Source organism: Adiantum capillus-veneris, chromosome 30 (assembly GCF_014529385.1).
Source record: "Adiantum capillus-veneris isolate H3 chromosome 30, ASM1452938v2, whole genome shotgun sequence".
Taxonomy (NCBI): Eukaryota; Viridiplantae; Streptophyta; class Polypodiopsida; order Polypodiales; family Pteridaceae; genus Adiantum; species Adiantum capillus-veneris.
The window spans coordinates 77,709,644-77,781,732 of record NC_140960.1 but is presented as its reverse complement, the minus strand read 5'-3'; the positions used below and the strand labels follow the sequence as shown (position 1 = coordinate 77,781,732).

Below are 72,089 nucleotides of genomic sequence, written 5' to 3'. Positions count from 1 at the left end.
AAGCTATTGACAACAGTTGAGGACCGGATTTGCATGGAGCCGGTCCCCCCTCCAAAAGGCTTTGTATTATGGTTTCTCCCATCAAGAGAGACATTGTACAATACAATTCTTTGTGTTCCTTCAAGACTAGCTAGTGCAATGAAGATGGAAGCTTCATACACCAAGCAAAACACTTAATCAAACACAACTTGAATTATCCCCGTTCTCAGACCCAATACCTCACACACCTTCGAAGATGGTGAGAGCTAGCAGGGTATGAGAGTAGATTGAGAGGAAAAAGAAGTATCTTACGAGAAAGAAGTACATCTCCTCACATAATCACTCATATTAGCATAGCTTAGCTTAGTAATTAGCTTGGTAGAGAAGATGAGCATGCATTGAAGCTTGGCTCTTGGTTGGATTTGCATCCACATGCCAAGAGAGTGTTGATGTAGGCTTCTATCTCACAAGCTTGGAGTAGGTGATGAGCTCTCCATTAAAGCTTGGGAGGAGATAGAGTATTTTCCCTTCACACATGGTCAAGTGTGAGAGTGTGAGTGTCAAAATGCCAAGCAAAAATCAGCCCCCTCTCTCTCTTGGGCGAGCCCTAGCTGCTAAGTTAGTCTGGCTTTTGCCTCATTGGACCTCCCCAGGTCAAGCCAATAGGGATTAAGCAGCATAAGTGATAGCCTTCTGACATGTGTCCCCCTTTCCCCTTTTGTGAGAGCTTTAGATAATTAAATAATTAAACTAAACTCTCATTGGACCCCTTTGCCTCCTGGCCAATAGGAATCAGGCAAGCCATGGGGCTCCTGAATGCTCATTGGACCCCTTGGGAGACTGCCCAATAGTCTTCTAGGACACTTAATTCTTATTGGTTTCTTTTATTAAATGTTTTTAAATTAATTAAACTAGATTTACTCTAGCCTAATTCTCATTGGTCCACTTCAAGGGTCTTCCAATAGGAATTGGGCACACCTTGTGGGCATCTGGCCTAGGGAGCTGACATGTGTCCCTCATTCCCTTTGTGTAAAGGGAGCCTGTGTGTGTGTGTGTGGCTTTCTCTCTCATCCCCTAGCTTTGGGGCTCGCCCCCTCCCATGTAGGGATGTAGAAAGACTTTTTGGGCACACACTAAGCATCCAATTTTCCCTAAGGTTGACCTTTGGACACAACCTTTGAATTTTGGAACCTTAGCATTTTGGAAGTCTTAATGGGCTGAACCTTAGGGTCTTTTTAGCCCGTTGTTTCACATGGCTCTTTTGCAGATGGCCCCCCCTTTGGATCCCTATTTTCCCTCCTTTGGATCCCTACTGTGGCCGGTCTGCTAACTTAACCAATATTCTAGCTTTTTCTCCCTTGGCACTTCCCCACATTAAATGATCAGTTTAATATGAGAAAATCATTTAGGAGAATTAGATATTGATTATTATGACAGCCACTCTCCTATTTTACCTTTGCAACCTTAGCCAAAGCTTTAATAATAGGAGGATACCCACGCTCTGATTTACCATTTCCCTCAGGATTATATGTAGTAGTGAGAGCAAGTTTAATGCCCAACCTAGAAAAAAACTCCCTGGCTTTGTCAGCATCCAACTCACCCCTGTCTGTTATTTTCCCAACACAGCTAACGGCTAATTACATCATGCAAGAGGAACTTACATATCCCTTCTGTACTTTTTGCTCTTAGAGCACGACCTTCAACTTGGTTGGTTAAATATTCTTGTGCAAGCACTATGTATCTCATTTGCCATAAGATCTACTACCCACTTATAATGCATGGCCAATGGGTAAGTAGGGTGAAACCCATCATGATGATGTACATTTGAATACATTTGACAGGTTTCACAGGACTCCACAAAGTGAGATACATCTTTCTTCATACCTTTCCACCAATACCTCTCTTTCATTTTAGTAAAGGTGGCCTATACACCTCTATGTCCAGCATAAAGTCTCTCATGAAACTTTTTCATAAGTTCATTTTGAGCGTCCTTATCATTCATGACTCTCATTGGCATTCCATTTCTTTGTTTTGGACGCTTCCATAAGTACCCATCTTTCAGTAACTATCCATAGGCATTTCTCCGTATTCTTTTAAAATCTTGGTCAGTCCACCCTTCTTGCCTTGTCAAAGTGCTCAGATAGCGTCCAGTGAGCAACCAATCACCTTGATATAGGTCCCCTGTAAATGATTCAAGTGCATTTGACAGACAAAAATGATAGCCCTCGGCATGATATATATTATAGAACTGTGTGCCTGCATCACCCTCGACAACCATGTCTTCTTCATTTTCATACCTTGCTCTTGAAAGCATACCCGCAATTGGATTATCTTTCCCTGCAATATTCTTAAATTTTGGATTCAAGGACTTTATGTAGGCAATCCATCTCAACATAGCAATGTCAGGAGTTGAGCAACTTGTGATCATTCCAATAAGGGGTAGACAATCAGTATCCACTATTACATTTGCTCCTATCAAATACTCTTTGTCACATTAAGACATATTTAGGAAATTTGGGAATTATTCAAGTCCCATTCTTTAATAATGCTACTAAAAAATTCTCATTTTTGTGTAGTTTCATCTATCATCTATATGTAGACACACTCAATTCAATTCCTCTTTTTTATTAGATAGCACCTTCATTTTGACGCATTTTAGCTATTTGAAGGAGCCCATTGTTTAATAATATTCTCTAGATAATGTGATCATAGACTTTTCTCTAGTCATAACATAATAAGGACTTTATATTAGGGTGCTTTGAGGTCAATTATAGAAGGAGTTTGATGCTTGTTAATGAGTTCAATTTAGGGCACTTGGATGTCTTTTGGAAGGAGTTTGATGCTTGTTACCTATAAAAAACACTCCTCTTTAAACAAGTTTTCTAGATACAAAGTTGAGCATTTGTTAAAACACGTGACCTTTTTTAAGAAAAAAAAGATATATTTGGTTCTAGTTAGACGAGAGAAAGTAAATTTATAAAGGAAACCAAGCTATCTATAGCATAGAGATTTTAGATATAACAAGCACTTTCTAAAGTATTGACCCTCTTTCATGGCATGTATAAAAAGTTGTGCAGGCTTGAACTTAAGTTCAAGCCTCCACACTTGGCTTGAACTTAAGTCCGAGCCTCTCTCCTTGCTAGGTACAAAACTGGTAGAGGCTGAACCCATACTAGGTAGAAGGTGTGGAGGCTTGAACCTAAGTTCGGGCCTCTACCCTTGCTAGAGATACAAAATTGGTAGAGGCTGAACCCATACTAGGCAGAAGAAGTGTGGAGGCTCGATCTTAAGTTCGAGCCTCTACCCTTGCTAGATACAAAGAGGGAAATATGAATGAGAGAGAGAGAGAGAGAGAGAGAGAGAGAGAGAGAGAGAGAGAGAGAGAGTGCTACAGGTCCAATACCAATGATGATTGTCCAAGTTTCCTCTATTGGAAATATCTTGTTAGCATTGTGCCTTCCAAGTGCTTTGACCCTCTACATTGTTTGCTCGCAGAAGCTTGGATTAGATGGGATAATTTTATCATGTCACCGTGAAAAATAGCAAAGCCTTGGTGTGATTTGTTCATAAATAGGCGTTAAAAAAGTGCCCTCAAGCTACAGGTTTTCCTTGTATGAGCACTTTCAATTAGAGCTCCGGTATGCTATTAGTGACGAGCAAGAAAAAAAACCTATAATACACAAGATTTCACCTTTGTGAACGCTTAGCATGACATGCTTTTATGTCATGCACCTTTGTGAACGCTTAGCATGGCATGCAAGCAACACACTGCACAAATGCGAAGAGAAAACGACACCTTAGAGTAATCTACACAAATTGGAAGGGCAACTGGCATCACACATAAACTACGGGAAGATCTTGTATGCAATCCACACAAACTACAAAAAGATCTCGTAAAGAGTGATTAAAGACACTCGTAGATAGAAAAGTGTTTAAATACTCTCGTAGGAAGAGCTAGTAAGAAATAAGAAAAGTGTGTAAATTCACAGATAGAAAAGCGTGTAAATACATTCGCAGATAGAAAAGCGTTTATATACATTCACAATCGCTACAAGCGTGATAGAGGAGTGCTTAGACATGGCAGGGGTGGAAGAGCAGGCATCACCCACCACCCTTTAAAGTCAAAGAGGCCTAAGATTCATGATTCTGCAGATGACTACAGAATCATGATTCTGCAAATGACTGCAGATGACTGTGAGTGCCATGGACACGCACAACAAGGACGACCCAAATCCAATTAGTGTGGCCACCAACTAGACAAACTGGAAGGGCAATGGACATCGCACTGCACAAACTTCAAAAAGAGCTTGTATCCATTTCGATCAAGCTTGTATGAACAGGAGCAGTGCCTTCCCTACAAGCAAAATATTTTACTTGAGATGATGAAGGTAAGGCACCTCGCATGGTAAGGAATAGCAGTGCGGCATTGAGGACTATAGAAAGGGCTTGTATGCAGTCCGAGACCATATGAATAGGAAGAGCGCATGGCCTGGAAGCGAAACCTTGGACCTAAGATGATGAAGCATTTGTTTTCTGCCTGACATGATGAAGCTAAGGCGCCTCGCATGGTAAGCAGGAGCACTAACAGCATGTCCCGATCACATTCGTCATATTTGATGTCCGCTAAGTTCAAAATTCAAATTAAAGTAATAAGTGTGTGCATTTTAAAGATAAGCCACGTGCAAGAGGGATTGAGCTGAAGTTTGTATGAGAGGGATCGGACTCAAGTTCGTATGAGCAAGACTTTGAAGCACGCTGCAGTGGAAAGCAAGCCTTTGAAGCATGTTGAAAGGGATTGTCCTCAAATTTAAGTGAACTTGCAATCAGCACGTGAGAGGGATTGGGCTCAAGTTAGTGAGAGCAAGCCTTCAAAGCATGCTAAAAGGGAGAGCAATCCTTTCAAGCATGTTGAAAGTGATCGGCCTCAAACTAAAGTGAACTTGCAATCAACACGTGAGAGGGATCGGACTCAAGTTCGTATGAGCAAGCCTTCGAAGCATGTTGGAAGGGAGAGCAATCCTTTGAAGCATGTTGAAAGGGATCAACATCAAGTTTGAATGATATGGATTGGGTTTAGAGTGTGGTCTACTTCAAGTTTGAAGAGCAATTCTTGGACGCATGCTTTGGCATTTGGACTCCGAGATGAGCAATCCATTGAATCATGGTGAAAGGAATCAGCCTCAAGTTAGAATTAAAGGGGGAAACTTCTTTGAAAGGGATCAACCTCAAGTTTGAATGAGCAAGCCTTGGAAGCATGCGTTGGCATTTGGACTCCGGGAGTATCCTATGGCCTAAAATCTGGGAGCGTGCTCCGGTCTTTAGGCTCTCCAATCTAGAGTGCTTGTACAATGGCCCTTAATATCAAGTTTGAGCCTTCTTGTCACAAACGTGGGGTTCTAGACAACAGGAGGATTGTCATCGATGACCATGTCTACAGTGTATAGAAGTTAATCCCTAAGAATGTGTATTGTAACACTAACCTATAGTTTGGGCCTAATATTGTGTTTTGATGCAATGCCTACTCCTAGAGAACTGCCCGTCTGATGAAGGTTGAACAATAGTCATTTCTGGAAATTTTTGTAGTTCTAAGACTCAAAAGCATAGCATCATGTGCGATTTCACTAGTCCATGCAAACCATTGAAGACTACATACAAAGACAATGTGCAACTTAGAACATTGTGCACCTCTTCTCAAGAAAAAGAGAACAAGAAGAATTGTCCCGTTTTTGTGCATTTTTTCCAAAATTCCTAAATCTCTCTTCATTTCAAAGCTGTGACTACTCCCCATAACTCTCTTTTTACCTCTGCATAGTTGTGTTGATGAGCACTTAGGAATTTTGCTCCAAATCTCACTACAAATCGCTTGCCATCATCATTATCTTGCCCAATCACCCATCCAATTCCTGTGGGGCTAGCATCCACTGTCACAATTACATATCTTCCACATTCATAGTTTGCTTTCCTCAAAGTTGGAGACATAAGCAACAACTTCTTTAATTTCATCATGGCATGTGTATGCATTTCTTCCCATTGAAACTTTTCGTTCTTTCTCAAAAGTTGATACAAAGGTTCTGCCACATGCGCAATATAATGTGGAATCCAGATAACATAGAACACACATGCACCCAAGAACCTTCAAACCTCAGTTACATTAATACATGTCTCTTTCATTCTTTGAATTACATCAATATTTGCAGCAAGGCCTTCTACCATATGGCCCGCACATATGTCCCACAATAAGAACTTTGCTCACACCAAACGCTGATTTTTGCCCATACAAGGTAAGGTTCACTTCTTCCAATCTTAACAAGATCTCATCACAATCATTGATATGGTTTGCCACATACTTGCGGCACCCCCTCGAGTCCAGAGCCACATCTATATCGCTTACATCACATCCTTTGATTGGCACATCATCAATGAAAGGCATTGTAGTTTGTGGTATGAAGTCACGTAGGACTTTGTTCATACCATTCATCATATGTGCAGGTGAATAAGTTTCCCCCTGAGGTAAGGTGCACATCCTTACTAAACCCAAGGGTGTCCTCATGATAGTTAGGTCCTACTTAAATATATTTCCCTTCCTGCAAACTCATCGACAACTGGCCCAATACCCACATTTCTGATTGTCACCTTGTTTACAGGTTGCATATCCTGAACAAAGCGTAAAGAACCATTTTTCTTTGGAACTGTGAACCACCTGTTTGATATGGAGCACAATAAGGCTCCAAAATACCCATCTTGATCTTTTCATTAAGCAACTCAATGAGTTTTGAAAAATGAGCCTTTGGAACTGGAATATGCCTCAAGTTCCAAGGTACATGAGGGATAGTGAAGATCACCATAGGAGCAACAATGGATGGATCAACACACCCTATCTCATAATGCTGAAATGCAAAAGTTTTTCCATGTTTGGCAAGCATGTCTTCAAAGCATATCTTTTCAGCTTTTGTCAAACTGTCCTCGCAACCAACCTTTAACTCCTTCAAAGAATCCTGTGTGAACTTGTGTCCAATCTTGCTTGGGTCACGAAAGCTAGGTTGCAAAGCAGCTTGTTCCATCTTATTTGTGCAATCTTTTGGTAGAGGTAATGCCACTGCTTTCACTGTCTTTTCCACGGACTTATACTTAGTCTCCACTCGTACATCAACACCTTGAGCATTTTTGAAATCCTCAATGACCTTGTGCATTTCTATTGAGCATACTTTCACGGCCTCACTTCCCCATTCATCATCTTCTAGTAAACCATTCATCTTCAAACCTCTTTGTATACTATTTACATGTTGTCATTCACCCCGCTTTAAGTCCTCACACTCTGTAAAAGCAATAGATCCATAGTCTGATAATCCTACAAAACCTGTAGAAAATGTTTCCTTTGCATATACATCATGCGAGAACTTTTCTCTTCTTGTACCACCACAATCCCGCTCTACAATGGTACATGGCCAAAACCCCTCATATCCCTGTAGTCCTTGAATTCTTTGTTTGTATTTGGAAAGGGTTGCTCTCTAACACTTTCACAATTCCTTTCATGGTCCACAAAAACAATAAGGAATTGTACTCCCGCCTCCCATCCCTGCTCCTTATTCTTGCATAAACTGACACATCATCCATCACCTTGGTTTCCATGAGAGTAGCAGTGATGTATGGCTGCCCAAGGATAAGAGGGTATGTAGAAATCTCCTGTACAAAGAAATTTTGGTCATCTTTCACATCCCCTATAGTCACCTTTACATTTGGACAAGCTCCGTGCAGCTCCCCGGATGAGTTGTTCGCTACAAAAATCATCCATCAATGATTTATATCGATTGGCCAATTTTCTTTTTGATAAAGACTCTTTGACATGAGGTTAAATTTTGACCCATGATCTATCAACACAATGTATGGCAGGGTCTCAATAGTTGCTCTTGCCCAGTGACTCTTCAAGTAGTAGCTCTTGTGAGTGGTCTCCACTTCATCTTTATCATCCAAGAAGCGAACGTGTTTTACTCCTCCCCTAGACTTGTAGCATCCAACAACAGTTTATTTACCTTGCTCACCATAGACCTGTACACCCAATGCATTTAAATTCTCTTCTTCACCTTGTACATGGATAGATTCAGTAAGAGACTGCCACTTCCTCTTTATGATATCAATTATTTCTTCATGGAATTCCCACTTTGCTATACCAAGGACCTCACCCAAGGTAAATTCCACTTTATTGTTTAGAATCCTCTCTTACAAAAACCTTTTTGAGATCCGTTGCTGCCTTTATATCGGATTGGAGTTTGTAGGCCGGACCCTTTGCTTTGGATTTTGTTGCATCCTTCTTCTTTTCTTTAGAGGAGTCTTGCATAGGCACTTCGGGGACAGGTATTTGTTGCGAGGAAGGTGATCTAGGAGGCACTGTGTCATTTCTACCTCCACTCCTCGTGGCCCGCTTTGAAGGCCCTTCATCGCCATTCTCGTGCCTAAGTTTCTCAACAATGGCCTCATTTTCTTAACATTTGGCAATGTATGCATGCACTGGCAAAGAGTCCACAGGGTCGTTCCAACCTGTTTCTAGCCAAATGCAATCTCCAGCTTCATGTAAAACCTAGGTAGTCATTTTACCTGTCATAGCATATTCTATAGTGCATGGCCATAGCTCTATAATATCATTAGATTCCTCTTCTCCAACCTTGACTGATCCCTTTTTCTTAATAGGATCCACCTTCAACCCATAGGAGACTGCCTCAACCATTGAGATGGCATGGCTAGTAGCCATGTCCTCAACTAGTTTCTTCATCCCGCCTTTGCCAAAGTTTGTCCCCAAGAGCTTACATGTTTCACGTAACGGGATTTTGCCATCTTTAAAGAAAACAAGATCCTTTGTCAAAGCGTCTTTAAAACTTTCACAATCCCTCCTTCCATGGTCAGTACGTCGCACCATATGCATCTATTTACAAATCCTTCTCTGTTTTGAAGTCTTTGCCCTGTAGATTGTCCTGATGGTTGCCCCTTTTCTTCTAGCCTTGTAAGTTTTAACTTGAGATCTTGCATTCCCTTGACAATATCATCTAGAATGGTCTTGTCACTCTTTGGAACCACAATAACAGGCTTTATAGGACTCTCGAGAACACTTGGGACTTGAGTGGGGTTGACAATCATCTTGTCTCTTTGTCGTTGTCGCTTAGTTAGCCGCAAAATGGCATCATCTTCAACTTCATTCCAATTAGTCTTTAAGCCTTGTTCTGCATCCTTATCCTCAAGTAGTAGCTCTAACTTCTCTTGAATCTATTTACTTGTGGCCTGCAAAAAGAGCTCTGTCTTCTCCGAGTTTAGTGTAGCCTTTTCAGTCCTTGACAATTGATCATATCGGCATTCAAATTCCCTTAGCATTTCCCTAGGAAAAAGACCCTCTTTTGGCCTAACTACCCACTCTAAAAAAGTTCTCTTTGTCACCCTTTCGAAGTCTTCCATGAAATATTGTTCTTTTAAGGCTAATTTGAATCCTTCCCAAGTTGCCCCATGCTCATTTCTAATTCCCCTTACATGCTCTCTGATCTCGGGAACCACAGCAAGTTCAAAACTTTGCACCATCTCTGCTTCGGGCACTCGATGAAGCTCAATATCCTTTACATATCCACAAAGATACTTTGTTACATATTTACCTTTAAATTGGTCCATTTTCTTCACCACATATTGAAGCACTTTGGTTGAAGAAAGCTCCCTCCTTTTTGTAGATTGTTGCTACTGCATAAACACTGCAAAATCTTGAAACATTTGCATTGTGACTGGATCAAACCGAGCCCCCTGTTGCTCTTGTTGCTCCATAGATTTAAATATCTGATTTGAGACTCTCAATGAAGCTTTTGAACCCTCACCCTAGCTTACTTTGCGTCCGGTTCACCAAAACTGTGTCAAGAACTGCGCAGTGCGACTAGGAAAGCGCTAGGCCTCTGACTGTGAGGATTCATAGAAAATTCAAGCAAGGCGTAGATGATTTGAAGCCAAAAACACACTAAAAAATAACAAAACTCCAGCCATGAAAGCTCCACTTTGAAAATGAACCAAAATCAACTCAAAACTCTTGTGTGTGTGAAGATGAGGTGTAGCCTCGCTCCCAATTGCACAGATGCAGTGCTCATTCGACCTGTTAAAAACCCTAAGTTTACACTTTGATTCTTCATCGTGACCATTTAATGGAAGCTTCAATACTTCATTGGAGAATTACAAGTAGTTATTTGAGGAGGGGAAACCCTAATTGGAGGCCTCACAGCCTCAACCATGTAGTGTAAGCAGCACGAGACTGCACTACCACCCTGTAAAAAGGAATGGTTGTATCTCCTTGCTCATATGCCCAAATGATCTTATTATTGGATCTAAAATTTTCCACAAAAATTGATCAATGGTGGAACTATGGCATTTCGAGCTATTTTGAGCTACTTCTAGGCTATTTTTTATCATTTTAAGGCCATTTTTAGCCCAAAAATGCCCATTTTTGTCCGTAAAAAGCCCAAACGAGCTAGAAAAAATCCCTAAATTTGTGGAAGAACACCATAGGGCTCAAATTTCATGTTGAAACTCAATTTTCCACTTGGTAAGCACTTTGGACATGTCTTTTTGGCCCGCGCGTACGAAACCTGCTATTTTTGACCGAGATTGCCCGCATTGAACTTTCTAGGCAAAGTGACCGTGCCTCTTTGATAAACTTGACGTTTGTACATTCTGAAAGCAAATAAGACATGCTTTAATGTGTTAAAACATTCAACAGTTCCACGTCCCTGGCCTTGCCTGCCTGGAAAGGTATGTGCACGCCTACAACCATGGCATCCGTTTTCGCATATATCACACTATGTACGTCATAGCATTTGGTCCCACATAAAAAAATCATTGAGAGTGAGATAGATATTGTAGTTTCATATTATGTACATACCACGGCAAGACAATGTGTGGAAGTTTGGATGGAGAAGGGCGGAGCTAAGCAAGAAGAGCAACCGAGGAGCAAGCGATTGTGGGCAAGGGCTCTTGTGTTGGGGAGGGGTCAAAAGTCGACCACGACAAAATAAAAACCATGAGGAGATTGTTTGGGTCTCAGGCCAAACCAATGACTTCTCGTCACTTCATCACATGCTCACAAACCCCCAAATGCCCTCTCTCGTTGTCTGTCTCTGTGCGCAGGCTGCGATCGTCATTATTGGATTTTTTAACGCCTTCTCACCTTAAGGGAATGCCCTAAGCTGGGCACCATACCCCATAGGGGTTGTACCCATGGCCAAAGATTATCAGTGTTTTTTTGACAAAATGGTGCCCACATCCAGTAAAGTGATAGGCTTGACGTACAAGATCGACAGGACACAAGTTGCAGGAAAGTGCAGAATTTAAGGGACATAGCTCATAGTTTTGGTAAGGAATAACAGGATCATTAAAGCTTCAAAGCTTCAACATGCACAAACTTTCAAGGAACAGCTACTTCGGCATGTATTCAAGCATGCAATTGCCAAGGATCTAAGGAAGGCAACATGCAACTTATTTCTCTACATTTCAAGCACGTATTGGGCATTTTGACGTCAATCATCGAGCCGCTCAAGCATGTTTGTTATGGATGTCAATTTTCCCCTTTTGGTTTGGAACTTCTGCTAGAGCATCGCTCCTAGGCAATGTTGGCTCCTTAGGTTCAGGCAAGGCCTATTGCATACCGGTACAGGCAAGGCCTGCCACATGTAAGGTAAATTTTTTTTGGCATGACGGACTCGTTGTTCTTTGTTTATGAAACTGTGACAAGAAAAGGACTTTCAATATAACCATGCAATGCGTGCTCAAATTAAACCAAGCTAGTACGGAAAGGCAAGTCAATGTGAGTACTTTAGAAGGTATGCTGCCATGAAATTTTCTTTTCCATGCTTGTCCAACTTCAACACTCAAGGCACAAGCAAGGCTTGTGAGCATTACCAAAAGCATGATATTTTTGTTTTTTGAACTACACGGTGCGCAACAACCATTCATAGTCAAGCAAGGCTTGAGTAAGAAATATTTTTGTTTAAAATCAATGTTTCTTCCCATGCCTGGCAAAGGTCAAGTCATGGTTGTGAGTGAGAATATCATTGAGATCGGAACGGCCTATTGCTAGCCTTGATGAAGGAGGCATAGGTACCTCGGCAAGGCTGACCATTACCTACAATTAGACAAGGTCGATTATCTGAATGCGCGACAAGGTTGACTTTCTTTTTCTATAACATTGTGAGTTGACAAGAGTATCGATTAGCTATGAGCACGAGAACTCCATGAGTACTTATGTGAAGCAAGGCTTCCCTTTCTGAATTTGGCATAGTGGTTTCCAGAGTTTGGAATATGCTATTAGCATACGATCTTGGGAGAACTTGCCAAGATGCCTGCATGATTTTACGACATAAGAGGGTGTATATGATACACTCGACCAGTCCTAATACTAATACCTATGGCTATGAGCCAAATTCAAACGATTTTTTTACTTAGGTATTACCCAAACCTGGCCACAAGTGGGAGACAAGGTTAGTAAATTTCAAGCTATGTTTGTTTTGTCTAATTTTTACTTTACACTTTGCTAGAGATCTCTCTGCTCTGCAAAGCAAAGTGCTTGGACAGAGTCCATAATACAAAGCTGCTCTACAATGAAAAGTGCTTTGACAGATTTCATGCAAAGCAAGGCTTGTCTTATATGCAAAGATATTATTAATTGACTTCATATCCACAATAATGCACACATTTTTGGCACCACGTGGATATAAGCTCACAGTTTACGTAACGATACAATGTGGTGTATCCATGCTAGTGTAATCATGCAAGGCACATTATCGGAATGTGTGCGGTCTAGCTGGGAAGGTGCGAAACCTCTGGCTGTGAGTCACAAACACTTTGTGAAAAGCCTTTGTGGAGAATCACCAACCCACTTTCTAAGGGGTGACTGAAAATCTAAGAGCGTTAGTGACAGCAAAGTCACAAACCCTCTTTCCTATCGTGATTGGAAATTGCATGTTTTCGTAGTTGAGATTATGATGAGAGGATCACCGAATCACATTCAATTTCACTTAGAAGACCATTTAAAAAACACTAAAGTTTCAGCCATGAAACCTTAATGCTCATACAAGCACAAATCTCAATCGAAACCCAAACCTCTTTCATGGTATCATGTAGCCTCACCCCCAATTACATAGTCTTAACATCAAACAGTTGAAAGGAATGCTCGAGCTTAACCTCTTTCATGGTATCATGTAGCCTCGCCCCCAATTACATAGTCGTAACATCAAACAGTTGAAAGGAATGCTCCAGCTTCCACCTTCACGACGATAATTTTTTGATTTTTCAAAGATTTACGAGCTTCTAAAGTGAAGCCCACACACCATTTTGATAAGGGGAAACCCTAATTCACTCCCTCACAAGCCCAGATACAAGATTGCGAAGAGGCGGGACTGCAACACACATAGATAGGGCAACCATGGAAGCTATTGCACAGTAGAGAAAAATTGCTGGTCTTTTCTGTAAAAATTAGCCCTATCTCTCTTGCCCACAGAAGTATCAGCCGATGTGTCAAATTTTGGGCCATTTTGCCACTTTGGACCAAAATTAGATCATTTCCAGCTCATTTTGGACCAAAAAAATGCCCATTTTTTATGCAAAAAATCCCAATTGGAGTCAAAAAATCCCTAAATTTATGGGATCACTTGCATAAGCATAAAAATCACAGATAAGAACCATTTGTCATCAATATACCATATTGGGTCACTTTCCATGCAATTCTGCAACGGCGTCTGTTAGCTGCTTGTTTTGGCAGTTTTTACTCGCATCACTCTTTATAGGCAAGATGAGTGTGCCGCCATGAAACACTTAACCTATGGACATTCTCAAACCAAATTAAGCATCTTATCAAGTGGAAAAGCACGCAAATGTGCCACATCCAGGGCCATGACTCCCGGGATAGGTATGTACATGATAGCGACCGCAGTAGCCGCTTTAGCATATATCACGGTATGTTCATTATTGCTTTTCTTTCCATGCATCGAGAAGTGTCAAATGTGATGTGAATGTTTTTATTTCACACTATGTACGTGCCACGACACGACATCCACCCCCTCTAAAGTTGCACATCCTCTGGCATGTGGCAACATTTTCCCTATGTAGGTTTAATCTTCATTAAGATCCACAAATATTTGGATGTCATTTTCATCTTCTGCAAAGTTTGGAAGATCATCCTCTACTTCTTCATCCTCATCTAAATCAATGTCATTAGGTTCTTCATCATCATCTTGTTGTGAATAAAAACGATCATTATCATGTCTCCTTTTGAACATCTTGATTCTTTTACCTGCTATGGGAATTTTAAGCTTTGTTCCATCAAGCTCCCTCAAAGTATATGTAGCATTTCCATGCACATGTTTGACAACATAGGGACCAAACCACCTTTTTGCAAGTTTTCTTTGTGTGGTATGTTGGTTGTCAAGGCTATTGTCCTACATGAGGACCCAATCACCCTCTTCAATAGGCTTTGGTCGAAGCCTATGTCTTTTTATCAAACCTATCTTTACTATTTAGTCTTGCATCCTTCAATCAAGCTTTTGCAATGTCTATGTCTTCCTGTCTTCTTTCCAATTGCTTTATGCACAAAGCAAGTAGATTTTTCCCTACTTACACCATCTTCCCAAGGTAACATGTTCCAAGTAGGAACTACATCCTCAATTGGCATGACTGGCTTCTGACCATACATCAATTCAGTAAGCATGTAACCAGTCACTAAGCTATGAGTTGTATGATCAGACCATAAAGCATATGGTAGCAACCTTGGCCATTCATGCATTCTACCTTTGCGTTCCTTATCCAAATCTTTGACAATAGGAGGATGTCCCCTTTCACTTTTCCCATTTCCCTCTGGATTATAAGCACAAGTCAGGGCTAGCTTGATACCAATTCTTGTAAAGAAATCCCTTGCTTCATCTGCATCTAGCTCACCTCTATCAGCAACTATCTTTCCCACACAGCCATAGCGGCAAATTACATCTTCAAGCAAAAATTTACAAACAGCTTCTGTAGTTTTTTCCCTCAATGCACGCCCTTCCACTTGGTTTGTCAAGTCTTCTCGTGCTAGTACCAAGTATCTCATCTGCCAAAGTCCTAAAGGCATTGTGACTAGATCAGCCACCCATTTATAGTGCATGGCTAATGGGTATGTAGTATGCAATCCATCATGATGGTGTACATTGGAATACATTTGGCATGGGACACAATACTCCACAAAATCCGCTACATCCTTATACATGCCTCTCCATGAATATCTCTCTTTCACTTTGAAAAAAGTAGCCCATACACCTCGATATCCAGCATATAGGATTTCATGAAGCTCTTTGATAACTTTGAGTTGAGTAGGCTTATCACATACTACTCGTTATGGAGTCCCATCTCTGCGTTTAGGATGTTTCCATAAGTAGCCATCCCTCAAGAAGAATCCATATGCTTTCTTTTTTATCCTTTTGAATTTTGATTCAGTCCAGTCATCTTGCTTTTGTAAAGTACTCAGTTAACGACCTATAAGCAACCATTCATCCTCATAGAACTCCTCTGAGAAGGACTCAAGTGAAGATACAATGCATATATCATCATACTTTGCATGAGAAATTGTGTAGAATTTTGTGCTCACATATTCTTTCTCATCAATCATATCATCCTCATCTTCATAACTTGCCCATGAAAGCATATCTGCCATTGCATTATCTTTTCCTTCAATATGATTCAATTCTGGATTCAAGGACTTTATATAAGAAATCCACCTAAGCATAGCAATATCAGGAGTAGAGCAGCTTGCAATCATCCCTAGAAGTGGTAAACAATCAGTCTCCACAACTACAGATTCTTCAATGAAGTACTCTTTGTCACACTTTAATGTTGTAACCACCCCTCATAACTCCCTTTTTACCTGTGGATATGCTCTTTGGCGAGAGCTTAGAACCTTGGTCCCAAACCTCACCACATACCTGTGTTTCTCTTCATCGTCTTGTCCTACTACCCATCCAATTCATGTTGGACTAGTGTCCACTATCACAATCACCGGTCTTCCACACTCATAGTCAATCTTCCTCAAAGTTGGTGAAGACAGCAACAATCGTTTCAACTTTCTCATAGCTTTTACATGGACATCAATCCATTGAAACCTTTGGTTCTTCCTCAGCAATTGATAAAGAGGATCTATGACATGTGCATAATGTGGAATCCATATGAGATAGAAGACATGTGCACCTAGAAACCTTCTCACCTCTGTGATATTTATGTTGGGGTATAAAGCCCAATGTGGTCGCCCAGGTAAGTGGGCGGGCCGCCAGGTATGTACACATATTCTTTTGTAAAAACCTAATAAGAACTCACTATGCTCTACACATTACAGTAGCGCGAGTTCACCATATCGTCGTGCTCTTTTTCTCGCACTCTCTCTCGCGTCGCACTTCCGCTCGTACTCCTTCAACTGGTATCAGAGCTCGGATCGAGGCTCGGGGCAGCACTGCAGGAGGCTAGAGTCACCAGCTCAGATTGGAGTGAAATTCGACAGGCGAAGACACGGCCCCAAATCCTGTGGGAGACCCCGTAGGGATTGGTGTTCTCAGAATTTCATTATGAGGTCATCTCGGCCACCGTTCGGCTTCGACAAAGGTCTGCGCAGGCCATTTTCGACTACGTGGTCTCAGCGGGTGCAGATCCGACTCTGCAAATTTGGGGTTTTCAGCCTACAACTGCAGGTGCTGAGGATATCGACACTCCCAGAGTGTTGATTTGTGGCTGTCTACACATCGAAGGACGGCTCACAGTTCGTGGAGGCATGTCACATACGACACAAGCGCATCTACACACAGACTGTAGGCGGCATCCACTAGTTCATCAGGTAGCTTGTGTTTGCTGCTTGATATTCCAGATTTCATCCTGACATTGCAGGTACTTCCACATGGGATGTATTGTCAGAGATGATGTATGTTTGTTGAGGGTTTTCTGGCTGTGAGTCACGCAGCAAACAACCGCCGCAGCGGTTACAGCATATAGTGGGAAATTTTTGGATGTATGACTTTGTGGGAAGTCTATGTACTGTCAAATTTACTACAGCCTTTGTTGAGGGTCGAGTGAGGTTTTATTGAGCTGGGGGATTCTCGAATTTTGAGATCCTTTCGGTGATACAGGTCTTGGAGCGATCCCTCGAGCACCCTTAGATAGGCAGCTAGGATGTATTGACTGTGAAGATTGCATCTTTGCTTTACTGCCATTGAGGCATTGTCACAGTCTATGCTTACAAGACAGTGACAGGACAGTGAGAGACAGTACAGGTGCAGGACAGGTTTACCCACACCTTACAGTGTCAGAGAGACAGTGTTTTTTGAGCTGTTTTTTGGTCTGTTTTTTGAGTACACCAGAGCCATTTTACAAAGGAGACTCTGCCAAAATTTATGCAGAATCTGAAGCTTTCTTGGTTCATTTGACAGGTTGATATTGGTTCAGAGGTCAGTTTACAGGGGAAACTCTGCCAAGTTTTTCCCAGGAAAGTAAACCACTGTGAAGCGTAGCTATGGCTGGATCACAGGACACTGCTCTTTACAATATCAAGAAGCTCGATGGAACCAATTTCCCATTGTGGAAGAAGTAGATTTGGCACGTGTTGGTACAAAAGAAGCAGATAAAACCTATAAAGCTCACGGGGATAAAACCAGAAGATATGGACGAAGATGAATGGAGCGAAATGGATGAATTGGCACTTTGTACCATTATGCTGACTTTGGCAGAAAGCGTTTACTTCAATGTAGCAGACGAGATGTCGGCTTATCAAGCATGGTTAAAGCTAAGTGATCTTTATGAGAAGCAGAGTGCAGCTTCACAGGTATACTGGCTTAAGAAGCTTGTTGACTTGAAGATGAAACAAGGGACACCTATGTCCAATCATCTGACTGAATTCAACACAATCTACAGTCAGTTGTCAGCTCAAGGTGTAAAGTTTGATGAACCTGTTAGAGCTATGTTCCTGTTGATCACATTGCCGGAAAGTTGGGACACTTTTCGCACAGCTTTCAGTAATTCTGCACCTCCAGATGGTTTGAACATAGCAGGTGTAGAAGGAAGTCTGCTTACTAAAGAAACCAATAGAAAGACAATGGACAAAGGCAAAGGAACAGCCTTAGTTGTCAGGGGAAGGACCAAAGAAAAGTACAAAGGTGGAAAGAGGAATCAGTCTCGTAGGAAGTCCCGCAGTGCTAAAGGCAAGAGTGACATAGAATGCTACCATTGTGGCAAGAAGGGTCACATGAAAAGAGACTGCAGAGAATGGAAAGCAGAAAAAGGCAAAGAGAAAGCTGAAGACCATGGTGAGAAGAACAAGTCCTCAGTGAAGATTCAAGAAATAAATGTGACAAACACTGTTGCAGAGGATGACAGTCTAGTGTCAGGAGACATCTACTTCTTGAAGAATACAATGGACTCAGCTCTTCTTACAGCATCTGATGGAAATGCACTGAGTGATTGGATTATAGACTTAGGGGCATCACTTCATGTGTCTCCAAACAAGGAGTGGTTTACTTCTTATGTGACCACTAAAGATCATGTTCGGCTAGGCAATGGGCAGACATGTGAGATCTTAGGTGTTGGAGATGTTCAATTGAAGTTTCAAAATGGCTCTTCTTTCACGCTGAAGAATGTGAGACATGTTCCCGCAATTACAAAGAGCTTGATCAGCACAGGTTTACTTGATGATGCTGGCTACGTCACCACTTTTGGATAGAACATGTGGAAGATATCCAAGGGTTCTATGACAGTAGCACATGGAGTAAAGTCTGGAGGACTTTACATGATTTATGTATCAAATGTCTCTAAAAATGTAATCAATGTAACCGAGCAGCCGAACGTTTCTTTGTGGCATAGCCGGTTAGGACATATGTCCAAGAAGGGAATGGAAATCTTGTCTCGTTCTGGTTATTTGCCTGGCTTTTCATTTAATGATTTTGAATTCTGTGAACATTGTCTCTATGGTAAGCAAACACAGCAGCCACATAAGCATAGAAGCAGTAGAAGAGATACACACTTGGCACTTGTTCATAGTGATTTGTGTGGACCTGTGCCTAACCTATCTCTAGGGGGAGCTTCTTACTTTATGAAATTTATAGATGATTACTCGAGGAAAGTATGGGTTTAATTTCTCAAGCACAAGGATGAAGCGTTTAGTGTTTTCAAAACGTTTGTGACACTTGTGGAGAATCAGAGTGGCAAGAAGCTTAAATGCTTACGCACTGACAATGGTGGAGAGTATGTTTCAAAGGCCTTTCAGGACTTTTGTGAGTCAAAAGGTATAAAACGTGAACTTACTGCTCCTTACAATCCTCCTCAAAATGGTGTTGCTGAGAGGATGAATAGGACCATACAAGAGAAGGTCAGAAGTATGTTGTCTAATGCACAGCTGCCAAATGGGTTTTGGGCTGAAGCTGTATCAACAGCTGTTCATCTTGTAAATAGATCTCCTAGCAAGGTTTTGCAGAAGGATTCAGTGCCAGAGATGGTATGGTCAGGCAAAATGCCCTCATACAAGCATCTCAGAGTCTTTGGCTGTGAGGCATATACTCACGTTCCAAAAGAATTTAGGAACAAACTTGAGCCAAAGAGTAGAAAGTGCATCTTTCTAGGCTATGGTAATTCTGGTGAGATGGGGTACAGACTTTGGGATCCCGAATCCAGAAAGGTTATCCGCAGCAATGATGTTCACTTTAATGAAGCCAAATATCATTCTAAACCAGAGAAAGTTGAGGAGATTAGAAGAGTTGTCTTCCAAGAAGATGGACCTGCACGTGCAAGAAAAAATGTCAGGGCTCAAGAGGAGCAAGGACAGGATAGAGTGGAGCCACAGGTTGTGGCTGAGCCTGAGCCACCTATTGTGCATAGATCTAGACATGTCACGCGACCTCCTGATAGGTTTGTTCCATCTATGAACTATGTCATGTTGACTGATTGCAGTGAGACTTCATGTTACAAGGAAGCAGTGCAAATGAAGGACTCTGGGAATTGGCAATTGGCCATGCAGTCAGAGATGACATCTCTGCATAAAAACAAGACATTGAAGCTAGTTAAATTACCACAGGGCAAAAAGGCTCTACCTTGTAAATGGGTTTACAGGTATAAGATCACCGCTCATGATAGTCAGCCAAAGTACAAAGCAAGGCTTGTTACCAAGGGCTTTAAGCAAGAACAAGGCATTGACTTTGATGAATTCTTCTCTCCGGTGGTCAAGATGACTACATTGAGATTCTTTCTTGCATTGGTTGCCATATTAGATTTGGTGTTGCACCAAATGGATGTCAAGACAACGTTCTTGCATGGTGATTTAGATGTGGAAATTTACATGCAGCAGCCAGAAGGGTTTGTTGAGAAAGGCAAGAAAGATTGGGTATGCCAGTTGTTAAAGAGTCTTTATGGCTTAAAACAATCACCGAGGGCATGGTACCATAAATTCCACAAGTTTATGCTTTCTCAAGGCTACAAACGTAGTGAGTTCGATCACTGTCTATATACAAAGAAGGCTAAGGATGGTAGTTGGCTGATCCTTATTTTGTATGTGGATGACATGTTGATTGCTGGCAAGCACTTGGAAGAAATTTCAGCTTTGAAGTCAAAGATGGCAAAATCGTTTGACATGAAAGACATGGGTGAGGCAAGTCATATACTTGGTATGCGCATTGAGAGAGACACATCAAAGAAGTTGATTTGGTTATCTCAAACAGAGTATATTGACAAGGTTTTGCAACGTTTCAATATGGAGAAGGGAAAGGCATTGAGTGTTCCATTGCCACCATATGTGAAACTTAGCAAACAAGATTGTCCTGTGTCTGAGGAAGAACGGGCTGAAATGGATAAGATTCCATATGCGTCTGCAGTGGGTAGTTTGATGTATGCAATGATTGCTACTCGCTCAGACATTGCATTTGCAGTGGGAGTAGTAAGTCGATACATGTCAAACCCAGGCAAGAAACATTGGGAGGCAGTGAAAGGAATATTGAGATACCTGAAAGCTACAAAGAGTATGTGTATATGCTATGGGAGTCAGGAGCTAAGTGTAAAGGTTTTACAGACTCAGATTATGCAGGTGACTTAGACAACCGAAAGTCTACGTCAGGGTATGTCTTTACATTGGCTGGTGGAGCAGTATCATGGTGTTCTAGATTACAAGATTGTGTTACTCAGTCTACTACAGAGGCTGAATATGTTGCAGCATCAGAGGCATGCAAAGAATCAATTTGGCTTAATCGACTAGTAATAGATTTGGGAATCAAAGAAGAGATGCCTGTGTTATATTGTGATAGTCAAAGTGCTATACAATTGGCTCGCAATCCAGTTTATCACTCAGAGACAAAGCATGTGGATGTGAAGTATCATTTCATCAGGGAAATGCTCGAGGATAAGCAACTTCAGCTTGTCAAAGTTCACACCACAGAAAATCCTGTTGATCTACTTACAAAAGGACTTCCCTCAGAGAGCTTTGCGCATTTTCGCAAGCAGTTAGGTGTAGGGTAGTACATCACTTCTCTACATCTCTTGTATATTAGCTTGTATAGTAGCTTCTCTCACACTTAAAGTACCACATTGGACTTTAAGTGGGAGGTTTTTGGGGTATAAAGCCCAATGTGGTCGCCCAGGTAAGTGGGCGGGCCGCCAGGTATGTACACATATTCTTTTGTAAAAACCTAATAAGAACTCACTATGCTCTACACATTACAATAGAGCGAGTTCACCATATCGTCGTGCTCTTCTTCTCGCACTCTCTCTCGCGTCGCACTTCCGCTCGTACTCCTTCAATTTAAGCATAATTCTTTCATCCTCTATATTGCATCCACTTTAGTTGGACAAGGTTCGCGGCCATGAGGATTACAAAAATGTCCCACTATCAATATTTCTTCAACCCCAAACATTGACTTTTACCCAGATAATGTAAGGTTCACTTCTTCCAGCCTTGTTAAAATTCTCTGTCAAGGATAAAATGCCTCCAACTTTTAACATCTTCAATGACTCTTGCGTAAACTTGTGTCCAATTCTTTTTGGATCTCGGAGGCTAGGTTGCAAAGAAGCCTGATCCATCGTTTCCTTGCAATCTGTAGGAGAAGGCAATGCCACTAGTTTCACCTTCTTTGCTATAGTTTTTTACTTTGTCTCCACTCGCAGTTCTAGATCTTTTTGCACTTTGAAGAACTCCTCATCTTTGAAAGACTCAATGATTCTATACATATCCATAGAAGCTACTTTTACAAGGTTATTTCCTTGTTGAAAAATAGAACTTGTTATAGCATTGAGATCACCCATAGTATCTACAAAAGAAACCTCCTCAAAAACACCTGAAATGTACTCATCTTCATCTAGCAAATTATGGTTTTTGTATTTTCTTTGTACACTATTTACATATTGTTTTTGTCCTTTATTTAATCTCCAAGCATTGTGAAAGATACTGATCCATTCTTTGCTACTAGGGCACTTGTAGAGAAAGCTTCATCTCCCTTCGGATCAAGCCAGAACCTTTTTCTTTCTGTACCACTGTACTCCCTCTTTACAATGGTACTTGGCCAAAACCCCTCATCTCCCTTTGATGTGGTTGGTTTTGGTAGAGAATGGTCCCTTAAGCTGTCGTGATTTTGCTCATGGTCAACGCAAACTGTCAAGAATTGAACATCTCGTTCTACATCTTTTCTTTTGACCCTAGCATAGGCAGATCCATCATCCAATACTTTTGTCTCCATTTGTATTGCGGTGATGTATGGTTGTCCAAGGATTAGAGGATAGCTTGACATCTCTTGAACAAAGAAATTTTGCTCACCTTTCACATCCCCTATGGTTACATTAACATTTGGACAAGCACCATATAGATCCCCATATGAGTTGTTTGCATCCCTAATCATCCACCCATGGGCAGTATCAATTGGCCACTTTCCCTTCATATAGAGACTCTTGTTCATGAGGTTAATCTCCGAACCATGGTCTATCAAGGCCACATAAGGCTCCTCAATATCTCCCACCTTAACCAAGGTTTCTGCTGTAGCCCTTGCACAATGGTTTCTAGAATAGTGGCTCTTATGAGTGGATTTGTCTTCATCTTCAAATTTAACATGCCTATTTTTGTCGCCCGAAGACTGGTAGCAGCTTACAAAATTCTCATCTTCATCTATTTGTTGTACTTGTATCACATGTGTCTTTGAAGCACTCTCTTCAGCCTCTGATTGGATAGACTCCGTTAAAGCTTGTTGCTTCCTTCTTATGATATCAATGATTTCCTCGTGGAACTCTCTTTTTGCAATGCCAAGGAATTCTCCCAATGTAAACTCCACCTTGCTATTTAAGATCCTTTCCTCTAAAACTTTCTTTAAATCTGTGGGAGCTTAAATATCTGATTGTAGCTTGTATGATGGGATTTTTCACTTGCTCTTTTCTTTATCTTACTTCTCCTTTGGTGCAGCATCTCCCATTGGTACTTCTTGTGATGGAGGCTCCCTTGCCATGGGCTCTTGAGAGGAACTTGGATCCTTTCTCCCTTTACCTCTAGTAGCCCTCTTTGAGGGGCCTTCATCCCCATTTTCACTCCTGCGTTTTTCTTCGACACTTTGCAATGTAGGCATGCACTGACAAGGCATCTACAGGTTCTTTCCACCCAGTCTCAAGAAGGATACAATCTCCTGCTTCATGTAAGACTTCTTTAGTCAACTTTTCCTTCATAGCTAACTCCATCGCAGATGGCCATACATCTTCACCATCCTCACTCACGTCTTCAATAGATTTTGACCCTTTGAGCATGACTTGACCAGCCTTTAAGCCAAATGTTGTTGCTTTAACCATTGAGATAGCATGACTGGTTTCCATGTCCTCAACTAGCTTTTTCATCCCTCCTTTCCCAAAGTTGGTCGCCAAGGGCTTCCCCGTTTCACTAAGATGTATTTTTCCTTCTTTGAAGAAGACAAGATCTTTACCCAAGGCATCTTTGAAGCTTTCACAGTCCCTTCTTGAATGGTCTGGACAGTCACACCAGATGCACCTATTTTACAAATCCCTCTCTGTTCTGAGGTCTTTGACTTGATGGTTGTCCAGATGTTTGCCCCTTTTCTTCAAGCCTTGCTAGATTTAATTTCAGCTCGCGTATGCCTTTCACAAGTTCTTCAAGCATAGACCCATCATCCTTAGAAGCTACAATAGCAGGTTTTGGCTGCTTCTCAGTAATAGTAAGAACTAGAGCACCATTGTTCACCACCATCTTGTCTCTTTTGCATTGTCTTTTTGCCAATAGGGAGACTGCATCTTGTACATCATTCCACTTTGTCTTCAAACCTTGCTCTGTATCTTTGTCTTCCAAGAGAAGCTCTAAATTTTCTTCAATTTCTTTGCCCGCTGCTTGTAGGAAAAGTTCTACCTTCTCCCTATCCAAGGAAGCTTGTTCAGTTTGTGATAGTTGAGCATAGTGTCACTCAAACTCTCTGAGAAGCTCTATAGCAGAAATCCCTTCTTTAGGCTTTGCAACCCAATCTAAGAAATTTCTTTTGGTCACCCTCTCAGAGTCCTCCATAAAGTAGTCTTGTTTTAAACCAAGCTTGAATTCCTCCCAATTTCTTCCATGAGAATTTTGAATTTCCCTCTGATTTGTGGGACACAAACTAGCTCAAAACTTCGAACCATGTCTTCCTCACACACTCGTTTCAACTCAATTTCCTTCATATAGTCTTGTAGATACTTTGTGGTTTCCTTGCCATCAAACTGGTCAATTCTCTTTACAATCGATTGTAGTGCTTTTGTGGTTGAAATCTAGCTTCTTTCCGCTGCTTGTTGTTGCTGCATGTACATGGCAAATGCTTGAAACATCTGCATGACTGCAGGATCAAAGTGCATCCCATGTGTCTCTTGATTTTCATCCATGGATAACAAAGTGTCTAGATCAATTCACAAACTCCCACCCCAACAACTTTGCGTCGGGTTCACCAAAAATATCGAAATGTGTGCGGTCTAGCTGGGAAGGTGTAAAACCTCTGGCTGTGAGAGTTCGTGAATTGATGAGAGTCACAAACACTTTGTGAAAAGTGTTTGTGGAGAATCACCAACCCTCTTTCTAAGGGGTGACTAAAAAACTAAGAGCGTCCGTGACAGCAAAGTCACAAACCCTCTTTCCTATCGTGCTTGGAAATTGCTTGTTAGGGCAGTTAGCCCAAAGACTATTTTTTGAAAGCTCAAAGGAGAGCTATGCCACGTTAGAGGATTACCGAATCACATTCAATTTCACTTAAAAGACCATTTCAAAAACACTAAAGTTTCATCCATCAAACCTTAATACTCATACAAGCACAAATCTCAATCGAAACCCAAATCTCTTTCATGGTATCATGTAGCCTCGGCCCCAATTCCATAGTCGTAGCATCAAACAGTTGAAATAAATGCTTGAGCTTCCACCTTCACATCGACGAGCTTCTAAAGTGAAGCCCACACACCATTTTGATAAGGGGAAACCCTAATTCACTCCCTCACAAGCTCAGATATAAGATTGCGAAGAGGCGGTACTGCAACACACATAGATTGGGCAACCATGGAAGCTATTGCACAGTAGAGAAAAATTTCTGCAGTAGCCGCTTTAGCATATATCACGGTATGTACATTATTGCTTTTCTTTCCATGCATCAGGAAGTGTCAAAAGTGAGGTGAATGTTTTTATTTCACACTATGTACGTACCACGACACGACAACGTATACCAAGGGCTCACATCGTTGAGATTTTCATTGAAGCCAAGGGCCTATTACTCTATTTTTTGACTAGCTGAGGGCGTCCCTCGCCATCCGATCAAACCTTGCTATGTAAAGGAATAGGATTTTGGTAATAGTACGTTAATGATGTACGTAGTCACCTGTCTTAAAGCTCCGTATGAGCTTGAGGCTGATTTGTATTTTTCTTGGTGGCAGTCTAATACAATCACTCACACTTGTGAGTTTTGCCACACAAAAAAAGGCTTGTTGATAAGTACCACATGGAAACAAATTTATTTTTTAAAACTATTCTTTGCACAAGGGCCTTGTGAGAGGGTGTTGATATTTGTGTACCTATTTCTTTAAAGATAAATTGAGCATTGGGTTCCACAAAACCTTTCTCACTCTCTTTTATCTTCTTTTTTTTTTCAATTTTTTACAATGCTTCCAAGTGTTTTTCACTCCTTATGTTTTATGCTTTTGAAATATATTGCAATTTAGATAGTTCATTATTATACCTGTATTCAAAGAAAATGATATTTTATCATGATAATAAATATTTTTAAATATTAGTATCACTTTTTTCTCTTCCACAAAGAAGCCTCTTATTGGATTGCATAAGGCCTTCGTAAAGGGTTTCATTTTGGATGCCATTGCAGACCATTGGATAAAGCTTGTCGATTAATGCCACATTGCTGTTGGTATACTTGCAATGCCCACCTCTCTAAGTTTTTCCACCACAATATATGTTCCACAGTTTGTAAAGCCCCCGTATGAGGAGAAGCCAATGATGCACATATATTTGTTGGATTCTAGCTTTGCACACGCTGATGAGATCTCTATTTGTGATCGTGGATGGTACGGAGAAAATTCAGGGGCAACTTTGGGGGCCTCGGGGGTGGAAGCCCCCGAGACTTTTTTTTCCCCTTCGCCGGAATATCTTGGTCGAATGACGGCCGGAAGACAATCGGAAAATGGCCGTCTAGTGGCCGGTGGTCCATGGTCTTTGGTCGGTAGTCGGCGGCCGGTGGTCTTTGGCCGGTGGCCGATTTCTAGGAGGACTTGTCTACCCAAAAGCGGCTACACATGGGCGCATGGGAGAGTCCTACTTGGACTTGGCTACCTAAGGGCGGCTGCACATGGGCGTTTAGAGGCTCCCTTACAACTATATAAGGAGGCCTTTTCATGAGTATTTTGGTAGAATGGTGTGCACACTTGACGCACACATCACATCCTTGTGTAAAGATTATTAGTCCATTGTATTCAGTTACTCTAGTTGTCTAAATCGCCATCTAAGCTCTACCTTGAGAGCGCATGGGTGGATGACGCCATCAATTTGTAATAGTGTGCTAATCTAAAGTTTTTGATTTGCCACTAATTTACTTTGCATTGTGTCTTTCTCTACTCTCCTTGCTACTAGATCCTTATTGTATTCCGCATTTCTTACAATTGCAATGAAAAAAAAACACCATTTTCAATAGGAGTTTGTGAGAGGCTGTTGATGTTTGGATACCTCTCTTTTTCAAGAGCATATTGAGTATTGGGTCACATACAATCTTTCTCATCCTCTTGGCCTCAAGAAGGCCATGGAGAGTGGTAGAGAAAACAGACAAACCTCTCACCATCAAATGGTCACCATTACATTTCTCTCTGGTCAACTTCGATTCTTATTGTCTACACGCACAGATTGTTTGCTTTTTCCACTTAAAAGAAACCAAGAGTACTAGAAACCAATGCATATTCGAAAAGCAACCTCTCTGCTACTAGCTTTAACTAGGTTATTCAAGAAAGTAGGGAAGTGAAAATACAAATCGGAAAAAGAAGGAGCTTTGGTGAGTGGAATCAAGCACTTAAAGAAATACCTCTCAATTCTAGACAACACCACAAAAGGTACTACAATGTCAAGCTACAACTCCAACCCTGCACACTTCCGCACCCAAAGTGCCCACTACTACTACTACTATAGAAAAATTTGGAGAACCTGGAACCATCGCATCTTGGAAAAATACCTCTCAATACCTAGCATTATAGAGATTGTGCAAGAAAGTAGTTAAGTGTGCATCTCCATTGGAAAACACAAGGGCTCTAAATTCTGAATCCATGCTATCCAAACTAGCTTGGGTTTGCTACCCTCAATCCTCCAATGTAACGTAACTCTCCTATTTTTTGTAACCAATTGCCCCTCTTTGAGAATGTTGTCCGCTCGAGGCAAATTTTATGCTTTAAGGATCCTTGTACATTTTGTGCAAAGCTGATATAACATCTCCTCTCACAAAAAACAAAAGATTTGATTTTGAAACACCTTTGTTATTGTTATGAGTTCTAGAATTTTATTGTTTATTTTAGATCCACTACCTTCTACTTCAATTAGCTCTATATTTTCGTATTTGATTTTTGCGTTTGTGAGCTACATATTTCCATATTCAAATACGTACTCATTAGCTAATTGTTACCTCCAATCAAACTTTTTCACAGTTGTAAATGCCAATTTTTGTGAAGGCATTTTCTCATCAACCAAATAATAGTCCTAACTCTATCGTCTTTAGCTGGGCAAGCAAATGGCATATTCTTTCCAAACAACTTCCATAACTCTCTTTTTAGTTCCTCTTCCAACAATGCTTTTGTTTGGTCACCTAAATCTAGCATAAAGTTTAGCCAAATAAGTTTGTACCCATATCTTTTTAATAGGAATCTTGAAATATCCCTCGAGCTTAGGAGAATGGGAAAAGAAAAGGGAAAAATTTTCCTTCGAAATTAAAAGTAAAAGGAGCATATTTTTTTCATTTAGTGGAAGCTTGACAGTGTGTAGATCCATGCGCATTCAAAAAGGTGGCAAATGGAATGACAAAGAGTGAGCACAAATGGAAATGCCCAACTAGAGAGGGATGTGTAGAGCCATGAAGGCAAATTCAAGGCTTCCAAGTGTCGCGCCATAGCCAAGAAAGAGTTGAGTGTTTTTTTCAAAGAGAAAATCATCAAAATATCCCTCTAATTTTTGGAAATTTCCAAAATACCCCTCAAATTGCAAAAATTCCATTTATCTATTTTGGTTGAATTGTTCAAGATTTTCTGATCTTTATTCCTTTCTGACAATTGAGATCCGTTTTTGAGTTTTGGCCGAGTAGTAGTGCATAAATTAGTGTCAAATATCACAAGGAAAATGTGTTCATGCATGTAGTAGAGCTATTTAAGGCAAAAAAGACCACAAAAAGAGACAAGCAAGACTTTGACCACATTCAAAATATAGGAGAAGGTCTGAGAAGGTCTGTCAAAAGTTTTTTGAGATGCTTAGGGAATCTATTAAGATGCTCCCATGTGCCTTAACACTAGTTCTGTAATCGGACACTCAAATGTCCCGAGACACTAAAATGTCTTTGATTTTCTAGCAACTTGTCATAATTATTTGATGATTAGAAAAAAAATTCATAGATCACGTTCATATATTAGGTCAACTATGAGGTGAAGAATATAGCCAAAATTTACTTTTGCCAAAATAAATACCAAATTAAGATTATAACGATAAGTTTTAAGATGAAAAAATCATATAAATTTAGTGCAGATCTAGCAAAATTTTCATAAATTGAATATAACTTCTCATCAAAATAAGATTTTGCATAGATTTCAAGGTGTATGGATAAGGAAAAACTTATTATAACAAGAAATTGAACTTCATAACTTAGTTATGGGATTAGATTTTTGTTATAATCAAAAGACCAAAATCTTGAAAATACTGACAAAGAAAAATTTTGGTCTTTCAAGGCCACTTTCATTAACATGATGAGTTATGGAACAAAACCTCAGTGTATAATGTATCTATAGGTCAATACCCATCAACTAAGCATTTTTCAAGGGTTCAAACTCATAGGCATCTTGTAATTTAAGCTCATTTAAAAAAAATCATAGTGCATAATTTCTTACAAAAAAAACATTGCTATGAAAAACTAATGAAACTGTATATATAAATCTTCCAATTGTGTCCATATGAGGTATTTGTATACGAATAAGTGAGATGAATAAAAAAATCCAAAAGTGGACTTTATTTTAAGGCTTATCTTTTATAAATAAAAAATCATAATTACAACATGCGCAGTTTTTTGGATACGCCATAAATCACCAAAGGTGGATTGCATAACCATTAAAAATTATCACTTTATGTAATGGAGTCATAGATCTAGTATATATGCATCATAAAACATTGTAAATTTAAATGAAGTAAATGTTTTTTGTGATTGTTAATTGAATTTGTGAACGTTGTATATTTGATCCACATGAATTTTTATATTTAATTCTAGTCACTAAATATTTCTTTTTCACATAACAATTGCAAAAATATCAAACACATATATAAATGTTTATCACGGACTATCACATACATCCTGCTCGTTTTTTTTTTAGGCTAAAGTACGCGTTTTAATGAAACATTGAATGCTGTTTTGTGTAGGTTCTTTTCATGTGTAGTTACTATTGACGTTATGATCAAAAGTGAAGGATTATAACTTCCATGAGTATTTTGAATAACATCTTATAAGTTTGCAAAAAGATTTTTTGAGATGTGTTCTAGATTTCATGTACCATTTTATTTAAATTCACAAAAAAAAAACACTTTTTTGGTATCAAACGAGTGTTAAAAAAAAAAAAGCAAGAGAGAGAGTCGTGCGTCAATACGGTGGCGGAGGGAGAGAGAGAGAGAGAGAGAGAGAGGGGTTGGCTCTGTGATGGATGACGAGGAGTGCAGACCGGACAGAGAGACATCGTTTCACTGTCGCTCCCCGTGGTGTGTGCAGGATCAGGAAACATCTTACATCTTTGTCCACAGGAGACTCCACGACTGTAGCGCTTCAATGGCGAAGCCTGCTGGAGCCGATGTTGATAAGAGGAGGAGGGGTAGGAGAAACTTATGTTCGATTAGCGCTTGGGTGATGTGAGGAGGAGGTTTCCTAGTGTGTAGCGAGAGAGGGGTGCGTCTCTTGCCGCGTGTTGCAGATGGATGGAATGCCTCTCTCTCCACACTCAACCACAACGCACTCGGAATATGGTCGGCCCTGCTTGGACAGCAAGGAAGCTATTGGCAACTTCATCTTTCTTGGCCGCTCTTGCTGATCTTCAGGTCTATGACTCTTTTACTGATCAACTTGCGCCAAGGCTGCCTCTCCCATCGACTGCGCACCTGCAAGAGCGAGGGAGATCGTGTGTCCGCCCTCATGCAAGGGAGACAGGGAAGGCAGTAGTAATGGTAGGGCTAAGGGTGCATAGAAGCAGACACACAGAGAGAGAGAGAGAGAGAGAGAGAGAGAGGGGGGGAGGGGGGGGAGCCCAATGGTGGATATGTGTGCTTTCCATGGCGCGGTTTTCCAGAGAGAGTCATGGAGATGAGAATGGAGAGGCAATGCTAGGAATAGGGTTGCACTGAGGTGGATTGAGGTGAAGTGTGCAAAGGCGAGGGGGGTTTCTGCACGAACCTGTGATAGCGACAAGCGCAAGATTTTTCCTTTCTAATTCATAGATTTCACAGGAATCTTTTGAAGTGGAGAGTAGGCAAGTTGCATGGCAGGGAGACAGAGAGAGGAGGTCACGCAGGCACAAGAAGATGTAGAAATTTTCTCGTGTAGGAAAAGGGAGCCTTTTTTTTAATGTTTTTCATACAATGCATAACATTATGAGCTTCTGCCCTACCGGGCCGGACCACCCCTGCCCCCAATTGTTCTAGCTAGGTATGCCGTGCCTCCCGAGCAGAAGCTCATGATGTTGAGGTAAGTCATAATGTGGAAATTATTGTGAGAATCTGTCCAAAACTTCTTGTGAGAGGACGCAATGGCAAACGCGTGCAAGCGCAAGTGCAGAGGGAGAAATTTTTTCTTGGCAATTGGGACTCGGGAGATTCCGAGGAATCTCAATTAGAAATAAATGGGTAAAGCCACTAGAAAGGGCCCGGGAGGTGATGACGATCACGCGGGTTTCTGCACGAACCTGTGATAGCGACAAGCGCAAGATTTTTCCTTTCTAATTCATAGATTTCACAGGAATCTTTTGAAGTGGAGAGTAGGCAAGTTGCATGGCAGGGAGACAGAGAGAGGAGGTCACGCAGGCACAAGAAGATGTAGAAATTTTCTCGTGTAGGAAAAGGGAGCCTTTTTTTTAATGTTTTTCATACAATGCATAACATTATGAGCTTCTGCCCTACCGGGCCGGACCACCCCTGCCCCCAATTGTTCTAGCTAGGTATGCCGTGCCTCCCGAGCAGAAGCTCATGATGTTGAGGTAAGTCATAATGTGGAAATTATTGTGAGAATCTGTCCAAAACTTCTTGTGAGAGGACGCAATGGCAAACGCGTGCAAGCGCAAGTGCAGAGGGAGAAATTTTTTCTTGGCAATTGGGACTCGGGAGATTCCGAGGAATCTCAATTAGAAATAAATGGGTAAAGCCACTAGAAAGGGCCCGGGAGGTGATGACGATCACGCGGGTATTAGGACATAAAGTAAAAGAGAAAATAAAATCGCGGGTATTAGGACATAAAGTAAAAGAGAAAATAAAATGAGACAAAGGACAAGATCGACTACCATAATATTAGACAAGCGGCTACCATTTATAGTCAAAGCGTTTAAGGCTGATGTCTTTTAATACATGCTAAGGTTCTAAGAAGAATATAGGTGGGGATATTAAGTAAACATGTGAAAAATAGAAAATTTCAATCCAATATTTCTTTTTATTTTATTGTTGATTACCCATTCATGTGTTATAAGCAATATATCAGAGCCAAATATACTCTTCATTAAAGTTTATAGCCAAATATGCTATAACGATAGCATATTAAATTTTTTATTACATGATACCTTTCATTGTTATAGGTGTAGTGCTCTCATCACAAAACTGGCTCATTTAGACAGAAATATGTCCCCATAATCTTTTTTTGATTTCTTTTCATAAGAATCAGCCAAGATGCTTTTCTAAAAGTTTGGATGAAAGTTAAAGTAAGTGGAAAGGGTTTGTCACATGGATTATATGGCGTGTTGATGCAACAGAGAGACCGAAAGAGAGAGATTTTCTTTGGGTTCAAAGGAAAAATGGTATTTTTTTTTTTTAGGACACTAGTGCTCGGGAAAATGTGTCAGCTTAATATTGTACTGTTTCAATTTCCAAAGTATAGCTCGATCGCAAGGGGAAATGGAGAAAAATATTGTGGAAACCCACAAAATAAGCTTGATTTTATAAAGGAAAAATATCCCTCTCATTTGTGAAACTTCGCAAAATACCCCTCAAATTTCAAAAATTCCCTTGTTTTCGCATCAATTCCCAAAATGCCCCTGCCTGTGGCATCAAATGCTAAAACTAGAATTTGGGTTGGTTATGTAGGCTTTGGAGATGGATTGCTTCATTTTATAAAATTCGTGTTCACAAATTCAGGGAAAGGAATTTTGTATGCTTGCAAAATTCCGACAGCGATGTGTGGAGACGCAGAGGTGGCAAGCGCACAAACTGACGCGAGGGTGGGGCTCAGCAGGGTGCGGACAGGGCAGGAGGACGAGCAGCTGACGCGAATAGGGCAGGAGCGCAATAGTGCACGGCCATCATGTACATGCGTACGTTACTAGAGGTTCGGATAGCATGGTGTTTCTCTCTCTCTCTCTCTCTCTCTCTCTCTCTCAGGCGTGCACGGACAGAGGCTCTCATTGCTGCTACAGTTTCATAGGGGGACCATCCTGAGGGTGGGTTTGAGTGGGTAGAGAGCTTCACTTCGCCCGAAGCTGCTCGAGAAGGTCGACTCCCAAGGCCATGAGGGAGAGGGTGTATGAGGGGAAGACAGGGGTAGGTGTGGAGGAAGAATTGCGTCGCACAGGAGATGGAGAAGAGAGTGCGAGGACAAGGAGAAGAAGAGAAATCGTTGTTTTAGTTCTTTTTGGTTTTAGGCCCCCTGGGTCGTATTGTCGATGAACACGCCATGGCTGGATTTCAGAATGGTCATACGTAGTTTCCCGATGATAAAGCAAAGCAGACGAAGGATGGAGTTTTGCAAAGTGTGGCAATCAGGTGATGCGACCCTGCGGCGACAGGCCAATAGTGTACAGTCTCCATCGCCTTGCGACCAACACTCTCAAGTAGAGCTGCGACCTGGAAGACTTGGAGGTGAGAGGCATGGGTGCAACGCTTGCGTGTTTGCGTGAGAACCGCGGAGGAAAGCGATCCTTTGGTTTTGCTAATAGTGTAGAACGGAACCTTGATGTTTAATTAATCAATGGGTTCAATTTAGAACCCAAACTGCCAATCTTTGTAAGGGTTGCATTAAGTGGAATATATTCCCATTGTGCCAATTTTTCAAAGATTTTTATGCTTCTTCTTGCTTCCTCATTTAACTAGAGCAATCTAGCGAGAAGTTTATCAAAGATTTATTGCGTCTTTTTGTTTTCTCTTTTGAGAAACATAAAATAGATCTCATTACCCGACAAGACTATTCTTTGCAAGCATTAAAAAAAAGTTAACTTAGAAATGATTGTGTAAATAGCACATGCGGAGCATGGTGTCATGATGTGATAAGAAATTCCATCAATTACTAAATTTATTAAGTTATTTAATACCAAACATCACAAAAACACTTTCAAAAAATGGTTTAAGTTTCATGTGGTGCATTTTCAATCATTTTGATGTATTTTTATTTAATTTTTTGAGAGATGATTCACGACATATAGCAATAAATGGATTTTTTATTATAGAAAAGTCATATTTAAAAAGCAATGAAAATATAAAAAATGATTTAATAAAATTACACTTCAAATATATATTTTTAACTAAGTTTTGCGAAAGAATCCATATTGATTCATGTATACTAATAGATAAAGGGGGAGGGGATTTCGACCACCCCCTGCCACATGGCGACTTCTCAAGAGTCAGACGTATTCAAGAGACTCCATGGGCGGGCTCTTTCGAAAAATACTAAATAAATCGCCGCCAGCCGCCTACTCAAGATGGCGCGCTTGGCGATGCCAAATCGATCAAAGCAGGAGAGAGAGAGAGAGAGAGAGAGAGAGAGAGAGAGAGAGAGAGAGAGAGGAGGTCTTGCTCCTCATCGTCATCCTCGAGAGAGAGAGAGAGAGCTCTGCCACGCTCTCATCGTCATCCTCAAGAGAGAGAGAGAGAGAGAGGTCCTCAAGGAGTCGTCGGGCTGCTCCTCCACGTTGCTGCAGCTATTCACCGGTTGCTCTGCCACGCTCTCATCGTCATCCACGGGGGGAGAGAGAGAGAGGTCGGGAGAGAGAGAGGTCCTCAAGGAGTCGCCACACTGCTCCTCCACGCTCCTGCAGAGCTGACCTGCGGCTCCTCACCTCCAGCTGCTGTGGTGACCTACAGGCAGCGCTCTCTCTCTCTCTCTCTCCCCCCCCCCCGCGGAGACTGCACCCCTGTGGGCATTTCACTGCAGGTAGCTCTCTCTCTCTCTCTCTCTCTCTCTCTCTCTCTCTCTCTCTCTCTCTCCGACTGCGCCCCTGTGGGCATGAAATGAGAGAAATGAAATGAAATGTTATATTGAGAGAACCCCCGGCGACTGCGCCCCTGTGGGCATTTCACTGCAGGTAGCGCTCTCTCTCTCTCTCTCTCTCTCTCTCTCTCTCTCTCTCTCTCTCTCCAGCGACTGCGCCCCTGTGGGCATGAAATGAGAGAAATGAAATGAAATGTTTTCTGTGAGAGTGACAGAAAATATTTCATTTCATTTCTCTCATTTCATGCCCACAGGGGCGCAGTCGCTGGAGAGAGAGAGAGAGAGAGAGAGAGATGAAGTGACAGAAAATATTTTTCCCCAATATTTTGCCAATATTTTGCCCTTCAAATTTCCAAAATCCCCAAGTTACGTGATTCCAGAGATGCAAAAAAAGAAAACAGTGGTTACGTGATTCCAGAGATGAAATGAGATGAAGTGCAGTGTTCCGAAAAATTTCAACCCTCTAATTTGTGAAAATTTCCATACCCCCAATACTTTGCCCTTCAAATTTTCCGTGGTTACGTGATTCCAGAGATGCAAAAAAAAATTGGGGCTTTCCATAAGAAGGGCGTTGATCGTCTATCAATACAATATGCTAAAATGAGAATTTGTGTTGGTTATGTAGGCTTTGGAGACGAAATGCTTCATTATTTTACGACATGATGCCTTTTTTTTTAATAGATAATTGTGAAAAAATATTTTAAGACAAATTCGTGTTGGTTATGTAGGCTTTGGAGATGAATTGCTTCATTATTTTACGTGATTCCAGAGATGCAAAAAAACATTGTAGCTTTCCATAAATTGTATCAATTCAATATGCTAAAACTAGAATTTGTGTTGGTTATATAGGCTTTGGAGATGAATTGCTTCATTATTTTACGACATGATTGCTTTTTTTTTTTATATAGATAATTGTGACAAATTGCATGCTAAGCACTAAAAAACGGATCTTAATTGACATAAAAGAATAAACATTAGAAAATAGATACAAGGGTACTTTCATGAATTTTGAAATTTAAGGGGTATTTTGGGAATTGGCACAAAACGTGCTTGAGGAGCTTCCTGTTCGAGATGTCAAGGAGGGAGGGAGAGAGAGAGAGAGAGAGAGAGAGAGAGAGAGAGAGAGAGAGAGAAGTAGGTGTGTGTTGTTTTTTTATGCGATCGACCCTCGCAAGGGTGCATTGATCGTAAGATATGTCCAATAGCAGGGTCAGGAAGCTTTGAGCTATTTTGAGCAGATGTAAAGTGAGGACACCTCTCCACTTTAAGAGGGGTCATTTATAGACCTTGGCCCTTCGAAGATTCCTACCTAGGATGTCGTCTCTTGGAATGCACTGATTGCGGGAAATGTCCAGCTTGAAGTGGCAAATAAGCCAATATTTGCGGACGCCCATGAAGTTGCCAGTCACGGCCCACACCTACTGCGTGTCAATGCCCTTGATATTCCACTCGAATGCCTTGCCACATGTATTAGCGTTGCCACTACCCTCCTCTATAGCCCGTAGGCGTACGTATATTCTCTATTGTGGTAGCCGCCGACTAAATGACCACCAAAGAACCCTAAAGAGATTTTCCTCTTTCCCCTCTTCAACATCCTTGGCTACTCACAATCGTCAACAGTCAAGGAGAGCTGAGTTCTAAGCTAGATACAAGGAGAAGATGGTAGAGAGAGCATTCTCTGGGGAGATGGATGAAGTGGGGTTATAGGTGAAGCTTCAATGGAGGAGGGTGTTGGGTCCAACTTGAGGATCGCAAGGGTTGGGGATGGGAAAGAGCGTGAAGGTGCTGACATAGTCGTCCATAAGAGAAGCATGGGAGGGTGGTATTAAGGATGGTGTAGGAGTAGCGATGATGGAGCTGGTCCATTTCTAGAAGCTTCTCGGCTATGAAGGGGTAGGGTGTTGCTGTGGAGGTCATGGTGGCCTTTTCCACACAGCCTAATTTTTGGAGTTGGCCATCCACTGGATGGGAGCTTTGAACCACTGATTGCAACCAGTATTTGTGGATGCCCACGAAGTCCCCCATCACGTCCCACACCTTCCACTCGAATGCCTTGCCACATGTATTAGTGTTGCCACTATCCTCCTTTATCGCATGCAGACATACGTATATTCTCTATTACGGTAGTCGCCGACTGAATGCCCCTTCAGTAACCCAAAGAGGTTTTCCTCCTACTTCTCTTCAAAACATCAGACAGAACTCCATCTCGATGTTGGGTGCTACTCTCGCACAGACAATGATGGGTACATGTATGAGTGCTACGTCACAGATGTTGTAGAACTATAGAGAGAAAGAGAGAAGAAGAAGACATGTTTTAAAGTTGCAGGCTCAATCCCATGAGACCTCAAGGATCAACAAGAGTTGAACTCACAGATGCGAAGAACTTTTGGGTTGTTTTTGGCTGATGCGAAGCGAGGGTGTCGCTTCAGATGCAATCACATACGCTTGCATCTTGAGGGCAAGGGTCACGGTCACAAAGCTCTAGGTTGTTTTTAACAAATGCAAAGAGAGGGCATATCTCCACATGCATGAACCTTGAAGGTATGTGGCATCACCCAAGATGCTGATATGGGCAAAAAAATCATGATAATATTGTAAAATTGGGGTCGTTGAAAGAAAACGTCGTGCTTCGCACTACCTTGGTTGACATGTATGCCAAATGCCATGCACTTCATTAAGCACAAAAAGTGCACAAGGAGATTCCGACCTAGGATGTCGTCTCTTGGAGTGCACTGATTGCGGGAAATGTCCAGCTTGAAGTGGCCAATAAGCTTTGAACCACTGATTGCAGCCAGTATTTGTGGATGCCCACGAAGTCCCCCATCACGGCCCACACCTTCCACTCAAATGCCTTGCCACATGTATTAGTGTTGCCCCTATCCTCCTTAATCGCATGTAGACATACGTATATTCTCTGTTACGGTAGTCGCCCACTGAATGCCCCTTCAGTAACCCAAAGAGGTTTTCCTCCTCTTTGGGTTACTGAATGCCCCTTCAATAACCCAAAGAGGTTTTCCTCCTACTTCTCTTCAAAACATTAGACAAAACTCCATCTCGATGTTGGGTGCTACTCTCGCACAGACAATGATGGGTACATGTATGAATGCTACATCATAGATGTTGTAGAACTATAGAGAGAAAGATAGAAGAAGAAGACAGTTGAGGGTTTGAGATATGGTAGCGGATATCACCCTGAAAGACCTCTTGGTGGTGTCAGCTACACTTTTTGAAATGCTAAAAGTTTAGGTTGGAATCCCCTCCATTTGGTACTTGGTTTTCCAAGGTCTACCAACAGTTACAAAAAATAGGTCTTCAAAAGTAATGTTTGGTCTCATAGACCTTGGCCCTTTGAAGAAGTTTAATATAACATTTCGTTTTGTTTCATTTCATACCCCTCCTCTCCACATGAGGTTGAGACTGTGAGTCAGTGTTCGGGAAAAGGAGAAATTATGCCCTTGAATTCTAGCATTGCCTTGGTCGACATGTATGCCAAATGCCATGCACTTCATAAAGCACAAAAAACACAAGAGGAGATTCCGACCTAGGATGTCGTCTCTTGGAATGCACTGATTGCGGGAAATGTCCAGCTTGAAGTGGCCAATATAACATTTCATTTCATGTCCCTCCTCTCCACGTGAGATTGAAACTGTGAGTTATCGTCATCAATGCCCGAGGATCTTCGGCATGAAGCGGTGACCACAGAACCTCATGCCCCCGCACCCGCCCCTCACAGCTCTTAGCATGGTGCAGTGTTGACCACCGACTCTCACGCAGGCTCGCCATTGTAGCCTTCCTTCATCCTCCCATCTACTGCAGCAGCGCATGCCATCCTCCTCCGGGCTACTGTAGCAGCGCACGCGGGCTGTCATCGCTTCTCATCTCCATCGTCATTTTTGTGGGCTCATCGCCATCTGAGCCGGCTACTGCAGCAACGCACGCGGGCTCAACATCCTCCTCCCGGCTACTGCAGCAACGTCATCGTCATCTCTACGGGCTCTCATAGACCTTGGCCCTTTGAAGACGTTTAATATAACATTTCATTTCATCTCCCTCCTCTCCACGTGAGATTGAGTCTGTGAGTCAATGTTCATGAAAAATGTGTTTCAGCTTACTATCGTTTGAGTTTTAAACTAGATCAGAGCCCTATGTGAGTAGGGCTTAGCATTGCACAACAAGCCAAAAAAATTAAAGTGTACCTCACTTGCAGATTGGAACAGCTACCACCGGACACTAGGTGACACTAGTCTTAACAGTTGAGGGTTTGAGATAAGCGTTGACAACATCTTGAGTGCACTCTATACCACCGGACACTAGGTGACACTCTTAGAACAATATGACACTCTTAACAGTTGAGGGTTTGAGATATGGCAGCGGATATCACCCTGAAAGACCTCTTGGTGGTGTGAGCTACACTTTTTGAAATGCTAAAAGTTTAGGTTGGAATCCCGTCCATTTGGTACTTGGTTTTCCAAAGTCTACCAACAGTTACAAAAAATAGGTCTTCAAAAGTAACGTTTGGTCTCATAGACCTTGGCCCTTTGAAGACGTTTAATATAACATTTCAAGCTGTTTCATTTGATACACGTCCTCTCCACGTGAGATTGAGACTATGAGTCAGTGTTCGGGAAAAGGAGAAATTCTGCCCTTGAATTCTAGCATTGCCTTGGTCGACATGTATGCCAACTGCCATGCACTTCATAAAGCACAAAAGGTGCTTTGAATGAGCTTAATCTATGGGATGTCGTCTCTTGGAGTGCACTCATTGTGGGATATGCCTACACATGAGTAGGGGAGAGAGAGAGAGAGAGAGAGAGAGAGAGAGAGAGAGAGAGAGAGGGGGGGGGATGGGGCAACCGTTCTCTTGGCCCTAACCAAGTTAGGCATATCCCACAATCAGTGCATTCCAAGAGACGACATCGTACACACAAGCTTTGGCTATTGCTCTCTCTATGGCCACCTTGCACCATAGAGAGGGAGGTATAGAGAGGTGGATAGGGGAAAAATAGAGATAGTAATAGATAGAGAGAAAAACATGTATAACCCGGTGCTAAATATATATCTTATTCTTTCTTACAGATATGGAGCACGTGCTTACCTCTGGAGGAGATTCTTCGGAGGTGATATTTTCTACCCCAGAGAGAGACCCGAGCAAAAATTTACGAAATGCCAAGCGCGTTGCCCGAGGTGGCGATGGACCTGCAAAAGAAGAAAATTGTAGATGGACTAGGTATCATCCACACAGTATGCTCCAAAATTCAAGCCTCATGTGAGAGAGCGGAGGCATCACAGGTTTCCTATAGAGAGAGCATTCATTGGTTGAGCCATTCACAATATGAGCAAGGGGTTTATCTTCATCGTCTAGAGGAGCGGATGCAACTACAGATTAATGGTATTTTGTAGTAGCAGAGCTCAATCAAAGGACAACTTTCTCGCATAGAAAGCAACTAGGCAAAAATCATGAGTCTCTTGGAGAGGTCCGTTCTTGACAAGGATAGCATGGATTTCAAAAGCATTGTGCCTGGATTACGAAGTACTAGCAACAAATTGACCGCCATAGCAGTACAACATACTACAGATGTCTTCGAAGTTAGATCTATCTCAAACAAGCTCCATGCATTGGTAATGACCCATTGGCCCAAGAAGGGGATTAATGTCATTGGAGATGTTCCATCTAGTTCAAAGTAGGGCAACCCTTGCAAGAAGTGAATTATGTAATCGATAGTAATAATCACTTCTTTCTCATTTATAGACTTAGCAGATCTATATTTTGGTGGCTTTGGGGATATTGACTACATTTTGGGGGAGGCTTATGTATGTAGTGGATACCAATTTGCTCACGACTCTTGGTTGTCTTCTTTGGATACTACATTCTCAGAGGATCTCCATAGTTGTAGTATTTTTGTTGCCACTGTGTCTTTTGCATCACACCTCCCGTTCCCCGCCCCCTCGCCCCCCCCTCGCCCTCTCTCTCTCTCTCTTTCTCTCTTTCTCTCAAGTTATGTTGCAGTGAAAATCTCTCTCTCCCTCTCTCTCTCTCTCTCTCTCTCTCTCTCTCTCTCAAGTTATGTTGCATTGAATCTCTCCTCTCCCTCCCTCTCTCTCTCTCTCTCTCTCTCTCTCTCTCTCAAGTTATGTAGCAGTGAATCTCTCTCTCCCCCCCCCTCTCTCTCTCTCTCTCTCTCTCACACACACACACACACACACACACAAAGTATTCTAGGTGTGTGCAATGTCTGACTTCTTTCTAGGTATGACAAATGTGAAGAACTTCATAAAGCACAAAAAGTGGGTGAGAGCTTCCTATATAGGATGCCGTCTCTTTGAATGCATTGATTGCTAGATATGACCAATTTGGGTAGGGTCAAGAAGCTCTGGGCTATTTTTGGCAGATGCAAAGTGAGAGTGTCTCTCCTAATGTAATCACATGCACACCATTGCCGATGTGGTATTTTCTTTTGATTGCGTAAACGGAATGTTCACAACAATCCAAGCCTCAATGCAACTCTACCAACTCAAATGGGGACTTGTCACCATGGTAACTCTTCATAATGAAGCACTTCGGGGCTGATTTGGATGCACCTTTGAATCCGTCTTGAGCAAAAGTTTCCAATGGTCAATAATGGGTTGACCAATAATGGGGTAACGTGGCGACTCCTCAAGAGTCAAGGGACCTCAGTCGGGCGAGAATCCGGTTGACGTGCAGACTGGCGCGTTGTAACCGCAGCGGAAAACTGCTGGCTGAAACTCAGGCCTTAACCGACAATCGTCTGTGGGCTAATCGGATGGACTCGCTACCCCAACTATATCCTTAGTTGTAGTTAGATGAGATATAGAGAGACAAATATAGAAGTATATAGACATTTACCATGTGGGTTGGCAAGCCTTCTCTCACTGACTCTCTCAAAGAAAGATAGACATAGTTGGGAAATCCTTTCTTCTCCATACTCTCTTCTTATAATTCTCTAGATACTAACCTGTATATACCTGTGAGTACTTATAAGAGTTCCTTTTTGGACAGATGGCTATTGGTCCAAAGGTGTTGTCTCCTGGACATGCAAGACGTAGTAGGATATGTCAAGCCTCTCGAGCTACGCGACGTGCAACAGTGCGAGATAGAGTTCGATGTTCTCTGGGTGAGATTCATGTGCCTCGCTTGGAAGATTGCCAGCAATTGATAAACGTGAATCGATGCAATGATTCCTCACGGAAGGATTTCATTGGATGTAGATAATGTAACATTTAATGGCCTAAAAACTTGTGTGTAGCAGAAATTAGCATGAACATAGTGGGCATTTCATTAGAATAGATTCCTAATGAGAATTACAAGAGTGCTTGGGTGGAGAGAGCAACAAAAAGCATAACACCTAGTTAGATAGCATCAACAATACTTTCAAAAGAGAGAGAAATTAAGCTATTGAAAACAGTTGAGGACCGGATTTGCATGGAGCCGGTCCCCCCCTCCAAAAGGCTTTGTATTATGGTTTCTCCCATCAAGAGAGACATTGTACAATACAATTCTTTGTGTTCCTTCAAGACTAGCTAGTGCAATGAAGATGAAAGCTTCATGCACTAAGAAAAACACTTAGTAAACACAACTTTAATTATCCCCGTTCTCAGACCTAAGACCTCACACACCTTCGAAGATGGTGAGAGCTAGTAGGGTATGAAAGTAGATTGAGAAAAAGAAGGAGTATCTTACGAGAAAGATGTACATCTCCTCACATAATCACTCATATTAGCATAGCTTTAGCTTAGTAATTATCTTGGTAGAGGAGATGAGCATGCATTGAAGCTTGGCTCTTGGTTGGATTTGCATCCACAAGCCAAGAGTGTGTCGATGTAGGCTTCTATCTCACAAGCTTGGAGTAGGTGATGAGCTCTCCATTAAAGCTTGGGAAGCGATAGTCTTCTCTTTCTTCACAAATGAGATTGTGTGAGTGTGTGTGTGATAATGCCTTGCAAAAATCAGCCCCCTCTCTCTCTTGGGTGAGCCCTCTTGCTAATTGCTCTTGCAGGCTCCCCATTGGACCTCCCCAAGTCAAGCCAATGGCTATTAAGCAGCATAGGTGATAGCCTTCTGACATGTGTCCCCCTTTCCCCTTTTGTGAGAGCTTAATAAATTAAACTTAATTGATTTAAATGAATTAAATCCCCATTGGACCTTTCCCCATTCTGACCAATAGAAATTAAGTAGCCCATTGGGCTGCTCAATTCCTATTGGACCCCTTCACAGGCTGTCCAATAATCATCCAGGAGACTTAATTTTCATTGGTTCTTTTTATTAAGTGTTTTAAAATTAATTAGACTAAATTTACTCTAGCCTAATTCTCATTGGTCCACTTCAAGGGTCATCCAATAGGAATTGGGTACATCTTGTAAGCATCTGGCCTAGGGAGTTGACATGTGTTCCTCATTCCCTTTGTGTAAAGGGAGCTTGTGTGTGTGTGTGTGTGTGTGGCCTTCTCTCTCATCCCCTACTTGCTAGGCTTGCCCCCTCCTATGTAGGGATATTCAAAGACTTTTTTGGTCACACACAAAGCATCCAATTTCCCTAGGGTTGACCTTTGGACACAACCTTTGAATTTTGGAACCTTAGCATTTTGGAAGTCTTAATGGGCTGAACCTTAGGGTCTTTTTAGCCCATTGTTTCACATGGCTCTTTTGCAGATGGCCCCCCCTTTGGATCCCTATTTTCCCTCCATTGGATCCCTACTTGTGGCCGGTCTGCTAGCTTAACCAATATTCTAGCTTTTTCTCCCCTGGCACTTCCCCATATTAAATGATCACTTTAACATGAGAAAATCATTTAGGAGAATTAGATATTGATTATTATGACATTAACTCTCTCTTGAAATCATAGTCATCCTCGACTATGGTGTAGAGAAGATAAAGCATATTCACGAGTCCTTTTCTTAGCGGGTAGAGGATCCCTATGTTACCCTACGACATCATTCCACAATGGATGACTAGTCCATTTGGCGCTTGAGAGCCTAAGGCTGCCGCAAGCATGTCTGCCCATTAAACCTATCAGTCTTCCATAGTAGAGTGACAAGCTCTACTTGGTGTTTGGGAGACGTCGTCTCCGCAAACTTGATCTAAGCATGCATACTACTTCATTTTTGTGCACAATAAAAAAAAAGAGAGTCTTATAAGACAAAAAAATTTGTTCATTTTTATCATTTTGTACATTTTCTTACTCTTGGGAAGCATTGTAAGCATTGACAAGGTTTAGGTTATCCTTTAATTGTATGCCTTGCATCCATCTAGCATCTTCAAAAGGATAATTCTTAAACTTAATAAGATATCGTCGGATAGTCTTACCGCCTCTTAGTACCTTGTCTTCATGTCGGAGAATGGACTCGGGCTGCAGCACCTCCTCTTGGTCCTCGATCTCTGGTGGGTCTTCAATAGTTGGTTCTTGAGGTGGCTCTCCTTTGTAAGGCTTTAATAGGCTCGCGTGGAAAGCATTGTGTATGAGCCAATGATTGGGCAACTTGAGTTGATAGGCTATCTCATTGATTGGCCTAAGAATCTGGAAGGGACCATAGTACCTTTTTGCTAGTTTAGCATAGTACTTTTGGTGGCCCGTAAGATTCTTGCCCGTCATGTGCCTTAATCGAGCCTTGGGAAACTTTAACAAGACCAATCGTTTTCTTTAAAGGCTTGGGCTCTTCTGTGCTTGTCAGCAGCAGCCTTTTGCCTTTGCTGTGAGATAGAGATAGCATCCTTAATCTTTTGAAAAGATTCTTGTAGGTCTCGGCTATACTCATCTGCAGCGAATATCTTCCCATGTACTTTAAGAAGCAAGGGACTTTTTGATCTTCCCTCAATTACCTCGAAAGGTGCTTTTCCCATGGAAGTATGTACAGTGTTATTGTAAGCATACTCCACTAAGGGTAAGTACTTCTCCCATTGGGATCTTTGATGTACTTCCGTTACATAGGCTTTTAGTAGATCGAGAATGGTTAGGTTAGCTATTTCACTTTGGCCATCCGTTTGTGGATGATAGGCCGAAGAGAAGTTTAGCCTTGTCCCTAGATTCTCAAAGAGACCCTTCCAGAAATTAATGGTCATTCTAGGATCTCTATCCGACACTATGGACATTGGCAAGCCATGGTACTTGAAAATTTGTGAAATGAAGAGGGTTGCCATTTGATGGGCTTTGATAGTCTTTTTGACAGGTATAAAATGAGTTTGTTTACTGAACCTGTCTACTATCGTCCATATTCCCGTATTCCCATGGATAGACTTAGGCAATCCAAAGATAAAATCCATGGATATGCTCTCCCATGGTGAACTAGGGATTGGCAAGGGTTGAAGCAATCCAAGTTGCTTCCCACTATCAAATTTTGTCTTCTGGAATACCACACATTTAGAAACATACTCTTGTATGTTTACTTTCATGGTAGGCCAATATAAATATGTTTCAATTCCCTTTAAGGTAGACTGAATCCCCCTATGCCCCGCATAAGGTGGAGCATGAGATTCATACATTACTTTCTCACATAGTGAGTTAGTAACACATAGTCTATTTCCATAGAGAAGATAACCATCTTGTAAAGTAAATGGTTCTTCTTTCTTCCCCAATGCAAGGGCTGAAATCACATCTCTAAAATTGGGATCAATAGCGTACTCATCTATCATTGAAGATAGATCATTGTGAGTGGCTATGGAAACCGCATTCACTCTCGGTCGTCTTGAGAGTGCATCAGCTACTTGATTATGCTTGCCAGCAATGTGAGCAATATGAAAATGAAATTGCGAAAGGAAATTTTCCCACCTCATTTGTTTGTCGGAGAGCTTGGTCTGCGTCATGAAGTATTTAAGAATTTGGTGATCTGTTCGCAGAATGAAAGGAGTCCCCAATAAATAGTGCTTCCATGAGTCTAAGGGATGTATAACTGCAAGGAGTTCCTTTTCATATATGCCTAGAGCTTGCTCAACAGGGTCGAGCCTTCGACTCTCATAGCCTATGGCGTGCCCTTCTTGGAGCAAAACAGCTCCAAGGCAATCACCACAAGCATCACATTGGACCTCAAATGGTTTTGAGAGATCCGGTAGTGTAAGCACAGGTTGAGAGATAAGCTTTTCGAAAGCATTGTTCTCCTTAGCAGACCATGTATACCTAACGCTTTTCTTTGTTAGGTCATGTAATGGTCCCGCAATTTGTGAGAACTTTTCTATGAAGCGTCTATAGTATGCACACATACCTATAAAGCTTCTTAGTTCATGAAGATTCCTTGGTGTAGGCCATCCTTTTATTACCTCTAACTTTAATGGATCCATTTGGATGCCATCTTGAGAGATAATATTGACCTAAATACTGAATCTCTTGCAATAAAAATTCACTTTTCTTTCAATTAACATAAAGTTTATTCTCTCTTAAAACTTGAAATATTACCTGGAGGTGTTGCTTGTGTTCGTCTAATGAATTAGAGTAGATGATAATATCATCAAAGAACACTCTAGTGAAGGTTCGCTGAGGCCTGAACAGCTTCTCCATCAAGCGGTTGAATGCGGCTGGTGCATTGGTCAAGCCAAAAGGCATGACAATGTATTCGTAAAGACCAAATGTGGTACGAAATGCGGTCTTTACAATGTCTTGATCAACTATCCTTATTTGATGATAGCCACTTTTTAGGTCAATCCCATTGAAGTAGGTCGATCCTTGTAGCTTATCAAATAGGTCTTCTACCGGTAGAACGGGAAACCTATTCTTGATAGTGATCCTATTTAGTGCTCTATAGTCGACACACATGCGATATGTGCCGTCTTTCTTTTGCACTAATAGCACAGGAGAAAAATGGAGATGAGCTAGGCCTAACCATGCCCTTCTCAACTAACTCATGCATTTGCCGCATAATCTCCTCTTGTTGAGCTTGAGACACTCTATAAGGAGGTTTGTTAGGCGGTGAACTTCCTAGAAGAAGTTCAATTGCATGGTCATCATTACCTCGTTTAGGAGGTAGCTCACAAGGGATTTCGTCAATAAAAACATCTTGAAACCCCTTGAGAAAATTGGATAACTCTAATTCCTTTTGGTTGCTTGTATTGTCTTTTGTTAAAGCATTAGGTTCATTTTGAGAATCTTTAACAAATATCATGTACACGGAAATAGAGCTCTTTATTGACTTGATGAAAGCTGGTGTATGTACAATGGGGATAGTGTTACCCATTTCCTTAGCATCTATATACATGTCTTTTTCCCTGAACTTAAAGGAGATTCTCCTTTTAGGAAATTTAACATCGGCAGCCAGGCGGTCAAAACCATGGTGCCCCTAGGATTATGTACATCCTCATGCTTGAGAGGAGAGATAAAGAAGTCCTCTTTGTCCACATAGCCTTGGACATGAAGCCTCAATTTCCTGATTAAGGGAGTGACTGAAGCTTCTTGCCCCTTGAAGGCACTGTCTGCGGGTAGGACATCTCCCATCTCGTAGGATTGTATGCCTAGCTTGGTGGCCAACTCTATAGATATAAAATTGTGAGAGAACCAGGGTCAAAGAGAATAAAAGCATCATGTTCTCTTAGCTTTCCCCAAGCATGGCATAGAGGAGATCCTTTGTGATGAGTTTGGTGAGTCTCCTCCTCTTGGATTTCAACCAAGGAAGCTCTAGGAGGATCTTGGCGGTTGTTCTTTTGGGGACAAGTGCGGTATGCATGCCCTTGTTCACCGCACTTGAAACACCGGTTATCCTTGCGATAACTCTCAAGCTCTTCAAGAGAGAGTTTGTTCTTACCTTTGTAAACTCCCTTCTCTTTAGCTTTGTTGGAGTTGCCCTTAGGAGACTTTTGGACATTGTCCTTCCCCTTAGGCTCATTGGAACCCTTGTTTTCCAGGGTCTTATTATTTCTTTTAGCCCCTGTTTGGAAATTGATTCAAGAGGCCACCATAGTATGGTGTGTTACCGCCGATATGGTACGTGGCCTTTGGGAGTTGACATACTCCGCCATTTCTTCAGTTAAGCCCGCACAAAATTGTTGCTTTTGCTCTCCAAAATCCAACTTTTTAAAGACAGTGGCTTTGAGTTGTAGGTCCCAAAACTTGTCTACATATTTGTGGATGGATTCATTGGGAGAGAGCTTTAAGCTTCGCCATTCGGTGAGTACTTTGTCTTTGGCATCGGTGGCCAAAAATTGCTTCATAATGGAAGCTCTTAAAGCTTTCCATGTTCGTGGAGCTTCACCGTTGGCTCGTAGGCTAGACCACCATTGCCTGGTGGACTTTTGAAAGTGCATAGCTACATGGCGTAGCTTAGAGGACTCCGTGAAGCCCTCGTCTCCAAACGCCGCATCAAATTGCTTGATAAAGGCCAAGACTTTGTCCGTACCACCAAAGGTGCCATCATAGGTAAGGAAAGAGATGCTCTTCCCTCCCTCTTTGAACTTCTTCAACTTGGATGACCTCTTCCATGCGGCATAGGATTTCCTATGGCCTCTTCTTTTTGATGGTTCAAAGGTTGCACCATCACTTTCTTCAGAAGGTGAAGAATTTGAAGAAGGTGGAGAAGAGGGTGACCTCTTTCTCGCCTTTTTCTTGTCTTGATCTTCGTTGTCTTCACCATCACTTTCATAAGAGGAAGTGGATAAAGAAGATGGAGAAGAGGGTGTCCTCTTTCTTGCCTTTTTCTTCTCTTGCTTTTTATCATCCCTCTTTGAATTATGGCGTGGAGAAGAGTGTAATGGTCTTCTCCGCTTTGGTGGTGATGGAGAGCGTTTAGCCCGCCGTCTTCGTGGAGCCATCTCCGCCGAGGTGGCGGGAGACTCACTTCTTTCTCGTTCCTTCGGTGGAGGCTCTTGAGTTCTCCTTTGGGAAGGAGATGCATCATCAAGAAGTAAATTATTGAGCCCTTCATATGGATTCTCTTCTTCTTCCCGAATCGGAGAGAGACCTCTTTTGGGAGTCTCACAAGGAGGCTTCCTAGGTGTTCTCTCATCTTGTTGATGAGCTTGGAGAATCCCGTGAGCACGGAGCTGCCCTTGCACTTCACTTTGGAGAGATGGATTGCCCATGGCTTGTTGACGCCTAGAAACAAGATAGTTAACAAGCATTGAAGCATCATTAGTAGCTTGCTCATGAGCAAAATCAAAGTTATCAACATCAATTTCACTCTCTTTACTAGTGTCACCCATTCTAACAACTTTTAGGTGTACTTTGGCACTTCAAGCCCTAGTTTCTACTCCTCTTTACCCCTTTAGAAAAAGCACTCAAGCTACTGTACCCGCGGCTCGAATACCATTAATTGCAAGGAATAGAAGAGAGGGTCTTTCGACACCAAAACAACACCGGCTCCTGTCAAGCTTCTAATAGCTCAATAGTGGTTAAGCCGTAGGCAAGCCCCGTAGGACTCCACTATTAAGACCATAGCTCTCGACGGTGATACCCCGTTAACTGCACAAAGGCAGGCGCACTGCAAGGCTGAAAAATCCCTATTCTACTTACTCACAAGCAATTAATAATACCAACCATTTATAGCTAGCTTGAGGACCTCCCTTCTTGAGCAAGAAAAGAGAAACCTTGTGCTCTGATACCAATGTAACATTTAATGGACTAAAAACTTGTGTGTAGCGGAAATTAGCATGAACATAGTGGGCATTTCATTAGAATAGATTCCTAATGAGAATTACAAGAGTGCTTGGGTGGAGAGAGCAAAAAAAAGCATAACACCTAGTTAGATAGCATCAACAATACTTTCAAAAGAGAGAGAAATTAAGCTATTGACAACAGTTGAGGACTGGATTTGCATGGATCCGGTCCCCCCCTCCAAAAGGCTTTGTATTATGGTTTCTCCGATCAAGAGAGACATTGTACAATACAATTCTTTGTGTTCCTTCAAGACTAGCTAGAGCAATGAAGATGAAAGCTTCATGCACTAAGCAAAACACTTAGTAAACACAACTTTAATTATCCCCGTTCTCAGACCCAAGACCTCACACACCTTCAAAGATGGTGAGAGCTAGCAGGGTATGAGAGTAGATTGAGAGGAAGAAGGAGTATCTTACGAGAAAGATGTACATCTCCTCACATAATCACTCATATTAGCATAGATTTAGCTTAGTAATTAGCTTGGTAGAGGAGATGAGCATGCATTGAAGCTTGGCTCTTGGTTGGATTTGCATCCACAAGCCAAGAGTGTGTCGATGTAGGCTTCTATTTCACAACCTTGGAGTAGGTGATGAGCTCTCCATTAAATCTTGGGAAGAGATAGTCTTCTCTTTCTTCACACATGAGATTGTGTGAGTGTGTGTGTGATAATGCCTTGAAAAAATCAGCCCCCTCTCTCTCTTGGGCGAGCCCTCTTGCTAATTTCTCTTATTGCAGGCTCCCCATTGGACCTCCCCAAGTCAAGCCAATGGCTATTAAGCAGCATAGGTGATAGCCTTCTGACATGTGTCCCCCTTTCCCCTTTTGTGAGAGCTTAATCAATTAAACGTAATTGATTTAAATGAATTAAATCCCCATTGGACCTTTCCCCATTCTGACCAATAGGAATTAAGTAGCCCATTGGGCTGCTCAATTCCTATTGGATCCCTTCACAGGCTGTCCAATAATCATCAAGGAGACTTAATTCTCATTGGTTCTTTTTATTAAGTGTTTTAAAATTAATTAGGCTAAATTTACTCTAGCCTAATTCTCATTGGTCCACTTCAAGGGTCATCCAATAGGAATCGGGTACACCTTGTGGGCATCTGGCCTAGGGAGCTGACATGTGTCCCTCATTCCCTTTGTGTAAAGGGAGCTTGTGACAGATAACGAGTCAATTCTCTCGCAAGTTATGTAGGGATTGAAGTGGTAGACAATTTGGAAGCCAATAATGGAGATGTTCTTGAGGAGCCAGTAATTGTCTCCAGAGAGGGAGATTACTCCAAAGTTGAGACACTTTGCCTACCTATCACCTACTTATATTATGAGACCACTTCCTTGATGCATATCTCTATGTTGTCTATTTCTCATTAAAAGTGTATTCTTCACAACATAGGCAACTTGGATTTTGCATGTTCCTTTTGTGGTGGTTTAGCTTGGAAAACAGAAGCAAAGACCATTCGCACATTTGTGGGGAAGAGTTGTTGCAACTCAGGAAATGTTTCTTTGCCGCCATTAAGTGAACCTTCTTTAGAATTAAGGGAATTGATGCACGGGGGTAATACTAGAAGTAGAGAATTCTTGAAACATATCAGAGCATACAATAGTGTGTTGGCATTTCTTTTTTGGGAGCTCATATAGATGAATCTCTCTGCCAAAGAAAAGGAATCTATACCTTCAAGGTGCATGGATCTATTTATCATAACATTGGTCCATTGATGCTAGAAGAGCGATCAGGTCAAATCCCTCGCTTTGCTCGGTTATATTTTTTTGACACTGAGAATGAGTTGCAAAACAGGATGAGTCATGTTTCTAAACTCAAACGAGATGTTTTGGAAAGCTTGCAATCGATGATGCATCGAGTAAATCCGTATGTTCAAGCTTTTAGGGGGTTTGCTACAATGGTCCAAACTTCCAATATTCCGGAGATTAGGATGGTCATTACTGAGAAGCGTACAAATGGCTGGCAATATGTTGCTCCAAAACGTATGGAAGTTGCTGCAATCATGCCTGGTCAGGGTGAAGAGAGCAACATTGGCCATCATGATATTGTGTTGAATCTTTTGGATGGTGGTCTAAAACGAATCTCAAATTTCCATAGGTCATACATGCCTCTATTATATGTGTTGCTATTTCCAAATGGTGAAGAAGGTTGGAATCCTTACATACCCCAAGTGAAGAGAGCGAAAGTAAGCAGAGAGCGAGTAAATGGAACTACAAAGTATATTTCTACAATGGATTTCTACAAGTATAGATTGCAAATTAGAGATGACATGACACAATGTCTTTTACGTGGTGGTAGGCTATTGCAACAATATATTGTTGATGCATATAGTTGTATGGAGGAGTTGAGGCTTTTGTGGGTTCGTAATCATCAAAGTGAACTTCGCGGTGAGGTGTATCAAGGCTTGACAGATATGGTTGGAGCAAGATATGGGACAAGGGATGATAGAGAATTGTTATTGGGTGCTAATGTTGGAAGAAGGGTTGTATTGCCTTCTTCGTATGTTGGTGGCCCTCGCTATATGAACCAGCTGTACCAGGATGCCATGGCAATTGTACGCAAGAGAGGAAAACCTGATCTCTTCATTACATTCACATGCAATTCTGGATGGAAGGAGATACAGGATGCATTACTGCCTGGACAGACATCCAATGATCGTCGTGATCTTACTGCCCGTGTTTTCTACCATAAGTTCAAGGATTTGATGGGCTTGTTGATTAAGAGAGCTATTTTTGGTAAGGTCATTGGACACATTTCTGTGATTGAGTTCGAAAAGAGAGGCCTTCCTCATGCTCACATTATATTGATACTTGCATCTGAGCATAAGCCAACAGAGACATTGCATTATGATAAGATTGTGTGTGTAGAGCTTCCTGATAAAGTAATGTTTCCACAGTTGTATGATGTTATCAGTCAGTGTAATGTGCATGGCCCGTGTGGAAACTTGAATAAGAATGCTCCATGTATGAAAGATGGAAAGTGCAGGTTTAAATATCCTCGAAGCTTCAGTGCATCGACTACTATGGCTGGGGATGGATACCCGACGTAATGAGGAGGGATGATGGAAATTGCACTGTTCGTAATAAAGTGCAAATGAGTAATAAATGGATTGTTCCATACAATCCATTTTTGTCAATAAGGTACAATGCACATATCAATGTCGAGGTTTGCTCCACTATATCCACTATGAAATATCTCTAAAAGTATGTGTATAAGGGACATGACAGGGCCACTATTGTTCTACAAGATAGTGAAGGGCTTCTAAATGAAATTACAAACTATCTTAATGCTCGATATGTATCAGCATCTGAGGCTATCTGGCGTATACTTGGGTTTCACATGCATCAAGAGAAACCTGACATACAAAGGTTCCAAGTTCACTTGTCTCATCAAAATCAAGTCATCTTTAGCGATAGAGCGACTGTACAGAGTGTGGTGGAGGGAGATGTCAGCAAAAAGACAACGCTCACTGAGTGGTTTGTTGAAAATCAACAATATCCAGAGGCCAACGATTTGTTGTACATAGAATTCCCAACAAAGTGGGTTTGGAAGCGAGCAAGTAGAACATGGACTCAAAGACAGATTGGTGACATGATTGGAAGAATGTACCACATTGTTCCCAATGTTGGAGATTTGTACTATTTGTGTATGTTACTCAACATGTGCAAAGGATGTAAGTCTTTTGAGGATATTAGAACTTCAAGGACGAGTATATGACACATTTAAAGAAACATGTAATGCACGAGGATTACTGCAAGTTGATGATGAATGGTTTCTTTGTTTGGAAGAAGATTCTTTTCAGCAAACAGGGCAACAATTGTGCCTACTATTTGTAGTCATTTTGGTTTTCTGTGAACCAATACATCCTTGTGGAATCGCTTCTGTAAGGAGCTTTGTGAGGAAACAATTGACTAAGATTTATTAGTGCTGAGAGATTTATGCTTCATGTGCTTTTTGATGAATTTCTAATCCTTTATGTATATGTATATATATGAATGAAGATGGATCCTAACGCCTCTGTGACTTACACACTAGGGAGACGACCTCGACATGTCCGAGGTTAAATATTGTATATGTGTGTTTGTGAAATTTCGATACTTTAAATAATTTAAATCTCATAGTCAACGATTATGTATTAGATCCACCATTATGGAGGGGTCCAATCACAGCCATGTAGGTGATTCATCTACTCGAGGACTTGGATGTAGCAAGGTAACAATGTTGATGTTGATATAGTAAAGTAATAGATTTTGTGTATCAAAATATCTATCTATACTAATAGCTTTTCGTTTGGCTATAGATCACAATATTACCCAGAATTCTTAATGGTGGGGTATATATCATGCTTCATATGATCCGAGCTTGCTGTGCTACATTCAAGTTTCTATTCAGAAAGGATTCAGAGCACGTGTCACCATTGCAGAGTTAGGCCGAACCCGTCCAATTAATGCTATGTTTGCTCAAAATCTTAGTCTCGGTACTTGGTTCCTACGTGTTTTTGTGTTAGGATCTCTTCCTCCAGTGATTGGTAGATGTGTTTTACATAGTGGGCCATGGGTGGTTCGATACCGTAGCAGGGCATGTCGTAGACTACGCTTTTGAGCATATAAATCTTAAGTCTCTACGCATATTATATTTTTTGGCATGGAAAATATCACTTACTCTATATATGTTAGTGCAAAGTTAGTTTGAAAATATGTTGGATGACTTTTGTTTAGGTTGCTGCATAAAGGTTTTCATGCTGTCCATCTTATAAATTTCAAACACACACAGTACCGCTCTCTCTCTCTCTCTCTCTCTCTCTCTCTCTCTCTATCAAGCATGAGAGAGAGAGAGGAAAGGAGAGAGAGAGAGCTCTGTCTCTCTCTCTCTAGCTAGAGAAAGAGAGAGAGCCCAATACATGGACAACAAAGAGAGAGAGAGAGAGAGAGAGAGAGAGAGAGAGAGAGAGAGAGAGAGAATCCACCCAGTATGTAGACAAGAAAATGCTAAAAAGAACCAAGGTTTAGTGTAATCCCACCTAATTTAAGAAGCGGCCTGGTGAAGGCTATGTACGGGATAAAAAATGAGCTAATCACTTTAATCCAACCCGAGAAGGGGAGCAATACATAATCCCATCTTCTCATCTAGCTACTAATCTTGTGTATTACCCATTGGAATCTCGTCTTATGAGTCATATTTACCCCTAGTAGTGCACCCACGTGCCAAAATATCTTCCCTTTGGATACAATCTCTCTAGACCACATAGCAGGATCAAAAGAGTCGTTTTTAGATAGCAAGATCAACCTAGATTTTTCAATATGGCTTTATATCCAAAAGCTAGGGCAAACATTTGGACAATCTCCAAAGCCCTTCGAGCAATTTGCTGGCAGGATTTGAGGAAAAGCAGGGAATCATCTGTGAACATCTTAGCTAAGAGCTGGTCCTTGTTCGGTAAGGCGACCCCTTGGATCTCCCGCACTAGCTTCCAACATGGTCACCATCAGATGTGAGCCTATAGAAAACAACAGCGGGGCAAGCAGGAAGCCCTGCTTGATTGATCTTTTGACTTCAAAAGCACCCACAATCCTGTCATTAAATAGTAGCTCATAGTGAATTCCAATAGTGATAGTGCGAACAAGTCGGCACATTCGAGGCCCAAAGCCCAAAGATTTCATGACCTCCTCAATGAAAGACCAAGTTATCCAATCGTAAGCCTTATCAATATCAAGTTGAAGCAGGATACACTCTTGATTCGTTAGTGAAGCGTGCTCAATGCGAGCCATGGCCGCTGAGATGTTATTATAGAATGATCTTCCTAAATAATGAACCCGTGCTAATGCATAGTAATGGCTCTATCTAGAATGAGAGACAACCTGAGGGTAATTTCCTTGGCGATGATCTTGTAAAGCCACTTCGTCCTGATTTTAGGCTGCCAGTGCTTCAACTGAGAGCAACATATTTGCTTTGGGATTGGTTTACTGAGTCCCGTTTTGAAACTTGATTAGAAGGTTCCACTACATAACGCTTGACTGGCCATTCTTGTGATTGGGACTTTGAGATTGTCCCAAAATTCAATGAAAAATTTAGTAGTCAACTTGTCCCACCCAGGCGAATTCTCTTTACCTAGAGTCTTCAATGCAAGGCAACATTCCTCCTCAGTAATGTCTTTCCCTAGGAGAATGGCTTTGGAGTCTTAAACTCACATACATATTCATAGGTTGGTATAGGAATGTAGTAGCCCAATTTGTAATCAAAGAAAATTGTCTTGCAACCATGAAAGTTATAGATAAGCAACGAGAACACTATCGTCAAAGGACCTCTATTTAAAATCTATGATTTATCCAAAAAGTTTTGGATATTTCAAATTCAAGTTTCAAAATTTGCAAAAATCATACGTGTCCTTTTATGCCAAGGTCCTCACAAAATTCGAATGTCAAGAGATTATTTACATTTATGTACCATTCCAACTTCTAGTATTAACCATCTCTAAAAAGTAATAATTTGTGTAGCATCTCCTTTGTACAACGGACATTTTTTGAATTTCCAATCAATTCCATCTCTAGCAAGACCCTCATATGCAATTTAAGGCTCTAGCAAACATTCAAAACTAAAACCACTTGCCTACATTCTATGTAGAGACCTTTTTATGATGGTGAAGGCATGATGTTCATAAACAAATCATGTTTCTAAAAAAAAAGTCATTATTATATCTTGATTAAATGTTTATAGCTAATTTGTCATACTAGTTGTCCCTAACATGGAAAGAGATTGATAATTGGTCTTTCTAATTACCAGCTAGGAGGACTACTAATGTGCTAGGGGGACTACCACATTAGTACTACAATAATTAGAACGAGTATTAAGTGTTAATCTAAAAGTTAGTGGTCTATATTCATTGATTCTATAGCCATATGTAAGAAGGTATTGGCAGAACTTATCAATATGGTATACGCATGCTTAGAGTTAAAGTATCCTACCATAACTACATTATCATTGTGGTTTGACGTTACTAGTGTGTGTGAACTACAATCCAGAACCCACAAGAATTGAAAAATATTAAAATCAAGTAAAAAACCAAATGTACAGAGTAGGTGCACTGACACCTACCTATATGCTAATCAAGATATTTCACAAGTTTTATCTTGTGAAGAGATGTCCATTGGTGTCATCCATAACTTGAGGGTCATAGGATGTGTATGAGTGCCAGTGCACCTACCTATACTTGAGGGTCATAGGATGTGTATGAGTGCCAATGCACCTACCTATAGGTAGGTGCACTGGCACCTACCAATATGCTGATAAAGACATGTCACAAGTTTGATCTCGTGAAGAGATGTCTATTGGTTTCATCCATAACTTGAGGGTCGTAGGATGTGTATGAGTGCTTCCATCCTTCAATTCTTCAAAGCTATTTTCAATTTATGAACTGTACCTATGTGTGCACACTCACATGGTGAGATGTGTGTGTGTGTGTGTGCGCGCGCACTCAACACACACACACACACACACACACACACACACACACACACACACACAGGTTGTTGACTATGTGCCTACGAAGGGTGGTTTTAGAATTTTGAATAGGGGGTATTGGTTGTCGGCTATGCAAATGCAAGGGGGTTGTAAACAAACAATCTAAGATTGTAACATGCGGACATGAACCACTCGTCAAAAATTGTAATCGAGTCACTGATAGTTTGTGCTTGTGTGTGGTATGTACTCCCAATAGTCTGTGGGTGAGTGTGTGTGTGTGTGTGTGTGTGTGTGTGTGTGTGTGTGTGTGTGTGTGTGTGTGTGTGTGTGTGTGTGTCCGCACCTGCTCTGGTAAGATCCTCAAGCGCAAGCACAAAGTAAGAGATAGCAAGCAAGGAGAGGAGAAGATCCTTACGTAGTAAGCATAGGAGGATATTGAGAGTGTGTATGGTTGTAGTGGGTGAGTGTGTATGCGATGCGACACAGGTGGCACTTGCGTGTGTGTGTTTTTACTAGAGAGATCGAGCCAAGTTGTAACCCGTATCAGGGTGAAGGGACCAATCAGAGAAACCCTCACATGTTATTATTGAATGTGTGGAGCAGCTACCATTAGTGTACATGATCACACAATTGAGGCTCAATTAGTGATGCCAAAAATGGAGAAGTGCTACACCATGGGAAAAGTCTATATTGAGTCCTGGTTTGCTGAACAAGGAGCACGGTGTGTGTGTGTGCATGAATTAACCTATGCAAATGTGTGCATATGTTAACCTACTATGCAAGGTGTCCAAAACTTGAGCTTGATTATATAGGATGACCAAGACCATAAATGAGAACTCTTAATTTAATTCTAACCATATGAATGTCATGCCATGGATTCATAAGGTAACATTGAAGATGTGGAGCTACCAATTGTGATAATATACATAGAAGTATAAATGAGTTGTATCTAGGTGAGTGATGCCCAAAAAACGGGAAGGAACTAAGAAAGACTGAATGAGTTTTTAAATCCTATCAATATTCCAAATGAGTATTTGTTTGTGTGTGTGGGTGTGCGTGTGCGTGTGTGTGTATGAGAGAGAGAGAGAGAGAGAGAGAGAGAGAGAGAGAGAGAGAGAAGAGAGAAGAAGAAGAAGAAGAAGAAGAAGAAGAAGAGGAAGAGAAATGTCATAGAACCATCCGACAAGATCTCAGCTATCTATCCGTAATGAGTCTTGAGTTCAAGAAATTTTTTTCTCTCTCTCTCTTAATCTCCCACGCAATCGAGAAACCATTGATCAAACTCTAAACTACCTCAAATTCTCTAGCCATGTCCGATGCCCATACACATCGATCTAGAGGTGCATGGAGATCAGAATGCCTATATTTGTGGGTACAAAAAATCTACACATCCATGTCTACATGATAATGCATGTAGTGGACAAAACCCCTTTGCCTCTTGTTTATTTGTAGCCATTCCCTAGTGTAAACTACCTCGAAGAGCTATGGTTGTATGTGAAGCCACCATTTTGTGGTGTGCGCAATGTGAGAGTGCTCCCGCTTCTCTGGAGTGCTTTGAAGAAGAGATTCTTTATTATGCTTCTTGCTCTTCATCTCTTCACAGTAGCTCCTTGTTCAACGGATTACTGTGCACTCCATTCTGAGGTATTGTGTCATTGAAAGCTTTCCAGCCTAATGTCGCATCCGTGGAGAGAAAGAGAGATATAGACAAAAATAGAGAGAGAAAGATAGAGAAGGTAGAGAGAAGAGAGTAGAAAGTCATTTATGAACTCCATCTTGGGGACGTAAAAAAGATCTTGCAAACAACTACTTACCTAAGATCTTTACTTACTTACAAGCTCACATGTGCAAACGCCTTGTCCGCAAACCATGGTATATCTTGAAGATAAACTTAAATATAGAAACTAAATCCAAAATCTAATCTTAAATCGAAACCTTAGCTCTCATCACTAACTATCATTAAATATCCCTAACTATACTCTAAACCTTAAATATAGAGTTAAATCATAAACCTAAACCCAAAGCTATAACATTAAATTTAAACCTAAACTCTAACTTAAATATAGAAACTAAATTCTAAACCTATGAATCTCTCTCTATATATATCTCTTTCTCTCTCTCTTTATCTATATAAGTCATAGTACGTCTACAAAGATGAACATTGACAAAGCTCTTCACCGATCGATAGACTACTTTCTTGGACAATGCAAACATTAGATTAGATCCACAAGGACTTTAGCGGATTCATCTCATAAATCACTTTGACATTTTGAAGACGTTTAATATAACATTTCATTTCATTTCTCTCTCTCTCTCTCTCTCTCTCTCTCTCTCTCTCTCTCTCTCTCCCTCTCATATGTGTGTGTTTGTTTGTGTGTTTGTGTGTGTGTGTGTGTGCTCTTGGTTTATGCATGTGTGGGTACATTCTCTCTCTCTCTCTCTCTCTCTCTCTCTCTCTCTCTCACACACACACACACACACACACACACACACACACACACACACACACACACACAAAATATGTGTATGTGTGTGTGGGAAAGAGAGAAAGAAAGAGGGGAAGGGAACATGAGAGTGAGGAGAGGGAGGGAGCATACCTGGCATGGGTGTGTGTGTGCACAAAATATGTGTATGTGTGTGTGGGAAAGAGAGAAAGAAAGAGGGGAAGGGAACATGAGAGTGAGGAGAGGGAGGGAGCATACCTGGCATGGGTGTGTGTGTGTGTGTGTGTGTGTGTGTGTGTGTGTGTGTGTGTGAGAGAGAGAGAGAGAGAGAGAGAGAGAGACGTGGGTATACCTATTTTGCAAGAGCGCCAAAACTTAGATCTACGGATCCAAGTTTTTGACGCTTGCGGATTATCTTTTACATGGTCTGTGTCACTATAGCCGTCTCTATGAGTATCACTATACAACAAATATTGTAGCAATGCTCATAGCGACGCCGTGAATTTTCCACATTTGAGCGTCGCACTACTACCGCCGCTATTTTGAAGAACCTCTTGTAGTGAGGGAACTTGGATAACCAATATACCATGCTTGGGTGATAAAAACATTATTTCACAAGTTTTTACACAGACCTCGAGACCTCAACAACATTAAATTTTAGGGTTTGGAGAAGAAATAATGGAACATAAAGGGGTTTCCTTGAAGAGGTCACCAATTTGTTGATGCATGGCTGAAGGAATGCAACAAGGTCAATGAATTCCACCCTAATATGGTAATATTGATTATTAGCTCATCTTTATTACACTTGGCATGAATTTAACTGGCATGCTTCCAATTAAATACATGGAAAACTTTGTTAAGAGATAGAGAAGGAGAGAGATTGAGCTCTTACAAGTGCAAGCACACACGCACACAGATAGATTAGGAAAAACCTTCTCCTTCTTCTTCATTAACACAAGATAATAAGCCTAAAATGCATAGCTGGAAAAAAAACGCTAGTGAGTGAACTAGATGGATAAGTCTATTATTACTCTGATAGGTAGACCATGATGGCATAGTTCAACTGTAGTATTGCTCGCAGATCTATTCATATCCACCAGGGTGTGCCAATGATGATGACTATTGATGATAGTCATCCACAAATAGTACATGTTGACATTGACATCTCAATACTCCTCCTCAAGCTCACCACCATCTCTTGTATGTCAAGCATCACTCAAAACCACCACAGATTTGTCGCTCGAAGGGCCTTCATGAAAATATTTTCTCCTTGGTCATCGATGGTCACGTTATCGTTCCTTGTCACGTTCATAGTGTGAAATAAAACCATTCATCTCATTTTTTACACTTCTTGATGCATGGAAATAAAAGCAATCGTGTACATATTTTGATATATGCTAAAGCGGCTACTATGATCGCTATCATGTACATACCTATCAGGGGAGTTGTGGCCTTGGATGTGGCACCTTTGCACGCTTTTCACTTGACAAGATGCTTAACTTTGTTTGATAATGTTGTTGGAATTAGGGTTGCAGAGAAACAGACACAGCTTGGAGAAGATGCGGGAAGCTCAAGGCACACAATAGAGAGTGTATAACTTAGTGTGCAATGGAAAGATAGATAGCCCTAGAGTGATGGGCATATATACAATGCACGGGGGAAAAAACCTCCTAAAGAGGGAAAAAATTCCCCGACGGTCCTAGTGTGTTCACACACATCACTACCACATGTATATGGTAAGAAATCCCCCCTAGAGTGATGCGGTGAACGAGAGCTGGCACATGAGTAAAGGGAAGTGCCATGCCCTGAGGACATGATCAGTCCACAAAGGTGAGTAAGCCCAAAGCTTTGCGGAAAGCTTCAAGCTTCTCACGAGACAATGCCTTTGTGAAAAGATCTGCAAGGTTGTCCTATGTTGGCACATAAGCCAAGCTGATCTCTCCTGCTGAGAGCCTCTCCCTAACATAGTGGTAATGCACCTCAATGTGCTTTGTGCGAGCATGAAAAACTGGGTTCCTCGCAACTGCCAATGCACTCTGACTGTTAGTGTAGATATTGTTGGCAGTGTCCTGTCAAACACCCAAATCATCCATAAGGCGTCTGAGCCATACACACTCAACCGTAGCCGTGAAGACTACCCTGTACTCAGCCTCACAACTCGAGGTGGCCACACTAGGTTTCTTCTTGCTCAACCATGATATACATGAGCTGCCAAGCATGAAACAAAAACCACTTGTCTGGCGACAATGATCCCCCCTTGGGATAAAACAAGCCAAGATGTAAAGTGCCACTAAGGTAGCGGAAAATCCTCTTGACAGCCTGCTAATGCTTAGACCCTGGGCTATGCATAAATCTGCTGACCTGTGAGACTACAAACTGAATATCCGGCCTCGTGTTGCATACATAAATGAGGCAGCCAACAACAGTCTGGTAAAGAGTGACATCAGCAGGATCGCCACCATCATGTAGACTCAACTTCAAACTTGTTTCCATGGGAGTGGCAATAGGTTTGCAATCCTCAAGTCCAAACTTACATAACAATGTGTCTATGTAACTTTTCTGACACAAGGCAATACCACCATCACATTGCTTAAACTGTATACCCAAGTAATGATACAATAGCCCCAAATCTTTCATCTTGAAAGTAGCATTCAAATCAGCAATATGTCTCTCATGTGGTCCAGTGATAAGCAAATCATCGACATAAAGAACCACAATGAGAAGTACATCATACTCACGCTTTACATACAATGTGCTTTCTGTTGGACTGTTACGAAAGACTTGTTTGACCAAATGAGTGTTATCTTTCTCATACCAAGCACGAGGGGATTGCTTCAACCCATACAAAGCCTTGTTACATTTGCACACTTTGTCCTCTTATCCTTTTATGACAAAACCGCGAGGCTGCGTTACATAAACTTCCTCAAATATGTCACCATTCAAGAAAGCAGTAACAATGTTTGATTGATGTACATCCCAACCAAAATGAGCTGCCAATGCACATAGAAAACGCACATTAGTCATACGACAAGTGGGAGCAAAAGTCTCTTCATAATCTATGCCTTTTGCTGTGCATAATCCTTTGCAACAAGTCAAGCCTTATGGCGATCAATGTCACCATCCGTCTTGCGTTTCAACTTGTAAACCCACTTCGTACCAATGGCCTTTTTGCCAGGAGGCAAATCACATAAAGTCCATGTGTCATTTTCTATAAGTGCATCATATTCTGATTGCATGGCAGCCATCCAATTTTCTAAATTCTGTGCTTCATCAAAAGACAGAGGCTCCTCAACATCATGTAAACTAGACACAGCCAAATCATAACAATCTGATGCATAAGATGTATGGCGAGAGCCTGAATGAGTACGACTAGAAAAAGGTGCATCCAATTTACTGTCACGCAAAGTGTGAACCAGCCATTTTGGAATACCTCTAGCCTGCTCATTTTCAGCCCTCATCAAGTACATCATGTACATCTGCATTAGTAATAGGCTGATCTCTAACATTTTCAGAAACCCCCATAGGCTGTACATTTGCCTCATTGGAACTTACATTCGTATTTCCACCACTGAAAAGAGGCAACAAAGTGTCATAAATGTCCTGTGAGCTTACATTACTGTCTCTAGTACATGACAGCAAGGGCTGAACAGAATCTTCCACAAACACTACATCCTGTGAAACCAGAATACGTTTTTTTTGAGGATGATACAACCTGTAACCTTTGCTTTCAGCACTATAACCAACAAAAATACATTTGACAGCCTTATCATCCAATTTTCTGCGCTGCACTTGTGGCACCAAACAGCCAAAAACACGCATGTGCTCAATAGAAGGCTTTCTATGATGCCATGCTTCATATGGAGTAATAGACTGCAAAGCTTTCGTTGGACACCTGTTAAGTACATAAGTGGCACACATGATGGCCTCAAGCCAAAAAGAATGCGGCAAAGCTTTACTTTTGACCATACATCGTGCCATTTCCGTCAGTGACCTATTTTTCCTCTCAGCAACACCATTTTGTTGAGGTGTATAAGGCACTGTACATTGGTGTTTTATCCCACGACTAGCCAGAAATGCATTAAATTCATGAGACATATACTCCCCCGTTCGATCGGAACGGAGGGTGCCCATAGTACATTTCGAGACATTTTCAGCCATAGCCAGAAATTGTTTGAAGCACATAAAAACTTCGGACTTATCTTTAAGTGGAAATACCCATGCATGCCTGGAGGAATCATCAATGAAAGTCACGAAGTACAGGTAATTGCCCAAGGACGAAGTTTGCATGGGCCCACAAACATCACTATGCACAAGCTCCAACTTGCATGTGGCTCGAACTGAACAATCCTTTGGAAATTTAGAACGTTGCATCTTACCCAAAATACAGCCTTCACAAACATGTTTGACAGGTGCTTCAAGAGGCGAAAAAGAAGCAACCATATCAGATTTCTGCAAACACAGCAAACTGGCAAAATTCAGATGACCAAAACGTGCATGCCAAAGTTTTGCATCTGAAATAGCCCTTGAATCTACAACATTATTTGCAAAATTTTGTCCACACTTGTCATACAAAGTGAGCTTATACAGCCCACGACACAAAAGGCCAGATGCAACAATTTCATCACCATAACTGAGATCATGAACTGTGCATCTGTCATCCACAAATTTGACTACAAATCCAGGTCTAGCAAGTGCGGATACAGAGGTACATAAAGTGCATCAACAAGTGTGAAGGAACTGCCATTAGCAGCAGTGAGCACAATCTTTCCAACTCCCTGAATTGGATAAGAGGGGTTGTGGGCACAAGTGAGTGTATTCCCATGAGGGACAGACTCGAGAGAGGTAAACAATTCACGATGTGAGATAATGTGCTTTGTAGCACCACTGTCGAAATACCACACATGTGAATCTGTAGCAACTGACAAGCATGCATCATGGACAACACGATTGTAAGTGCACTCTGCGCTAAAAGCCCATTCTGCATCAACATCAGCAACACAGTCTCCTTTCATAAAAGACTCAACAATGGCTGCATTTGTAGTGGAACCAGCATTTGCAGTGGAACCACCCTCTTTCTTCTTAGCCTCTTTGGCCTTCAACTTAGGACACGACTTGATCAAGTGATCATTGGCTTTACAATAATGGCAACGCATCTTCTTTTTGCCCTTATCACCATAATTTCCAGATGAATTGCTGCTAGCAGAAGCACTAGGAACAGAATTTTTGCCACTCGCAGCAAAACCATAAGAAGTGGATGCATTGCTGTTACCACCCTTTCTTTGAGAAGCAATAAAATCCTGTTCAAATGCATGCTGTCTAGTCCTGTTTTTTCTGGAAAGTTACTCTTGCAACAACAATGTGAATAATGCATCAAACTTGACAACTTCTAGATTTCCTTGGGTCATAGGTCTCCAAGAACTAGGAAAAGTCTGGTAAGAATCTGGTAAGGCATCAAGAGCAGTCTGCACAAGGGAACTGTCTGAAATAACTTCACCTGCAGAAATAAGTTGCTCATTGATATCCTTGACACTAGCAAGGAAAGTGTCCATATCATCTTCCTCATGCATAATCTTTGACTCCAGCTCTTTATGCAACAAAGCAATTTTAGCCTCATTGCGGCATGCATAAAGACCTGCTAGAATATCCCAAGCCTGTTTTGCAGATTTTGCTGAACGGATGTGAGGAACAATGGTGCGCTTCATAGACAACGCAATCAATTCATGAGCCTGCGCATCCTTAACATCCCAACGAGTTTGTTCTGTCGTAGGCAAAACAACTCTAACAGCTGCAATCCTTGCAGCAAGACCTGCAACATCCTCAACATCGCCTACATCCTCAGAACCAGGACATACATCAATGCCCTGCACAATGTTCCAGACACCCTTTGACACAAGAATAGGTTGCATCATATAAGCCCACATAGGGTAGTTGTCCCCACCCAAACTGTCCTCAACAGCAAACATCTTGAACACATCTGTGTTGTTGTTGTTAGCCATGGTAAATGCTGCATCTGATGTGAAAACTGCCCGAAAATAGGAGAAACGGAGCGGGAACAACTTGTGCTATATAACACAAACCGTAGAAGACTATAAGGCACATGTTATGCAGAAAACGAAACTGACAGAAATTTTGCACAAAATGACAAAATAGCTTGTGCAGTACTGCCTGTAGTGGAAACGGAGGCCGAAATGAGTCCAAATCAAAATTCTGAGCAGACCAAGCTCTTCGAGCTATCCCAAAGTATTTGCTGACCTGCGATGCTTGCCAAATCTCACTGAAATTAGAGAAAGTGAGCAAGCGTATGCTAGAGCAACTGGCGACTAAGCCCGGGAGGACGTGACCTGCTCTGATACCAATTGTTGGAATTAGGGTTGCAGAGAAACACACAGAGCTTGGACAAGATGCCGGAAGCTCAAGGCACACAATAGAGAGTGTATAACTTAGTGTGCAATGGAAAGATAGATAGCCCTAGAGTGATGGGCGTATATACAATGCATGGGGGAAAAAACCTCCTAAAGAGGGAAAAAATGCCCCGGCGGTCCTAGTGTGTTCACACACATCACTACCACATGTATATGGTAACAAATGTACATACTCCATGTGTTTCACAGTGGCACACTCAGCTCGCCTACAAAGGTTGATGCGGACAAAAAAAATTGGACGAAAATAGCAGTTAACATGCGTAATTGCAGGATTACATGGAAAGCGACCCAAAATGGTATATTGATAAAAAGTGAGGCATATCTATGATTTTTATGATTATGCAAGTGATTCCACAAATCTAGGGATTTTTGACTCCGTTTGGGATTTTTTGCATAAAAAATGGCATTTTTTGGGTCAAAAATGATATGGAAATGACCTAGTTTTGGTCCAAAGTGGCAAAATGACCCAAAAATTGACACATCAGCTCATATTTCCATGGTTAAGAGAGAGAGAGAGAAGATTTATTTTTAGTGGAAAAACCTGCAATTTTTCTCTATTGTGCAATTTCTTCCATGGTTGCTCAATCTAAGTGTAGGGCAGTCCCGCTTCTTCACAAGATTGTATCTAAGCCTGTGAGGGAGTGAATTGGGGTTTCCCTTTATCAAAATGGTGTGTGGGATTCAATATAGAAGCTCTTAAATCTCTGCAAAACTAGAAATCGTCGTCATGAAGGTGGAAGCTCATGTATTCCTTTCAACTGTTTGAAGTTACGACTATGTAATTGGGGGCGAGGCTACATGATTCCATGAAAGAGGTATGGGTTTTGATTGGGATTTGTGATTCTATGAGAGTTAACATTTCATAGCTAAAATTTTAGTGTTCTTAATTTCTCTTTTTAAGTAAAATTGGATGTGAATCGGTGAATCTTTCATCACGAACTCGTCTAGGAAAGCAAGCAAACTCCAAGCACAATAGGGGAGAGGGTTAGTGACTGTCTTGTCATGAAGGCTCTTAGAAATTTACCATCTTGAGAAGGAGGATTGGTGATTCTCCATAAAAAAATTTTCACAAATGGTTTGTGACTCTTATCACGAACTCTCACAGCCATAGGTTCCGTACCTTCCCAGCTAGACCGCACACATTCCGACATTTCTAGTGAACCAGACTTAAAAAAACGGAGGCGGGGGTTCAAAAAGGTTTAAATAAAAATAATTAAATCTATGGATCAACAAGAGCAACAAGGAATGCGTTTTGATCAGGGCATAATGCAAATTTCCAAGCGTTTGCAATGTTTATGCAACAATAATAGGCTGCAGAAAGAAGGGAGTTGTCAGCAACTAAAGCCCTTCAAGATATTGTGAACAAAATGGACCAGTTTCTTATAATGTTTTCCCAAGCAACAAGACAAACACAAGAGCTCTTGAGTCACATACAAGCAAATACTACAAAAGAATCTCAAAATGAGAACGCGTCACCTTAAACTAAACGAGGTGAGGTTGCCAAGCGTGAATTGGAGCAAACTCAAGAGAGTTTTGAGCTGCGGTTGCACCCAAATTATTGATTTAATTGATATGCAAGAGTAGGTACAACTTTGATTGGAAGTTATGAATCACTCACTCGCTTGCAATGTTACAACTAGCTCAAGAAGCTTCATTTACACCACAAGTAATGGTGTATAGAGAGATCACTCTCTCTCCCTACAACTAAGATGGAGAATGGTATGCTCAAAGTAGTGAGCAATAGTGTAGAGATCATACCCTTTACAAAGGAAAAAGTGCTCCATTTATAGGTGAGGAGAACCCTTATTAGGATTATCTCCTATCAACATTTACATAGAAAACCATGTTTATGAAATTTTATATATGTTAATATGAGAGTGGGGCTCTCTTGTCTATCCTCCATAAGCTCATGACAAATAAAGAGGCCCTCCTACACCCCATCCTCTTCCTAATGGTACACCTTGCTAGGAGCATGCTCATGTGATCCCCAAGGTGTACGTGGTGTGTCAATCTGTGAACTATCTACTAAAGAGAGTGGTGGATGCTCTCTCGGTGGCGTGGACATATCAGTAGACCACCTCTACCACAACAACCACCACCTCCAGAACAACGCCTACCTCGTCTCAAAGATGAATCAACCACTTCTTTGTCGCTCTCTGCATCAACTTTAGCTTTTCAAAGCTCATTTCTAGGTTCAGGCATCTGCTCACCACTCACCTCCAGCTCAAAATCCAAACTTACATCATCCATCGGCTGTGCACTTTGTTCATGAATCTTTGGCCTCAACTTCCAATCCTTCACACGCTTGCTCTGTGGAGCAACTTGAACAACGTAGAGCCAATGCGGTTTAGACAGATCTTTTTTATCATTTTCTCTCCATAGTGGATCTATTGTGAACACAACTTGTTCACAATGCTACGGAAGTATGAGCGTATCCCACGCATCTGTCCACACCCACCTAGAGTTCACTTGAATCAATCCACTCTTATCTTTGCACAAAATTGCATTAGGGCTGCTAGTAATAACTTGAAACCACTAATTGACATCAAAGATAAAAATATCAAACTTCCTAAAGCTAATTTTCAAGGTGTCTTGGATGTAGCCAAAGTACTCAAGCTGACTAGTCTCTGTGTTCCCATTCCTCGCACTACTCCTACTTTCTTGGATGAATCTTGCCCTAACATGACTGTTGAAGGTGACCCTTTGTAAGTCTATCTGCTGTACTCTAAACTGTCTCCCATGCGACCACAAAGCTCCATATTTGTGATACTTCAGCCACAAAGTTGAACAAACTTAAAGTTACTAAAGTAATGTGATCATGTGGAGTTGGAAAAGGAATTTGTGAAAATTTACATGCCAATAGAAACCCCTTAAGATCTCTTCTTGCTCTTTGGTAATCAATACTCCGTTCCTCTTTGCCTCTGAGATTGTCGTATCTTGCCACCACCTAGTTGGAAAGTTAGGCAATTTCTGATGATGGTACGAAAAAGGAAGGTTTCTAGTGGCATGGTTGCGTTTGAATTAAAAACGATCTGTCAAGCATTTTTGCTTTTCTCCTTCGTACCTCTTTAGCCACTTTTGCATGATGTCTGAGTTAAGAAGGCAAAATCTCATAACCTTTTCTCGCATTGGGATATCCATCTTCCTAATGATGCCTTGTTCCTGTGGCTCATCCCCTCTCACCTTGACATTGATCTCAGTAGTCCACATTCGGGGCATCTCTGGATCAATTGAGCCCAAAACTTCACTGATGAGAACAAGAGACTCTTGTAAAAGACATCCTTTGGCCATGCTACCCTTGAGGTGAGCCCTTTGAGGAGCGAACCCCTTTAAAGTCTTCATGAATCTCTCTAAGAAGAACATCCACCTGCTATGGACTACCCCAACAATTGCAACTTCATCAACCACATGCTCAAGTAGATGCATTTGGATGGTAAGAATGTTTGTTGGAAAGTACTTCTCCACCATACACACTTCTTCAATAGCATTTAAGCGTGCTACATCCATGATGTCTTTTCTTATCTCTTTTGAACTGATCCAGCATACCAACTCACTAATTTTATAGATTGTTCTTCTAATGTCATCTGTCAGACAATCCTTTACGGAAATTGGTAAGATAAATTGTAAAAAAACATGATAATCATGGGACTTAAGACCATTAGGATTTTCATCTCTAGTAAAAGCCATTTTCAAACATCACATACACCTAGTGGGAGTCTTGAATGAAGATATAGCTCTTTTAATGACTCAAAACCCATGGACCTTCTATATAGCAAACTTTCCATTGGGTTTAAGTCGAGGCCACATATTTGGCATTCAACCCACAGCCTATAGGTCATCTCTTTGGGCCTTGCTCTCCCTTTTTCTAGTTATGGTTTTCCATATGATCTCCCCCACATTATTGAATATGTGCATTGGGTCAAGCAGATGACTAATAAACAATTCACTCCAATATAGGACTTCATAGAAAATAGAAATTCTTTTCATGCTGGATGGCATGAAAATTCCCCTCTCTAGCCACATGTTTTTCCAATCGCTCGCTTTCATTAGATTCATGTCATGTTTGTATATTTTTGGTCCACGTTTCTCATGTCCTTTAGGAAAAAATCTACTATGATCCTCATAAAGCTTCTTGCTCAAATGATCAGAGCAGCGAAAGGCAAGCCGAGGATCACATTTTGGACATGCATGATTTCTCGAGTAGCTCAAATCCACAAATCCACAAAATCACAAAATTAATATATTAAAGCATTGTGATAGCTAGGAATAGCATGTATGTGAGGGTTTCAAAAGATACTTTCCTAAACACTCACCAAAGCCTAGCCAATTGTGTGTGATCCACATGAGAATGCCTTGCACATGTACATTTTGTTGTCCGATTGGTTGGGACATATCAACCACATCAATTCCTGTCCACAAGATTTGGAGATCTTCTATCAGTGGTGCCAGAAAGACATCCATGTTATTTGCTTTGTACTTTCTTGGGACGATCAGTGACAACAACAAAAGGCCCTTCTTGATAGCTAGCCATGGTGGAAGATTATAATTAACCAAGCAAATAGGCCATGTGCTCTATGACAAACTTCGTAATCCAAATGGGTTTACTTCATCCATTGCCATACCAAAATGGATACATCGAGGCTCATCCTTAAATGTAGGCGATCTTTCCTCTATGTGCTTCCATGCACGAGAGTCAATGGGTACTCACATCACATCATCTATCTATCGAGTATTTGAGTTCCATGTCATCAAAGCAGATATAGACTTGCACTTGAGGATGCTCTTTATTCTTGGAATGATAGGAAAGTGTCGAAGGACTTTGCAAGGATAAATTTTTCTTGCGTGTCCTCTCTATACTTGTTTGTTCCACAATTGGGACACTGTTTCAAATTTGCATACTCATTGCAAAAGACTATACAATCATTAGGACATGCATGTATTTTGCGATAATCCAAGCCCACGTTAGTAAGAAGCTTTTTAGTAGTTGGACGGGTGGGGGGACATGTGATTGCCTTCTAGCAAGGTTTGGTTGTTGAGAAACCTATCGTTACATCAACAAGTGAACACAAAGATCATATTATTGAACTGTAATTTTCACTTTGGCATGCTTAGCAAACAATGTATTTACCTAAAAAACTTTATGATGGAGACATCAAACCAGCCGTAGATAGACTGCAATTAAAGCATCGCCAAAGCGGTACAAAGAGCTGAGATTTTTTCACCATTGTAAAGCGGCATACGTGCAAGAGTTTGCATCATCTCGCCCTCTTTATCATTGCTATCATGCCATTGATATGGATGGGATGATTGAGGCTGGTTTGCAGTGTTTCCTTGAATGTTGTAGCTTTCTAGGTTTTTAGTGATGGGATGCATGTCAAAGAACGCGTCTAATATCTGCTCCATCTCTAATTCTTGAAATGTGGAATCAGGTATTGGTGGGGTAAACTCTATCGATGGCTGTTTGTTTGAAAATCTTCTTTGGGATGAAGTTGGAGCAATATATACTTGCAGAGGTTGATCTACTACCTCCGGACCATGAGACCAATAACGCTGGTCTTGTAGTTGCTCTCTGGAAAAGAGACCGTACTTGGGTATGTGCTAATTGCAAATTTTTGTTTTTGAAATTTTTGATGCTTGCAATGAGCACAAGGACACACCATCCTATCGTCCATACTTTATCTACCAATGGTGAAACAAAGAAATAAATCACTCTTGCTATAAGTACACACCACTAACTGCAAGAATATACATTATAAACTCACATTATGTAGCCATGCCCAATCCTGCACACCTCAGTCTGGAGGTGAATGGAGATCAGGAACACATGGTAATAATCTTGTCTTTATTGGTCAATGACTATATATTAGGTTTTTTGAAGTCTATGTGCGCTATTAAAGTCCTATTGCTTTGTTTTACATTGTTTGTCAAACTTCGTTTTCATTTTTGAAGTACACAACTCATTTCTGAAGAGTGTTGTGTTTCTAAATTCCATTTGCGGTTTTTCTATCATTCCTTCTAGCTCTAACAACCTCA

At 41.3% G+C, this 72,089-nt stretch overlaps 3 protein-coding genes across 3 annotated transcripts; 2 read left to right on the top strand and 1 right to left on the bottom strand.

Moving 5' to 3' along the window:
• Window positions 1-36,865: 36,865 nt before the first annotated feature.
• LOC147418252 (uncharacterized) lies at window positions 36,866-37,425 on the top strand. Its single transcript, XM_086506728.1, has 2 exons — window positions 36,866-36,966; window positions 37,248-37,425. The coding sequence occupies exons 1-2, from the start codon at window positions 36,866-36,868 to the stop codon at window positions 37,423-37,425; spliced, it is 279 nt and encodes a 92-aa protein (XP_086362854.1).
• Window positions 37,426-51,632: 14,207 nt separating this feature from the next.
• On the top strand, window positions 51,633-52,784 carry LOC147418251 (uncharacterized). Its single transcript, XM_086507089.1, has one exon. It carries the CDS (start codon window positions 51,633-51,635, stop codon window positions 52,782-52,784), a length of 1,152 nt encoding a protein of 383 aa, XP_086363215.1.
• Window positions 52,785-55,143: 2,359 nt separating this feature from the next.
• LOC147418250 (secreted RxLR effector protein 78-like) lies at window positions 55,144-55,500 on the bottom strand. Its single transcript, XM_086507088.1, has one exon. It carries the CDS (start codon window positions 55,498-55,500, stop codon window positions 55,144-55,146), a length of 357 nt encoding a protein of 118 aa, XP_086363214.1.
• Between the last annotated feature and the right edge of the window lie 16,589 nt (window positions 55,501-72,089).

What these genes read in the sequence shown, in the direction of transcription:
- LOC147418252 (XM_086506728.1), top strand. Translation starts at nt 36,866, where the DNA reads ATGGAGGAGGGTGTTGGGTCCAACTTGAGGATCGCAAGGGTTGGGGAT. An exon ending in CATAAGAGAAGCATGGGAGG is followed by an intron (nt 36,967 to 37,247) that starts GTGGTATTAAGG and finishes TATCGCATGCAG; the next exon opens with ACATACGTATATTCTCTATT.
- LOC147418251 (XM_086507089.1), top strand. Translation starts at nt 51,633, where the DNA reads ATGGTCCAAACTTCCAATATTCCGGAGATTAGGATGGTCATTACTGAG.
- LOC147418250 (XM_086507088.1), bottom strand. Translation starts at nt 55,500, where the DNA reads ATGGCTCGCATTGAGCACGCTTCACTAACGAATCAAGAGTGTATCCTG.